General features: G+C 35.4%; 2 protein-coding genes across 5 annotated transcripts; one reads left to right on the top strand and one right to left on the bottom strand.

Moving 5' to 3' along the window:
- The first annotated feature begins 15,026 nt into the window (after positions 1–15,026).
- Positions 15,027–37,199, top strand: LOC112010367 (chlorophyll(ide) b reductase NOL, chloroplastic). 4 transcript variants are annotated; one of them, XR_010625919.1, is made up of 15 exons: positions 15,027–15,365; positions 17,145–17,213; positions 18,947–19,008; positions 19,152–19,238; positions 20,402–20,469; positions 20,549–20,597; positions 20,677–20,762; positions 21,577–21,634; positions 23,287–23,337; positions 31,505–31,555; positions 31,676–31,717; positions 34,544–34,654; positions 34,817–34,876; positions 36,119–36,160; positions 37,029–37,199. XR_010625919.1 is itself a non-coding variant. In XM_065765800.1 (13 exons), exons 1-13 carry the CDS (start codon positions 15,086–15,088, stop codon positions 34,862–34,864), a joined length of 1,056 nt encoding a protein of 351 aa, XP_065621872.1. In that variant the 5' UTR covers positions 15,027–15,085; the 3' UTR covers positions 34,865–35,121. The 4 variants fall into 4 exon arrangements, 3 of the variants coding, with proteins under 3 accessions (XP_065621872.1, XP_065621873.1, XP_065621871.1); XM_065765800.1 differs by lacking the exons at positions 36,119–36,160; positions 37,029–37,199 and having other exon boundaries at positions 18,947–19,002; positions 34,817–35,121; XM_065765799.1 differs by lacking the exons at positions 36,119–36,160; positions 37,029–37,199 and having other exon boundaries at positions 15,028–15,365; positions 34,817–35,121.
- Positions 37,200–39,548: 2,349 nt separating this feature from the next.
- On the bottom strand, positions 39,549–40,163 carry LOC112010360 (F-box/kelch-repeat protein At3g06240-like). Its single transcript, XM_065765804.1, has one exon. The coding sequence runs from the start codon at positions 40,161–40,163 to the stop codon at positions 39,549–39,551; it is 615 nt and encodes a 204-aa protein (XP_065621876.1).
- Positions 40,164–72,089: the final 31,926 nt, after the last annotated feature.

Here is a 72,089-nt window from a genome sequence, read left to right as displayed (position 1 = left end):
GGAGGTAAAATGGCTAAATGCAAAATTAGAGTGCCACATGACAAGACCTCATACACTCCCGCATGAGATCTTTAAATTTGAATAAAGAAATATATATATATATATATATTAAGATTGTAAAGTTGTTATTTACAACTATGTGTTATTGTTAACTTTTATTCTGTGACAAATTTGATTGTAATTATTGTTCAATCTTTTGTACCCTATATTTATTGTGGGATTTGATTGTAAGGGTTGTGTAATAGAGAGAGAGTGTGAAGACTCAAGCAATTGAAGACGAAAGTGTTCTTGTGGGTATCTCGTGACTAAGTATCCCGCGAAGTGACTCATATGCCTTGCACATGCTGGAATGCAAAGAGTCAGGCCAGGATGGAGACAGCTGTGTCTCATGAGTATCTCGCAGGTAAGGCTTTCTCGCGAGACACCCGCAAGACATTCTGTTCTGCCAGCTTGTCCATTCTGATACCAATTGAAAGCTCAAAAATGTATTGAAAACACAAGAACTGTTTGGACCCCCCAATTAAAAGTTACGGCATGATTGATTTTACACTAACTTAATACTAAGTGTGGAATAGTGTAAAAGCGAGTTAATAAACAAACAAGCTTCTCTAATCCATAATTAAAGCAACACAGCAGTAAAATGGAAAGTAAAAGAGTAGGGAAGAAAAATACAAACATAAGATAACACGCCGATGTGTTATGAAAGAGGAAATCGAAGAACTCGGCCAAAAACCTCTCCGCCGCCCTCCAATCGTTAATCGATCCACTAGAAAATCAGTTGGGATACATGAGTTAGTAAGAGACCCTCCAAGCCTAATCTACCCGATGAACCTAAGCCCTTCAACCTCCTACTCCAACAAGGCTTCTCGGAACCGTGTCTTGTCTAGCTCTGCGAATCCCACAACAAGCTCTATGTTGCATCTGCCATCCTTGGCTTCTTCCAATACTTCCCAGCAGCACCAAAACTTTACTTGGCACTCTGAAAGGGTGTGGTAAGTCTTTGGGCCATGAACCTCTCAATGGTATGGAAATGGAGAGATAGGAGTTGAGGAAATTCCACAAGCAAATGTGTAGAGGATTGTGGGTATAACAATCTCTAACTCTCAAGGTGTTTGGCTAGGGTTTTCTCTCAGAAGTACTCCTCAACATTACATTTTACTCAAACCCCATCATTCTCAAGCCTAATTTCTGCATTTTCAACTTCAAGGTATGGTTTCTAAAACATTTTCTTCATGTTTTTTTTCTAAGATAATGCAGTTATTTGAGTTAGGGTTTCAAAATTTGGGGATTTTTCAAAATTGGGTTGGGGTTCTTCATTTTGCAAATTTTTTATTAAATCTTTGATTGGGCTGTGTCCCATTTGTTGTTTGTGCATCTGTGTTGGCCCCATGAGGCATTTTAGCATGTATTGAGGCAAGTTTTCACCATGTTCATGCATTATCCATAACTATTGTGCATTATTGCATGTTAGGTGTTTGACATAATGTCCGAATGACATTTCTGTGTTGAATTGGACTCAACTGAGTTCCAATGTTTGTTTTTGGTCTTGAATGATCATTCTTTCTTTGTTTTGATAAATGTTTGTGTTTTACACACTTTGTCAATTTTGTGCCTTAATGCCATGCCATGCACACCTCTAGGCACATCTCATGCATCTCATGTTGCATCCTCATGCATCAGCACATGCACACTTATGCATCAGCACATGCACACATATGCACACACATGCACACCTACTTAATTTCATACATTGTGTCTATGTGTACTGTGTTTAACTGTTTTAGCAAGTTGTTTTTAGTTATTTATGCTTTGTTTTAGGTTATTTTACCTTTTCTTTGAACTAACTTGAATCTAATCAAGTTCTGTGTTCTGTTTTGTGTTTTTGCACATGTTTCTGGTCTATTTTGTGTTCAGTTGTGCAGATGTCTCCATTTAAGCGCTCAGCTATGAAAGGAGGTAGCAGCAAAGGGAAAGAGCCGGTAATTGATGTTAATGACCTGTCACCAAGGTCAAAGAGGACTAGTTTTTCAATAGAATTGTATGATCTTGACTTGTTCAGATTTTATGCTGCATTTCAGACCTATTCAACCTATTTTCGAGATGCTCCATTGCTGGTTGAAAGGGCTGTTGACCAACCATCTCTCCATGAAACTAATATTCCAATATGGTTTGCCACTAAGGATTGAAACTTTCTGCTTTCAACTCTTGAGGAAGCATACGAGAACATGGTAAAAGAGTTCTATGCCTATGCCAATGCCATTGTTGAAGGAGAAGAGTTAAAATGTTAGGTTAGAGAAAAAAGTTTCTCAGTGACACCGGTTTATTTGGCGGAAATCTTACACATTAACCAGCCAATACTCCCCATACCACCGATATATGATGAGCTAAATCCAGATGAAGAGGTTCTTAAAGAAGCTTTAGGAGCTAATTTGGAACTCTCCTCCAATAGGAAATCAATTAGTGTGGCATCCATTTCCCCAGAATTAAGACTGCTCACAATGATCATGTATAGCAATTTCTATCCTCTGTCCAGCACCGGGTATATGAATCTTGGTCGAGCATTATTCTTACATGATCTGATCATTGATGAAGAGATTGATGTGTGTTCTTATATTTTTCACATCTTGGCCAAAACGGTTGATCGGACTGCTTCAAGGAATTGTATTCCGTTCTGTCGCCTTATCTCAAGGATCTTGAAGCTCAACGGTGTCCATCTTTCAGAAGATGAGCATCCATACCCAAGGCCAAGTCCAATTAACACTCGTACTCTTCATGCAAGTATGAGTCACACCAAGAAAAATACCAAGCAAGAAAATCATGCAACTCCGGGAAGCTCAAGTTCTACCCCCTATGCCTTTGATGAACAATTAGAAAACATCATTGCTGCACTTCAAGAGATTAATACCAAGATTTCCAGACTATCTACTATCATGTACTCCCAGTACATTCACTTTGACATAAAGTTCACATCTCTCCAAACTCAGATGGACGAAATTCAAAGGAAGCTAGAAGAAAATGGAGACTAGTTATTCCATGACAAAAAGGGGGAGATGGTGTTCATGATATAAAGGAGGAGAAAATGGTGTCATTGATAGGGGAGTGTAGTGATAGGGGGAGGAGAAGCTAGAAGTGGTTTTTGTTTACAGTTTTTACTGTTACTGCTTTTGTTTAAAGCTTTAAATACTCTGTTTTTATTTTCAGTATTTGTGATTATCTCTATGCTTTGTAGCATATTTTTTGTACTTTTAAGATATTGCTAATATGTCTTAAGTACCTCACTCCTGTGCCCTAGTAGGATTTTGTATCCTAGATGCAAATACTTCATGTATTTTGCATTGGTTGAGTGTTGGACATGCAATTGATCCTTTGGATTGTTATTAATTGCATTGTGCGTCCGTATGAGCATTTACTTGCTAAATGTTCATTGTAGTCATTCTTTAATGACTGTTTTTGTTTGATCAAGATATGCTTACATGTTTTATAATGTTTACAAACTTGATCGCACTTTACTTGCTCATGTACGTACCTTGTGTTCAACTTGTCATAAGCTTAATGAAAGTTTTGTTTGTGTGTAAGTGTTTCAGGTAACAGGTATATACGTGCAAGTGCTTCACAGCTTCTAGATTAGGTGTGAGTGAGTTTTGCCACTGTTCCCAAACTCACATTTAAGTCTAAAGTCTATTTTAGGGGTTTTGTCACGGAATAGCCAAAGGGGGAGAGATTGTAAAGTTGTTATATACAACTATGTGTTTTTGTTGGATTTTATTTCATGACAAATTTAATTGTAATTATTGTTCAATCTTTTGTACCCTGTATTTATTGTAGGATTTGATTGTAAGGGTTGTGTGATAGAGAGAGAGTGTGTGAAGACTCAAGCAAATGAAGATTGAAGTATTCTCACTGGTATCTCGCGACTAAGCATCTCGCGAAGTGACTTATGTGCCTTGCACATGCTGGAATGCGAAGAGTCAGGTCAGGATGGAGACAGTTGTGTCTTGTGAGTATCTAGTAGGTAAGGCCTTCTCGCGAGACACCCATGAGACATTTTGTTTTGCTAGCCTGTCTATTCTGATTCACACTTTCTGTGCCTACACTATTTATACTCACATTACCCACAAATGTTGAGGAGTGCTTCTGAGAGAAAATCCTAGCCAAACACCTTAAGAGTTAGAAATTATTATACCCATAATCCTCTACACATTTGCTTGTGGAATTTCCTTAATTCCTACCGCCCCATTTCCATACCATTGAGAGGTTGATGGCCCAAACACTTACCGCACTCTTTCAGAGTGTCAAGTAAAGTTTTGGTGCTACTAGGAAGCATTGGAAGAAGTCAAAGATGGCAGATGCAACATGAAGCTTGTTGCGGGATCTGGAGAGCTTGACAAGATACGGTTCCGAGAAGTCTTGTTAAAGTAGGAGCTTGGAGAGCTTAGGTACATCGGGTAGATTAGGTTTGGAGGGTCTCTTGCTAACTCATGTATCCCAACTGATTGTCTAGTGAATCGATTACCGCTTGGAGGGCGGGGAAGAAGTTTTTTGCCGAGTTCTTCGGTTTCCTCTTCAATAACACATTGGTGTGTTATCTTGTGTTTGCATCTTTCTTCCCTACTCTTTTACTTTCCATTTTACTGCTGTGTTGCTTTAATTATGGATTAGAGTAGCTTGTTTATTTATTCACTCGCTTTTATACTATTCCGCACTTAGTATTAAGTTAATGTAAAATCAATCGAGTCGTAACTTTTAATTGGGGGTCCAAACAGCTCTTGTGTTTTCAACACATTTTTTATTTTTCAGAGATATTAAAAATTAGTTTAGTAACTTCACTGCGCATTTGTAGCCTTCTCAAGGTAAGTGTCGTTTTATTTTTTTAAATCATGAAACCAAAAATAAATGCAAAAGAGTAACTGGACCGTAGAAATCAACTAATTTGTGTTGTGTTCATGGATTACATACCATGAAATGAAAGTATGTCCAAATCTTTCACCGCCTTCCACTCATCGATAGTGCGACATTAAAATATAATGTGAGCAAGTGCATATGCATGTATCTTATAAATGATTTAAAACCATGATTAAAAAAAAAAAAAAATTACTCGTAGAGATTTTAACGGCTTAATGGTGGGGGGAGGCCAATATGAAAGAGGTGGTGGCCCCTCATATTCCCCTTTCCATCTCTTACAAATACATTGTCAAACTCAGGTCTTTTATTTTGGTAATAGTGAAACTGATGAAGCGTAAATTCGTCAGTCAAGTAAGTTCGTCAGTCAAGTAAGTTCGTCAGTAGAATAAGTTCGTCAGTAGAGTAAGTTCGTCAGTAGAGTTATACTGATGAACCGTAAGCTCGTCAGTCGAGTTGGTCAGATGGAAGCAATCCTCAGCCTGTATGAACGTACTCTCAAAGGTGGTCACCAGTGTGGTGCCTGCCACAATACCTCCGATGCCAAAGTCAGTATAAGAAGCTCTCTTAGGAATAAACAATGTAATTGAACAAAAATGAAAGAGATCTCTTAGTGTCTATGTGTGTATGTACCTTGCACTTGGCAATGTGGAGGCTTTATATATGCAGTTACAGCTCCTAGCCGTTGGGGCAATTAAGGTGGTTTTAATGCTCTTCTTAGTAACGTTTCGTGTCTCATAATGTGGCTTCAATGTGCTCCAACGGCTCACACAGCTGGATCTGTAACTGCCCTATGTATTAATTGGCTGTATTGAATGGATGGCTTTACCCTCGTCAGTGATGTGGGCATTGGTTTTGTTCGTCCAAGTATGCCCTCATCTGTATTGTTGAGGTCGTCTTGGCAAATGAGTTCGTCAGTCCTGTCAGTGGGTATTAATTTGCTCGTTCAGGAATGTCTTCGTTGGACTTATGGTCGTCGTCTTCAGTAAATGAGTTCGTCAGTCCCGTCAGAAACAATGCGTTTCATTTAATAGTTCACAACATTTTCGTGTTTCTCTATCTCTCCCAAGTGCCTTATCTAGTTAGTTATTACTATTAGTTCTTAATTTTTTTTTCTTTTGTTTTTAATACTAAAATGATGGGTATGCTAAAAGACATGAAAAAGAAAGAAATGTGTGGTATAATGTCAGACAATCAATGGGAGATTAATGAGATAACGGTAAAATATAAGTTAATGTAAACTTTTGGGTAGTAAAAAAAATGGGACAAAATGGGCTTCTGCCCTTTTCGAGCAAATTATATATGGAAATGCCCCCCTTCCCAAACTAAATAAGGAAATGCCCTTTTTTTAAAACTCGATTTTTGATAAATCGAGTTAGGCCCTATAGTGGCGTTTTTAAGGAGCCTATAGTGACGTTTTAAGGACATATAATGACGTTTTTTTAACTCGACTTCAATGAAATCGAGTTAGGCAATGAAATCGACCTATAGTGGCATTTTTTTACCTATAACTCGATTTCTTTGAAGTCGAGTTAAAAAACGTCACTATAGGTCTTTAAAACGTCACTATAGGCTCCTTAAAATGCCACTATAGGGTTTTAGAATTTTTTTTTTCTAACTTGATTGATCAAAAATAGAATTTTAAAAGAGGGGCATTTCCCTATTTAGTTTGGAAAGGGGGGCATTTCCCTATATAATTTGCTTGAAAAGGGCAGAAGCCCATTTTGTCCTAAAAAAATGTTAAATGTAAAATTAGAGCATCACATGGCAAGACATCGTGCACTCCTGCATGAGGTATCTGCTTATATATATATATATATATCGATTTGATTATCTTCAAAATTTTCAAAAGTATAAAAGGTATAAGAAAAAAAATTTAGTCTAAACTATGATTGTCAAAATTTGCTTCCAACCAAAAACTATAAGATTAGAGCGACATTACTTCAAACCCAACTTGTCTACTAATCAAAATATGTAATATGTCATCAAATATCTAATATTCTTCTAACTAAAAAGTAAAACATTAATTAGTGTTGGCAATTAACAATGTTAGAAATACTGAATGAATAGTATTGTATTTCCCAAGTAATAAAATATACATGAGTATTTTTATATAGGAGGCAAAGTGTGTAGTACAAGTATGTGTGTTATACAAGTAAACAAAGTGGGCCTAAAGCCCACAGCCTATTACACATTAACAGCCCCCCTCAAACTCATGGTAGGTGCGAGACCAACTTGAGGTTGTCAATCAAAGCATGAAAGCGGTGAAGATATCTACAAGTTGATCTTTAAAGGGGACCGATAATAGCTTGAGAGCACCATGGACAAGATGATAATGGATAAAATGACAATCGATCTCGATGTATTTAGTCCATTCATGGAAGACATCATTGTGAGCAATATAAATGGCACTTTGGTTGTCATAATAAATAGAGGTAGCAGAGGATATAGACACACCTAAGTCCTTAAAAAGCCATTGTAGCCAAAGGAGCTCAGATGTGGTATCAACAAGGGCACAATATTCTACTTCAGTACTACAGCGGGCCACAAGGGTTTGTTTCTTGCTTTGCCAAGAAATCAGAGAAGAATCAAGAAGAAAGCAATAGCCAATGGTGGACCTGCAATCAGTAGGATCTCTTGTCCAATTAGCATAAGAGAATGCACAAAGAATAAGAGGAGATTGAGTAGGGTAGAAAAGGCCATGAAAGAGAGTGTCCTTCAGGTATTGAAGAATGCGTAGAACAGTAGCATAGTGAGTTGATCGTGGAGTAGACATATATTGGCTCACCTGGTGAACAACATAGGAGATGTCTAGATGAGTGATGGTAAGATAAACTAGGCTGCCAACCAAGCGTCTATAAAGAGAGGGATTAAACAATGGTTTTCCCCCTTAGGGGAGTCAGATGCGCTTTAAGTTCAACTAGAGTGTCAACAGTCTTGTTATTAGTGAGTCCAGCTCGAGAAAAAAGTTCAGAAGTATACTTGGCTTGAGTAATATACAGTCCATCTGTAGAATGAGTGATTTTAAGACCTAAGAAGTAGTTGAGATGTCCAAGATCTTTCATCTTAAACTGTTGACTGAGAAAATCCTTGAGTTTTTGAATACTACTGAGGTCATCACAATGAGCCGAGATTTGTCGAGTAGTGAATGTTCAAGCTAGGCTCAACAGCAAAAGTAGAATGCTCAAGCTTGGCTTGAGCTTGATACGAGCCTACAAATAATGTTCAAGCTTGAACTTGTTATAAAGTATAAAAGTTTGAGCTTGGCTTGGCTTGGCTTGATTCATTAGTCAAGTCAAGCTCGAGCTTAATATCAAGCCCAAACTTAAGCTCAATATCATGTTTTTGAGCTTGAGATCCAACATAAGTATATTATCAAGCATATATCAAGTTTATTATATAGCCTATTTGGTTTAGATAAGTGGTCTCAACTTATAATTAATTAAAGTTTTAGAAGGATATGAGTTTACTTGTCAAGCTTATATCAACTTTATTACCAAACTCATAAATAAGCTTAGGCTCAATTTGTTTTGTTACTTTTGTATCGAGCATTGGTGTTCACGAGCTTGTTCATGAACAATATTTTTTACTCGAGCTTGGCTCGTTTATTAAACAAGATTAAAACTAAAGCTTAAGCTTGACTTGTTTATAAACAAACAAACATGAACGAGCTTTTTATCGAGTTAAACTTGACCTGTTTATGAACGGCTTAGTTCATTTACAACTCTAAGTGGAGGCCTCACGATAGGTGTGAGGCTCGTGCAATGTAGCAAGGGCAGTGTAACAATGATAGTCAAGTAAATGTGCAGGAATGGATCTTACCCGAGTTGAGTGATGAGGTGGAATGTCTTGTGCAAGATCTTCAGGCAGAGCAGGAGACCCAAGTTTAGGGTTGGGTGGCTTGTCTCTGACCTATTCATCTTCCACCTGTTCATTACAGGGTGATCTAGAAGAGGCATTAAAAATATCGGGTGGTTGGATAGAGAAGTCTATAGGAGGATTAGGAGCAACTATAGAGGGAATATGTGGCTCATCTGGAAAAAGATCTAAGACAGAGGAGGTAGATAGGGAGTCACGGAAGTAAGAGAACTTGACAAAGGAGGATGTTTCCAAAAGACAATATTGTGGGAGATACAAAGATGATGAGAGACAGGATCATAACTTCAATACCCCTTTTGAATTTCGCCATAGCCAAGAAAACAACAAAGTCTAGACCAAAGCTCAAGTTTGTTATGCTCATGCGATTGAAGAAGAATGAAACAAGCAAAACGAAACAGGAAGAACCGAAGGATCAAAGGTGGTGATAGTCTGGAGGTCGCCCAAAAAGGTGCTCATATGGAGTTTGATTCTGGATGATAGGATTGAGAATGCGATTAATAGCATGAAGAGCATTTTCGCCCCAAAAAGGAGCAGAAACTTTGGCAGAGAGAAGGAGAGCATTAACAGTGTCAAGAATATGACGAAATTTTCGTTCAACTCTACCATTTTGCTAAGAGGTACCTAGACAAGTTAATTGATGAATAGTGCCATAGGAATGTAAAATAGCTTGGAAAACATATTGAGTGCATTCAAGAGCATTATCAGATCGAAAAATTTTGATTCGTTTGGAAAATTAAGTTTCAATCATTTTTGCAAAATTATAATATACTTGCAATAATTTAGCATGATGTTTCATGTGAAAAATCCAGCTATAGCGGGAATAACCATCAATGAAGACAACAAAATATCAAGATCCACTAGTACTAGAGACAGAGGAAGGCCTTTAGACATCATAATGAATTAGGTCAAAGATATCTGTGGACATTGATTCACTAATATTGAAAGATAAAGTTGGTTGATTTCCTAACTAACATGAAATACAATCAAAATTTTTGTGGACATTGAACCTAACAAACCTCTAGCAACCAAGTGTTGTACCCAAGAGGAAGGTGCGTGACCAAGTCGGGCATGCCAAAGTGCAAGGGAAGGAATTGAAGAAACTGCAGTAGAAATATGAGCAACATGTGGAAGACGGAGGTTGTCTACTAGAAACATACGCCCAACTTTGGGACCGGTCTCAAGCTACTGTCCTATCCTCAGATCTTGCACATTATACCCAAAAACTCAGCTAATTGTCCCACATAAATTAAATTGTAAGAAAAGTTAAGAACATTAAGGATCTCAGGAACCGAGAGGTTGAAGGTCGAGATAGAACCTATATTATGACCAAATATTGTGGAACCATTAACTGTACGAATATTAAGAGGGTGTGGTGCAGGTTCAAGTTGAGAAAATAAGGATAACTGGGGTGTCATATGGTTGCAACAAGTAGAATCCATAAGCCAAGAGGAAAGAGACATACAAGATGAGACTGAGAGAGGAGAGTAATAAGATGTATTATCAACCATACGAATGGTATTAGCGATAATGTTTTGAAAGTCAACTGTGGAAATGGTGATAGTAGATCTAGAAGACTAGGACTTTGTGGAGACGAGAGCCATTGGTTGGATACTCTCAGTGGTAGCAACAGTAGCAACGAAAATGGAAACAACTGATTTGTTGCATTGATAGCAAGTCTCAATATTATAGCCAAGACGTTTGCAAAAACGTTTGTTGGATTGTCGGTGACGATTGTTGCAATAAAAATAAGACCTGTTCTTATTCCTCATTTAAAAGCAAAATATGCAAAAATGGACTGCAAAAATGAAATATAGGCAAAAAATTGGGTAAGGAAGCAAAAAGTCAACAGTTAAAGTCAACCAGCGGAGTAATGACATTAGCAAGATGATGTGGATGATGACGTAAGTAGAGACTATCGTTGGCATGGCAACTGACGTAAGCAAGGGCTAACGTGGCAATTGGCGTAAGTAGGATGACGTCAACAGGTTTCTAGAGGCATGTGGGTGCGTGAGGCATATAGAGCGTAAGCAGAATCATTTAATGGCGCATGGAGCGTGTGTGGTGCGTGTCTTCGATGTAGATTACTTTGGGTGGCGCATGAGATGCCCGATGATGTCGATTCTTCTCCGATGATGTAGATCGGAAGAATGCGATTCTAATGGTATCGACGACGAGGGGATGAGGGCAAAATTTTATGGCGGCAACTGGAATGGTAGTGGTCTTCAGTGTGAGACAGCGACGGCGACGTTGACGACAGAGGCAGCGGAGAACATTGAGAAGTTAGGATTGTAGATTGCACACCAAAAAATTCAGAGTAGTGGTTCTAATACCATGTTAGAAATACTGAATGAATAATATTGTATTTGCCAAGTAATAAAATATATTTGAGTGCTTTTATATAGGAGACAGAGTGTGTAGTATAAATATGTGTGCTATACAAGTAAACAAGGTGATCTTTAGGCCCACAACCTATTACATGTTAACAAACAATTAATATATATATATATATATATAGACACACAAAACAATCGTCAACATAAACATTTATATTTGTAACTAAAAAGTCTATCAAAACTCCCCCGTGATCTTGATAATAAAGGGGTTTGTAGTTTGTACTATGTTCTAGGGCTTTGGCTGACTTTAGCAACAACCAAGAAACATGAAAGCCAGTAGACAAACGCTCTGTATGCTCATAAGCTTTGAATATTTCTCCCTATAATCAGGGCTTGCCTCGACTATATCTTTTAGGCATCTATCTTGGTACAGCTCCGACTTTTCCAAGTCAGACTTAATCGCAACGCCTATCTGGACTCGTAGCTGTCAAGTAGCCGAGACTCGATGATCATGAACCAATCCTCATAGTCATTGAAAGCATAGTCAACATCCTCTGGTAATGGTGGACCGTGAATAAGCTCTGTGAGCTCCTTTTATACCTTCTTTGAAAATGGTTGCAGTCTCATGCAATGCAACCATAAGCAACTCATCTCTACTCTGGGCTGATATAGCTAGTTCAAGCCCATTGAAGAATTCATGACACTCTACAGGGAAGTTTGAGTTTGCATCACAATGGTACTTAACAAAAGCAAAGGGAGCAGCAGGTGGTTTGAACTTCATTGTTGTTGTTGTCACAAACCACCAATTTTGGGACGCATACATCAGAAAAGCAAGAATAGCAACCATAGCTATGAAGTGGGGCATGGTTATGGAGCCATGATATGTAGCCAACCATGAGGGAGGAATGGAGGAATTAAGTTATAAGGGTTACTGAGAGTTTGTTAAGAGAGAGAGAGAGAGAGGATTTAGGTCAAACTCTGGTGTAATGTACGTAAAAGAAGGTTTATAAAAAAGGATGATATGTTTACCAAAAAATCTAGTATCACCAAAAAAAAAAAAAAAAAAAAAAAAAAAAAAAAAATAAGGATGATATGTTTACCAAAAAAAAAAAAAAAAAAAAAAAAAAAAAAAAAAAAAATTTGTCACAACTCTCTATGTAATTGGCATGATTAGTAGAGTAAAAAAAAAAAGATAAAAAAATGGTTGGTTCATATAAAAATAACAAATAATCAATTACATTTAGTCATGTAAAAGAGTTGTTAGTTTGTTTATGGCGGTAGAAGAACTTTTTGTTTAGATATGGGCAGGCTTTTACATTGAATATTTGTAGGGCTTATTTAGGCCTTTTTGAACTACACGTGGGCATGTTAGTGGCATCTTCATGGGTTGGCTAGGGGGTTTTCTTTGTTGGGATTATGAATAAGGCAAAAATTTGTCAAGCCAATTACAATATGCCATGTCAAAATTTAGTGATAAATTCTAAATTTATGTGTCATTAAATTAATTAAACAAATGATGACATGTGTCATCCAAATTAACATCACATTGGCATATTAAAATTTGCCACATGTCATTTGGCTCACAAGATAAAGATAAATTTCATATTCAAAATTGATGGATAATTATCTTAATTGAAATAAATAAATAAAATAATGATAAATTTCCTACTCAAAATTGATTGATAATTATCTTTATTAAAATAAATAAAATAGAGATAATTATTTATCTTTGTTGATTATTATCTTTATCAAAATACGATCTTTATCAAAATAGATTAATAGAAATAATTATCTCTAATTAAAATTTGGGCCAATCAGAGTCTACTATATATCTTCAAGCATATCAATTCAAAGCGGAACATTTCCTCTGAAATCACTATAAATAGAGGGCATCTCCAATCATTTTCTGGACCTAAGTTTTCAAGAAGCCAAAGTTTCAAAGAACTTGAAGAACATTCGAAGGACTTGAAGAACTTGAAGAACAACAAATCTCTAACAAGCTCAAAGCTAGAGATTTGTTGTGAAGACCATTCAATCCATCTTCCAACCAAAGCCAAGAGGATTTCTTATCAAGTCAAGTTCAAAGAAGATAGAATTAGAGGAGTATTCTTTTGTAAAAAATTGAAACAGAGATTGTACACACTACTTGATTAATACAAAAATATATTTGTGGAACACTTTTCAAATTGTTTGATTTTCAAAATTTTTTTTAATATTATTTTTATACAAGATAGAATTTTTACTCTAGTCTAATTTAAGTGTATATGTATGTGAAACTTCTTCCTGGAGACTTGAACTCTGACCCTTACCTCCTACACCCCACACCCCACAAGCATTTATACTTGTGGAGTAACTACCGCACCAAGGGTGCGAGGCGATTTTGATTTTCAAACTTTGAGAAATTTTATGTTTACACCTAGTACTACATATTTAATATTTTGTCATAATTATTCTATGCGGTAGTTTGTGATCGACCATCTTTCACTATTACATGGACCTTTTTATTTATTTATTTTTTATTTTTATGCCAATCGCAATCTATTAGGTAGGACAGTTTTGATAAAGTGTGTGTGAAATGTTGTGTTACTAGAATTATTATTTGAGTAATGTTAGAGAAAATTTTGTCACAATTTGTCATGTGACGACTTGTGAGTAGTAGAAGTGTGGACCTACCATTTGACCTTTACTATTCATAGCTTTTCACGTGATAAGTTGTGACAAAAATTGCGAGATTTTTTTTTAGTCCCTTGCTTTTTCCTTACTATTTAGCAAACTGCACATGTTGCACACTGGCTGTGGGCTTTGTTTCATGGTTTATGTGTTATTTTGAAGACCCATATTGGACCAATTTTAAGGCTTTAATTTACATTGGTGACGGGCCATTTTGAACGAGTTCTGCGTTGAAAACTTGGTCCTTTTAATTAGTAAAATAGGTGGGCCTTGGGATAATTTGGCGGGCCCAAGTTAACAGTTTTAGGTGTTCATTCTCACTGGCAGTGGGCTTCAGGCTGACTTTATGGGTCTTAGGCTTGCTAATTTGTTGCCCAAAATTGAGAGAGAGAGAGAGATGTCTTTATTGAAAATATTAAGAGATGTTAATCAGTAGCTGCAAAACTCTTGACAAGCTTAGAATTTGTTAACTAGCTAAAAGGAAAATGATTATTTTTCGCTTCCCATTTTGCAAGAAAGCTACACCTCATGCTAGCTAGACTTTTTTTTTTTCTTTAGAATAATTGAATATTTTGTAAGTTCCTTAGCTCAATTAGTAAAATTTCTTATTCTTGATTAAGAGATCTAAGATTCGATTATCACATACAACAAAAATCAATTGATGTTTTGGTTTGACGATAAAAAAAATCATCAAAAGAATAATTGACTTTTTTTTAAAGGCTGTCATAGGTAATTTTTGAAACCAAAATTTAAACTCATATATAATACATTAGAACAATTTACTCCTAGTGGTCTGATCCTATCACACTTTAGTCTATAAATTTTTAATTATTATACTTTGATCCCCATAGTTTGAATTAAAATGAAAATGTTTAAGAATCTACTCAAATGAATTTAATTTTCTTTTTGTATACAAACTTTCAATTATACAATTTATCCCATTTTGGTTTGGTTTTTACCACAATTTAACCTCATTAACTTTGAATTACAATGAAATTCCTAAGTTTATTTATTTTTTTGTCCAAACCTTAAGGGATCAAAATATAACAATTTGAAGTTTGTGTATTAATTGTCATACCCCCATTCAAAAAAAAAAAAAAAAATTGTCAAACAATAATCAAACGGATAAATAGTAAATTTACCTCATATATATTGGCTTATTTATAATATTATTAATACAAAATTTAAAATTTTGAGGGCCATGGTTCCATTTCTGCCTTTATTTACTGTGAATGTGAAGCTTCCTCTTTTATATTTTATATTTTATCCATTTGATTTGAGTTCCTTGTCTTGAACCAATTCCAATGGCGATGACTCCTTATCTCCACTTCACAACATTCCCATCACTCTCTTCTCCTCTTCTCTTCTGCAAACCCCATCACCCTCCTTTCTCTCAACCACCATACCTCTCCACTCTTCAATTCAACCGTTACACTTTTCTGTCCGTTTCTTCCCGCCAGAACCAAAAACCTTTTGCTGTGAATTTCAGCTCTCAGATTGTAAATGCTGAATCTTCATCCTCCTCTAATACCAGAGAGCCCATGCGTCCTCCTTATAACGTTCTGATCACTGGTTCCACCAAAGGTCAGCTTTTTTTGAAGCTTATGACTCTGTCTTTTGTTTTGTTTTTGTTTTTGTTTTTTTTTTTAATGGCTTTTTTGTGGTTCTGCTTTGCTAATTTGGTCCTGCTCTTCGAGTTTTGATCTGGGTTTCTTGAATTTTTTTCTGGGTTTTATTTATTTTGGTTGTTTTGTTGGTAATTTATGTGTAATATGCCTTTTAAGTTTCTGGGGTTTGACAATTTGGTGTAAATGTTATATCAGTTGTGTTGTGTCAGTGCACTGATATGGGATTTATTTTGGTTGCTGAGAGGCTGGAGGAAGAGAATCAAAAGAGATGTTTAAATTTTTACTTTTACTTGAAGGAAATTATGTAAAATCATATTCATGAAGTGGGCATAATATTTAATCATCTACTGGAAGAAAATATATGGTATGAATAGCGTAAAGATTATTTTGTAATATCTCTTAATCAAATGGCTAAGGAATGAAAATCAATTTGCTCAAGTATTATTGTTGCCTTTTAAGTTTCTGGGGTTTGACAATTTGGTGTAAATGTTATATCAGTTGTGTTGTGTCAGTGCACTGATATGGGATTTATTTTGGTTGCTGAGAGGCTGGAGGAAGAGAATCAAAAGAGATGTTTAAATTTTTACTTTTACTTGAAGGAAATTATGTAAAATCATATTCATGAAGTGGGCATAATATTTAATCATCTACTGGAAGAAAATATATGGTATGAATAGCGTAAAGATTATTTTGTAATATCTCTTAATCAAATGGCTAAGGAATGAAAATCAATTTGCTCAAGTATTATTGATGTTGAGAATGAGGACAAGATAGCAAGTTCCTTGATCGGTTGAAATTGCAAGGTGTGGAGTTAGTTATGTAACAATTGTACCAGAGGCCATAAGCTTTCAAAGGACATCAACAAAGTTGTTGAGAATATTGTTTTTTCATGATAAAATAGCTTCTATATTTCATAACGGAGGAGCACATTTTGATTTCATATTTTGTGTTTAAGGAACTGCTTAGGGAGGAGTCTATAATATGAGGGCTACTGTAGGCTTTGATAAAATTCCTTCAGGAAAGAGGTTCAGGTTTTGGTAGTAATTTTCCTGTTAAGCCTAGGTATCTTTTATGTGGTTTTCATTGAAGTGAATACCAACGTGTTTGTGTGTGTCTATCAAGTGTTTAGTTACAAAATTAGACAACAAAATAGAAATGGTCATATGTTTTTTCTGAAAAACTCATGCATTTGAAGGTTAAGATTCCTGAAATTGTGTCGCTACAATAGCATGTTATTATGGGAAAAGTTAACGGTGCCCTAAAGGCATTGGTTTAGGAAATATTTTTAGCAACTTTTTATGGGGAAAAAAAAAACAATTGATTTTTTTAACAGTTTTTTATTTTCCCATAAAAGTAGTATCAAAACTTTTCCAAAATGGTCCATTAACAAATGCCTAAGGGCACCTGTTAACCGAACCCTGTTATTATTAGTAAAGGATGCAACTTAATTAGAGAATTTTCAAATAAACTCTTTAGTTTAATAATTAATTGTAAGCATGTCATACCCAGTGTAATAGGCTTTGTGTGTGTTTTACGTTTGAGAAATTCCCCAGGTGTTGGCTAATTTTAAAAAAATGTCAAAAACTATTGCTGGATAAATTTGAAAATTAAATTCTCAATTTAGGGATTCTATTATTTCCCCTTCATCCTATCAAAAAAGAAAAAACCCCCCTCCATATGTCATTAATTTTTAGGTTTTTAACTTGCTTTTTAAAATTTTAATTTATAAATTCAGGAATTGGGTATGCACTGGCGAAAGAGTTTCTACAAACAGGTGACAATGTCATTATTTGCTCAAGATCAGGTAAGGACTTACACTGCATGCCTATCTTAGATAGTCTTCCTGACATATAATAAGTTGCCTTCATGGTCAAAATTATTTGGTCAAGTATGATGTTCTCATGAAATCAATTTTTTATTTATTTTACTGTTCAATGTAGTCCTCATCTGGCAGAGATCAAAACTTTACATATAGAGTAACTTTTGGAGGACCACTAAATTTACTGGTCTTTGAGGGTATGAAGGCATATATGAGACATGAAATGAGGCGCAGAAAGCTCACTTCATATTTAATATTCAAGAGCAGTTTTTGTGAATTATTTTAAGAGACACCAAAGCAGTTTATTTCTTATGTAAATTTTGAACTCATAAGAAGCTCGTGCATATGAAAATTCATTTTATTTTAGATTATTTAAATGAAAAATTAATCTTCCATGAGGAAGGTTGACCTATGTATTGATTCATAATAATACACACATGCAAAGAAGGTGTTATGCTACATGGATGCCATAGTGAGAATGATTCAAAATGAATTGCTGGTAGCAATAGCAATACATGTTAAGAAATTAACAAACATGTTCATTCAATTTCATTGCGAATAACTCTGTAACTTTTAATAATTTTGGATATATTCCTATTATTTTAGAGCTTTGGGAATAATGCATTAATTATTTAATCTCTTTAGATAATTTGGATTTAATTTGTAAATGCAGAAGAATTAGGTTCAAATTTGTTCAATGTGAAAATTTCCACATATATTTAAGAATTTTGGGAATTATTATTATTATTTTTTTTTGATAAGTAACGTAAGAAATTTTATTAGAAAAAAAACCAACCAAGTACTCTGGAAATGTACTATAGTGGCAGAAATCAAGATCCCATATTACAATGATCAATAAGATCGGAGAGAGAAAAACAGGAATAAAACGGCAAAACTAAACTCCAGTCAAGGAGAGTACGGAAAAAGAAAGATTTAATGTCAAGCATAAACCGTTTACAGTCCTCAAAGCATCTAGAATTTTGGGAATTATTTGAGAGTTTTGTTTCTGTTCTTCCAACACTAGAACTTTATATATTTCTTGATAAACCCATTCAAATAGTGGAAACAACCTCTGGTGCATCATGAATGAGAGGGTTGTGTATTTCCCGTTGTTGAATGGGAGGAAATGTCCAGTTTTCGTATTTCATTATACAACAACAATAACAAAGCCTTAGTCCCAAAATTTGGGGTTGGCTATGGATCCTTGACAACTTAGATTGGGTTGGCCATATGAATTGTATCTTTCCATTCTATCCTATCTAAAGTCATGCTTTACTCCCCTAATTGAAATTTCTTTTTATTTTTATTTTTATATTACTTCTACTAATGTTATTTTTGACCTTTCTCTACTTTTTTTTGTTCCCTCAACTTGGATTGACTCACTCTTTCTTACCAGTTCATTACCTGCTCTCCTCTAAACATAACCAAATCATCTCAAGCGACTTTCCCTCATCTTTTCATCAATAGGGGCTACCCCTATCTTTAAGCGGATTTCCTCATTTCGAATCCTATCTTTCCGTGTATTCTATCCTATTTCATTATACTTTCTTTAATCCTTTTCGCATTAGATCTTCATTCGAATGGCATGTTTTACTTCCCTGGTGAATTAGGTACTATTTAATGATATCAAATGGAGAATGTTTGACTTATATGTTATTTTGAACTTGCAATTCAAATATGAAAGGTGTCTACAGTTGCTTGACTGTTTCTTTTGACAGCTGAACGGGTTGAATCTGCTGTTAAAAGTCTGCGAGAAGAATTTGGGGAGCAGCATGTGTGGGTACCTCCTTAGTGACTTTAAAAAAAAAAAAAATTTCTCTTGTTTCAGCTGCCTCTGTTGTTATTTTCCCTTAATGTTTTATCCCTTACTTAAATCTGTTTATGCTTTGTGTTGCTGGTTCTGATTCACTCCCTCTATTACAGGGTACTAAATGTGATGTTAGAGAAGGACTGGACGTGAAGGATTTAGTTGGATTTGCACAAAGAAATCTGAAATACATTGATATATGGGTATTAATGTTAGATCTTTTATCTTTGTTACCCTACTTGCTTAATGTAAATTCTATTTATTTCTTCTCCAAGCTGGATAAAAACATGGTTTTATTGTTCATGTTGATTGAAAATTTAAGCTTGATTTTATGCCAGCGTAGTCTTTTTGAGTGGTTTCGCTGTTGGGGCTTTATTGATTCTTCGTCTCTTTCAGAGTTTATGTTTTCCCTTAGATTATCTTTCTGATCTCCCTCTCTATTGTTTTGTTGCTTGTTTTATTTGTTTCTTGTTGTTCATCATCACGAACAACTTGTACTTGTCTTTTTTTTTTCACATTAATAATAGTTCTTGTATTACCTATCAAAAAGAAAATTTAAGCTTGATGTTAAAAGTTATTTTTCTGGATATCTATGGCTTCTACTAAGAAATGGATTTTAAGCTATCTTATTACTGTATAATGACTGATGCTGCTATCTATGGGTATAAGGTTACTTTATGATTTGTTGAACGACATCGAAATAGTCAGGAGAGTATTTTCAAAAGTTAGAGAAGCTTAATCTCTTGAATAGTCATAAACTACAGAAAGGTGATTATTCAACAGCAATTTGTCAAGAAAATAAATCTTCAGCTTGTGGTCCACCTTATGTGCTCCGTTTTTTCATGGTATGGAGTGGGATTGGCTTCTTTCCTGTAGGGGATCCCACAGTTGCATGCTTAATTAGGTCCTTTTGTCAGTGTTTCAATTTTGTTTGGGTCATTAAACTCGGTTGTTTTTTTTTTTTTTTTTTTTTTTTTTAAGCTTTGGTTGGGTCTGGACATAAGAGGGGGTGTTAATTTTTTAATTTATCCCACACAACCTTTGATTGGGGTTGTGCTAGGTTATGGGCTTATTTACTTGTTAGGTCTCTACACTTACTAGTTTAAGCTTTTGGGTTGGATTCTTTAACATTTTCCGTGTTTTCCATTTTAAATCAATGCTAAGATTCAGAATTTAATTAAAAAACCTTACAGTGTCAATGAGTTCAGATCAGAACTTTTCTCTGTCTCCTTGTCTTTTTGTTTTGTTTTGTTTTTTTAAAATTTAAAATTTAAGCTCTGTTGTTATTGCTTTTGAATTTTTGGTGCTCTAATGAACAGATCTAGTTCTGCCATTACAATCTTACCCTATGTTGAGAATGATGCAGATTAATAATGCAGGATCAAATGCTTACAGCTATAAGCCACTGGCAGAAGCTTCAGATGACGATCTTATGTGAGATTTCATACAATTTTCTGTTCCCTGATATTTTCCATCTTCTAAGTTGTTTATATTATGGGCTTTTTCCATGCAGTGAAGTTGTAACTACAAATACCCTTGGTTTGATGATATGTTGCCGAGAGGTAGATTTTTCTTCTTTTCCTTTCTTAAGTGGCTTGTTTGAGGCCTAATGTCACACGTGGATGTTGAATTGTTCTTCAGGCAATGAAGATGATGTTAAACCAGCCTAGAGGGGGTCATATTTTCAACATTGATGGGGCGGGTTCAGATGGAAGACCAACCCCTAGGTACCTTATTTTAATTTACTCCAGCATTATATGCTTGAACCAGCTTAAAATTTTTGGTTCCTAGTTTCTTCATCATGCTGCTGCTTATCTTTTAGCTACTATGGGGTACTGGCCTGAATACAGGTATATTGGTAAAGTAATGCACATAAGAAGTTAGTTCCTACTTATATAATATGGTTCTTTTTTTGGGTGGGGGGGGGGGGGGATTTCTCTTGATGCAATCTACTAGGAATACTGATATAAGAACAGACTGAAAAGTGTTTCTGAATGAATATCTATTATTTATTTTCTTTCCTTAAACTGTTAGAATAGTTTACAAATTGAAAAACACAAAGCCGGCAGTGATATAATGCAATTTACTTATCTTGTTTACTTGATATAATACACATGCCACCTCTGGCAATGGTGCCCCCCTTTCTTGCTGATGTTACCACAACCACCTAAGCCACTATAATTGCATTACTGGTGCTTTCAATTGAAATGACTCTATGTTGAATCATTGGAGCATAATATATACAATGACAGAAATGGTTCACCTATTGATGTGGGTTTTGTTCTAGCTTATATGAAGAATGCTTCAATCATATCTTGTGGGATAAAATCATATCTCTCTTCATCTTGTGAATTTTTTGTTCTTGCTATTACAGTGCCATTGCAATTGTGTATCACATTTTTAACAATCAACAAGAAGCTGTATTGTGTTTCCTGATATATTATGTTAATGCCAGTTACATAAATAGATGCTACATTTTTTTTTCCCTAAAAACGAACAACCTGGTGATGGTTCTTTCTTTGTTTTGTTTATTTTGCATAGATTTGCTGCATATGGAGCCACAAAACGAAGTGTGGTGCATTTAACAAAATCATTGCAGGTATGTGGTCAGCTTGTTTTTGGAAAGTCACAGGGAGGAGGGAGGGAGGGATATTAGACAATTTAAATTTTTTCCTATGTTTTCTTTAAATCTCTGTTTATAGGAGATTTCATAAATTCTTTTTTACAACTTAAATTTTATAAATTGGATGCCTCCATGCATCTACTTCACTATATTGTCACGCAGTCATTTTCCTGGTTAGGCTCTCAATCTCAGAGACCTGGATTGAGACTTATTTGTCACCTAAACATGAGAAGGAAAGCTTGGAGCCTCTGGTTGGTCTTCACCCCTTTAACAGCATATCTCAGAATGTTCTGATAGTCATACTAGAAATGTCTAGGCTACAAGTTACTCTTGGCAAGTGAAGACATTTGTGCTACAAATAGACAAGATGTGTATAGAAGGATAAATTTAATTTACACCTGGAGAAACACTTGGCTGGGTGGAAATGATTGTAATACTGTTGCGGGAAAAAATGGAGAAATGCCTAGCTGGATGGAAACGACTCTATCTCTCTATGGCTAGTCGAATTCTGCTAATCAGGAGCACATTCACATATCAAGGAGGCATTAGTGGCATATCATTTGACTTTTTCTAGGGATACCTATCATTGGGATACAAATTTTATCGGAACAGTATAGGATTGGAGCTGGAGTCTGTTGTATCATTTATGGATATAATTTATTCAAATCAGGTAAGACGGAGTGGCATGGATAAGCATTGTTGGAATCCTTCCTGAAGGAATGGATTTGAAGTGAAATCCTATACAAATTGTTACACTCTTTAGCCTGTTCTTCAAAAGTTTATGGAAGCCTAAAGTCTCAACCAAGGTGGCCTTTTTTCTTTGAACAGCAGCTTTGGGGAAATCCCAAGTGTTAATAACCTTAGGGAGTGGCAATTAGTTTTATAGACTGGTGTTGTATATGTAAGTTGGCTGGGGAACTACAGATCACGTACTTCTTCATTGCCTGGTTGTTCTAGAGTTATGAAGTATGGTGTATACTTTGTTTGGGGTTCACTAAATTACGCCGAAGGGTGTTTTGGAGCTTTTAGCAAGTTGGCAAGGTAGGGTTAGTAGATGTGGTAACATTGTAATTTGGACTGCAATCCCTCATAATCTCATGTGGTGCAAAGTGCATTTGGTGTGAGTGGAATGCTAGAAAATTTGAAGGATGTGAAAAATCCATTCCAGACTAGAAGCATTTATTCCTCTAATCTCTATTTGAGTGGATGAATGCTTTTGTTCTGTTCTCTTTTGCCAATATGTTTGAGATGCTTGATAATTGTACAGCCTGTACTTTTTGTTAATATTGGTGTAACCTTTGTATGCATGCTGTGTATATGGGTTACAGCCCTTTGCATATATTCAATTGAGTATTGACTTGTATACCAAAAATAGAACTTTTTTATCAAGTGTATTTATGTAAGTATTAACTCATATTGTATTTGTACACAAAAAAGTGTTAGGAGGCAGCATAAAGTTGATTTCCAATCTCCCTCTTCTCTTTTTTTCTGTTATCTTCATTCCTATTTCTCCATCTTTTCAGAAACCTGAAGATCAATTTGAGTATATTTCTGAACACATACACTAAATTGTATGAAAATCTAAATTGTTTTCTAATTATTTGTAGTTTGAATCTTGTTCTTTTCAGGCAGAATTGCAGATGCAAGATGTTAAAAACGTGGTGGTCCATAATTTGTCGGTATGTTATACTATGCTTATATTATAACTTATCTTTAATTTCTATATGCTGAACATGGTTAGTCAAAGAATACCTGTCAGAAGTAGTTTATAATTCTGAAAGTTTAGTCTAAAGAAAGTTAACTTGCCTATTTGATTAGTTCATTTCAATTAAATTTCATGTTTGTGTGTGCCACTAGAATGCCATAGATACACATCTTATCCAATGTTACAAAATTTGGTGTTTATTATTATTATTATTTTAGATAGCAACAACAACAACAACAACAACAAAGCCCTAGTCCCAAAATTTGGGTTAGCTATGGATCCTCGACAGATTAGATGTTATTTGACACTTTCCATTAGTGTAATTGGTTGGATATTATTTTGTTGGGATATCCTTCTTTTCAGGCAATCATTTTAAAATAGTTTTCCACCTTTTTTTTTTTTTTTTTTTCTTTTTTTGGGGGGGGGGGGGGTAAGGAGAATGTTGGAACCTTCTCATTATGCGTTGGGTGGTCCAAAAGCTTTACCTTACAAGTCTAAGTTGGGTTCAAAGATTCACCCTTCTCGGTCCTTTGTTGAAACGGTAAAAGCGTCTGTGCAAGTGTTTGCACCAGCCCATCATTAGAGAGACAGAGAAGATTCAAGCAGTGGAGAATACAACACTGCCTCCGAGAGAAGAAGATGGGTTTCAGGTGGTGGCTTTTGAAGTTCCGGCGGTTAATGCTATACCGATTGCCGTGGGTGGTGTGGAGGGGAGTCACCATGGTATTAATGGAGATGCTAAGTTTAAGGAGAAAATCTTGGAAAAAAATAAATTCAGATTGAATAATTTGAATTTGAAAGATGTTGATTCTGATAGGAAGCGTCAAATTAGGAGGTCTAGCTAGTTAAGGAAAGATTTGAGTGTGGAAGTAAATGAATTTGTTAAGAGGCGGGTGTTTTGCAACGTTACAGGGGTGATAAGCAAGCTGTACAATGGGTGGCACGTGAGGACAGTCTACCCAAGTTAATAAGGGAATGGACAATAGGCCTTCTAAAGCCCATGCACCTGGATTGGGTAATGTTAAGAGTAACTTAGGGCCACTGTTGACTAGCCCTTTTATTTTTGAGGCAGGGGCTTGTTCCAAGCATTCTCAAAAAAACCCAACCTAGGTATTACGGGCCAAATTGTTGAGGATGGTAAGTTAGAGTCCAACTTATCAGGCACAAGCTCATTTTCGAAGGGTGCGAGTGCTAATGTGCTCCTTGCGAGCTCGGTGGTTGTTTCTCTACCACCAAGGAGGACGGCGTTGGCTCCAATAGTCATCGTGGGCTCAATCTCCTCCATATCAGCACCGGAAGTTTCTGATGGGAGTGGGTCCAGCGTCCAGGTGAGCTCGAGCTGGCTTACCCAGTCACCCACGTTGCCATAACGACAGAGGAAGTGGTCTAGGTTGCATGCGAGATGGGCTTAGCACCTTTAGCGCTGATATGTACTTCCTTGGAGCCGGCAAAGATGAAGGAGTTGTCTTTAGAGGACTCGATAGAAAATATGGTGGAGAAGTTGTCATCATCGGCGGCGATGAAGGATGAGGATGATGAATTATTGGGTCCGGAGGTAAGGGCGATGGTGCATGAGGCTTTTGATTGTAAGGTGGTATTTAATTCTTCTCCACTATTAGGGAATGGGTTAGTGATTTGGACAAATCATGGGGTAATTCCAAAGAGTGGATGTTACAATTGCGGGATGGTCGACAAATAGTGATTCCGTTATCTCTGTATCGATCTCCAGAGAGTGTGTCGGATTGCTTAGTCACTTATGTAGAGACTGTAATAGGTAACGATTCTTTTATCAATGACGGTCAGATAGTTAGTTGGGCAGAGGACTGAGATGGGTTAGTTGATTCTCTGTCTATTGTCAATGAGGCAGAGGAGGAGATGTGGGATTTTGATGAGAGATTAATGACTTGGGAGTGTAGTGACAAGCCTTTAGTTGTGGTACCTTTGGCCACAGAAGTTCCTTTGGAGTTGGAGTGTAGTTCTGAGATGGGGGTTGGTTGTAAGGAGTCGGTTGATGGTAATAATTTATCACAATGGATAACAAATCAGATTAAGGCATTTAGAAAATCAGTGGGCACTTCTTTGGAAGGTTTTGAGGAGCAGATTACGGGATTGCTACTAGCTATAGAGGCCAGGAAAAAGAATAAAAAGCTTAAGGCTGTAGATGATCAAATGAAGCACAGCAAGTCGGGGCAGAAAGGTCAGCGGGAGTTGAAAAATTTATTGACCTCTATGAATGTCAAGGTTGGTTCAACGAAATCAAGGAATGTAAGTAAGGAACGGGCTGTGGTGGTTCATCAATGAATTTGAAGATTATTTCTTGGAATGTTAGAGGGCTGAATGATAGGGATAAAAGGCTTCGGGTTCGTAATATGGTTAGGAGATGGGGGCTAGATGTTATTTGTCTTCAAGAAACTAAAATGAAGTTGATAACTAGAGCTATGATTCGCAGTTTGTGGAGGGGTCAACATGTTGATTGGTTTTATCTAGGCTCTTGTGGAGCTTCTGGAGGGGTGTTACTGATGTGGGATACACAGGTTGTGAATAAAGTGGAGGAAGCTGTGGGGAGATTTTCGGTTTCTTGTAGATTTACAAGTGTGTCAGATCAGTTTGTCTGGGCGTTTACTGGTGTTTATGGTCCTAATTTTGTGAGAGACAGAAGATTCTTATGGAAGAATTATTTGGTTTGAACAGCTGGTGGAATGTTCAATGGTGTGTGGTGGTGACTTTAATGTGGCAAGGTTTCCTTCTGAGTGTGCTGGTTCTACCTCTTTTATTGCTATTATGCGGGAGTTTTCTGATTTTATTTCTGAGCAAGGACTCATCGATATTCCGCTTCAAGGGGGATCTTTCACTTGGTCTAATACTCAGGAAGTTGCTTCGAAGGATAGGCTAGATAGATTTTTGTTTTCTGTAGATTGGGAGGATAAGTTTCCATTTGTCTCTTAACAACGCTTGCCTAGGTTGCTATTTGATCACTTCCCAATTGTTCTTGAGGGTGGTTCCTTTTAGAGAGGTAGGAGGCCGTTTAGATTTGAGAATATGTGGCTTAAAGATGAGGGTTTCGTGGAGAGGGTGCGATCTTGGTGGGATTCTTATAATGTCCTGGGAGCTCCGAGTTTTGTTTTAGCCAATAAATTAAAGCTCTTGAAAAATGTTTTGAAGAAATGGAATGTGGAGGTTTTTGGAAATGTTGAAGATCGGGTGAGAAAATTGTGGCAAGAGCTTAGTGATTTAGAGACGATTGAGGATAATCGAGTTTTATTGGAGGAGGAAAGGATGGAGTTGGAGAGGGTTCGAGGTGAATTAGAAAAAGTTACTTTGATGGAGGAAATTTGTTGGAGGCAGAAGTCTAGAGTCTTTTGTATTAGAGAAGGAGACAGGAATACCAGATTCTTTCATCATATAGCTAACTCTCACAAAAGATTTATTTCCATTGATAGGCTTATGATGGATGGAGAATTGTATTTTGATTTGGAGGCTATAGCAGGTTGTATTTCTCATTTTTATAGGCAGCTATATGCGAAAACTGTGGCTCATAGACCTTTATTAGATGATGTGGAGTTCTCTTGTATCTCTGAGGAAGATGCACTTTGGCTAGATAGGCCATTTGATGAGAAAGAGGTGTTTAGGGTGATTAGTGATTTTAAGGGTGATAAGGCTCTTGGTCCGGATGGCTTTTCTATGGCGTTCTTTCAGTCCTGCTGGTGTATTTTGAAAGCTGAAATTATGGCAGTGTTTCAAAATTTTCATACTCAGGCAGTGTTTGAGAAGAGCCTTAATGCTTCTTTCCTTGCTCTTATTCCCAAAAAGGTGGATGCTGTGGAGATCAAGGATTTTCGGCCTATTAGCTTAGTTGGTGAGATTTATAAGATTATTTTGAAGGTGTTGGCCAATCGTCTTAGAAGGGTGGCACATGGGCTTATTTCATATTCTCAGAATGCATTTGTGAAAGGTAGACAGATATTGGACTCGTTTTTAATTGCCTCAGAATGTATTGATAGTAGATTGAAGTCAGGTATTCCAGGAGTCTTGTGTAAGTTGGATGTGGAGAAGGCATATGACTATGTGAGTTGGGGTTTTTTAATGTATATGCTTTAGTGCTGTAGGTTTTCAGAGAAATGGAAAAAATGGATAATGTGTTGCATCTCTACTGTTAAATTCTCTATTCTGATTAATGGTAGTTCTTCTGATTTCTTTGATAGTTCTAGAGGTATTCGGCAAGAGGACCCTTTGTCTCCGTTGCTATTTGATATTGTTATGAAGGGTTTGAGTCGTATGTTGGATGTGGTTGCTACTACTAGTTAGTTCTCAGGCTTCTCTGTAGGTAATATGTTTGGTAACTCAGTGATGGTATCTCATCTTTTATTTGCTGATGACACTCTTATTTTTTGTGATGCTGAGCCTATGCAAATTGTTAGTTTGAGAGCAATTCTGGCTAGATTTAAGGAGGTCTTAGGTTTAAGGATTAACTTGGGAAAATCTGAGTTGGTTTCTATAGGGGTGGTGCACAATATGGATGTTCTCGTGGGGATGTTGGGTTGTAGGCAGTCCTCTCTTCCATTGAGATATTTGGGGCTACCGTTAGGAGCTAAATTTAAGGATTTGTCTATTTGGAATCCAATTTTCGAGAAGATGGAGAGGAGTTTAGCAGGGTAGAAGAGGTTGTATCTATTTAAGGAGGGTAAGGTAACTCTTATTAAAAGTACTTTTTCCTCCTTACCTACATATTTCCTTTCCCTTCTGCCTTTACCTGGGAAGGTGACAAATCGTATGGAGAAGTTACAACGAGATTTTCTATGGAGTGGTATTAAGGGTGACTCTAAATTACATTTAGTCAGTTGGGCTCAGGTTTGTAAGCCACTGCAGGTTGGAGGGTTGGGTATTAGGCGGTTGAGGAGTTTTAATTCTACTTGTTATGAAAATGGTTATGGAGGTATGGTATGGAGACCGATGATTTATGGAGGAGGGTTATTGAGGTGAAATATGGGAATGATTGGGGTGGTTGGTGTACGAAAAAGGTCATCAGTGCTTATGGTGTTAGTTTGTGGAGACATATTAGGAGTGGTTGGAGGAGTTTTTCAAAACTACTTCTGTATGATGTGGGGGATGGTACTAGAGTGAAGTTTTGGAAGCATGTGTGGTGTGGAGATCGTACTCTTCAAGAGGTTTTTCCAGAACTTTACTTTATTAGTAGAACAAAGGATTCGTCCGTAGCGGAGGTTATGTGTTGGTCTAGTGGGAGGATTCATTGGGATGCTAAATTTCGTTGTCCTCCACAAGATTGGGAAAAAGAATTCTTTGATCTGTTTATGGATATGGTCTATTCTTCGACGGTACGGGGATTGGGTCCGGATCGGGTGTGTTGGAAGCCAGCAAGGAGTAGAGGTTTTGAGGTTAGAGGATTCTATCTTTTTTTCTACCCTTCTACCATCTTATCCTTCCTTGGAAGATGATTTGGAAATCAAAGGTTCCTCCAAGGGTAGCTTTCTTTTCATGGTCTGCTTCTTAGGTAAGATTTTAACAACAGATAACCTTCGCAAACGACATGTGTTAGTTCTTGATTGGTGCTATATGTGCAAGAAGTGTGGGGAGTCAGTGGATCATCTACTTCTTCATTGCCCCATTGCTTGTGAGTTGTGGTCGTTGGTGTTTTGTTTGTTTGGAATTCATTGGGTTATGCCTCAGAAGGTTATTGAGTTGTTTGAGTCTTGGCAGGGTAAGTTTGGACGACATAGAAATATAGAGTTGTGGAGAATTGTGCCTCATTGCTTGTTTTGGTGTATTTGGCGCGAAAGGAATGCTAGAAGTTTTGAGGGATGTGAACGCTCTATGTTAGAGATTAAGTCTTTTTTTTTACACACTCTCCTCGATTGGAGTGTGGTCCTTAGTCATTTTTCTTGTTCTTCCCTTCCTGTTTTACTTTTTTTTTTTTTTTTTTTTGAGAAACCCCTTCCTGTTTTACTTAATTGTTGTAATCTTGGTTGTTGATTTATGCCCTATAGTACATTCCTAATGTACTTGGGTTGGCTGTTTTTCGTTATTTAATAAAATTTTCGTTACTTATCAAAAAAAAAAAAAAAAAGTGTTCTAATAAGTAGTGTTTTNGGGGGGGGGGGGGGGTGGGGGAAGGGGACATTCTTCCAAAACTCATCTAAATGCTTATCAGTCATGAATTGTATTCTGGGGCGTGCCAAATAGCACCAGAATTTGAGTATGATGTCAATTAAGTACGTGTTCTCATACATCATCAAATTTACAATGAGGTTATTAATTATTCTGCATGTATGTTACGCAAGTAACCATGTCAAATTGCATGCAAATCACCACTGTGCAGCAAAGTTGTCTGCCTGAGATGTCATTTCACTGGGGCACTTCTGATTAGGTTTGGACTTGGAGATGCTTAGGTGATGAATAACATATAGATGTTATTCTCTTAAAATTTTATGCCAAAAGCTAAGTAGTGTTTTCTGTGGTTTTCCCATGTTACAACTTCTGTATTAATTTGGTTTAAGGGAATGGAGCGGTTAACATTTCATTAGGGAGCCTGGTCTTGAGTCTTCAAAAAAAGGTTTCTCTCTGCATATGAAGAGAGAAATGCATTTAGATACATAAACGTATGGTGCAATAACATGATATGCAAAACAGAGGAAGGATTTTGGCTATAGTTGCGTGTATTAGTTACAATAGTGGCGTACTAAAACATATACAGGTTCAATTTTTATAATAATGTGTTCCAAGTTATTGAAAAGGAAGTGAAATCAGATATGATATTATCCTGGATATTCTTAATACTTGTTGATAGGATCAATAATTTATTTGTGTCATTACTTGAGGAAGTGCTAGTCACATTTGTGCTATACCTTAAAAGGTTTATTGACCTAGTACATGGCCAATTTAAGACTCAACACATACTAGTAGAACACAAACTCGTATAAATCAAATTGCCAATCTATTTGGGATATCACAGTCTCTCATTTAAATACTTAATGTCCTTGTCAAAGCCCATATTCCATTGTAGTGCCCCAGAGTGAAATGGGCTTACTAGGTTTGCTTTGATACCATTATGGGAGTGTGGTGTTGTCCCATCTCAAGTGTCAAAAAAGTTGAGAAATTGATAACTCTTAGGCACTTCTTCCCCAGTTGGGCTAGCCTTTTGGACTTGAAGGAGTCGATATTTTACAAACAGTACAAACAATGGCCTATGTGTTAGTAGGGCCCCACATGTTGTGACCCATGCGTGTGATGGTGCACTTGTGCAGAGCAAGGTGGAGTTCCATATCGACTAGTGACAGAGAGGTTGAGAAGTTGATTACTATGGGCATGAGGGCATCCCTTCCCTATTGGGCTAGCCTTTTGGATTTGAAGGACCAGGTTGTTACATTTTGACCCATGATAATAAAATCAGGTGCAATGAATGATGCATTAATTGGTAGTTTCCTTCTCACTGCTAGCCTTGGACTTTCTGTAGCTGATAGGTGATGCCTAAATGGATGAAGCACTCGCATTGTTGTGATACTTTTCTCGTGAATGAGAGAAATATGGGAAAACACTGAAGGTTCAAAATAGAATATTAGTGTCGAAATATAATTGTTTTATTGCTATATCTTCTGGCAGGTTTGGACTGGATTGGTGGATTGAAATTTGATCTTGTTTCTTTTTGGTCTCAAAGTTGTAGGTATAATAGTAGGAATAACATGTAGTTTTTATTTTATTTTTCACATTTTTTTTTGTGAGCTACAATTTGAAAATGATAAGATATAAAAGTTGCATTCATTTGGGTAGAAGTTCACTTGTCCACATCCATAAACACTTAATTCCCTCGATATTATTTTTGGCATTCATCACTAAGTCTTTTTTACATCACCTGGAGACTTTATTTATTTATGTCCGTAGCATATGCTTTGATTCATGTGTAATATTTATTTACCTTTTTTTCCCCATTTTACCCACCCTTGGTAAGTTAGTATCTTCATGACTTAGAGTGCAGCACTAATAAACCTGCCAGCTTTTGGTTCCAGGGTACCAAGACAATGTCATCCAATGTCCGTCCAAAAACGTGTCTAATTATTTTTTCTTAGTCCTTTTTCTTTTCTTTGGGTGTTTTATTTTTTGATAAGTTATTCTTTTCTTTGGGTGTACAGCCAGGAATGGTCACCACTGATCTTCTTATGTCTGGCGCCACTACAAAGCAGGTTGAATAAGCATCATATATATTCAAAAAAACGAAAAGAAGAATAAGCATCATATATCTTGTCTTTATCTCCCTTCTGCATAATTTTGATCCCAAAAATGAACAATTTCCTTTATTGCAGGCCAAGTTTTTCATTAATGTTTTGGCAGAACCAGCTGAAGTGGTAAGCTTCATCTATGTACCCCTGTTATGAGAATTATAGATTATAATGTATTTTATGTTCATTAACAATCCATTTCATGTCAATGATTATGTTTCTGTGATTGACAAAATATTTATTTCAATTACACGGTCAAATTAATGGTGTAGACTAGATTTCATGCAGAATTTATTTATTCACAAGACATTAAAAGAAGAAAACATTTTACATTAAATACCAAGCAACATTCACAGAACACGTACTAGTTTATAACTTCTGCATATGCATGTGTACAATTAAGAACAATTACAATTTTATATAACGTTTCGAACTAATAAATAAGAGATTGTACATATTGATACTTAATAGTATTAGATGGAAGCATAATGAATTTAAATTGAGTCTTTTTATATTTTTTAAGTTTAGAAGCATGAATTTGCTTGTGAATGTAATTGATTCATGAATGTTCAAAATGTGTGTAAAACACCTATGAACGTTTAGATTCCCAAATTACAAATTACCAATTCAAGTTTATTATCAAACAATGTATGTGCGGAATATGAAAATAAACTAAAACAGAATTGATAAAACAATCTAAACCAAATAAAATCGCAACTATAGCAGAAATTAAATGATAAAGATTAAGGGAAGAGAGATGCAAACACAAAGATAGCACAGCGATGTGTTATCGAAGAGGAAACCGAAGTCCTCGGCGTAAAACCTCTCCGCTGCCCTCTAAGCGGTCAATAATCCACTAGAGAATGAAGTTGGGATACATGAACAGTAGAAGACCCTCCAAGTCTAATCTACTCAGTGTACCTAAGCCCTCCAAGCTTTTTGCTCCAACGAGGTTACGTCAAACTTTTGTCTTCTCTAGCTTACCGAATTCCGCTATAGCCTATAGTATCAACTAATATCAATTGGTCCCTTCCTAACTGCTTTCCAAGCACCAAATAACATTCTCACAAATATGGGTATAGTGAAAAAATGATTTGGCTAACTGTACCTTTCAAGGATGTAACAATGGAGAGGGTGAGAGTAGAGAAATTTGGAGAATCAAAAGATGAAGATTGTGGATTAGTCAATCTTGTTTTTCTTTAGGGTTTTTCTCTCAAAATTCTCTCTGGAAGCTCTCTACAATACGTAGGTATAAGGGGTATTTATACTAGTGTGTGTTTGGAATACGAAAGGTCAACTTTTCCCAAACAGAGTAGTTTGGCGACTTGACTGAGTCGCGAGCTAACTGTTTGGCCAGACTAGAAGTTTTGTCTTGTAATACTCTAGTTAGCGTGACTCTTCAGCTCCTTTGCATGCTTCACACGTGTACCTCCTTTGGTGACTTGCCAGCTGAGAGCCAGTCGCGAGATCAAGTCGGGAGGCCCTGCTTGAGTGTACACTCTTGAGCTTTTCTTCACACTCTCTCACACACTACTCTTACATGATTCCCACCTAAATACAGGGTTTCTATATGCTGAATTACAAGCAACTTGACATGGAATAAAGCCAACAAAATGGTTGATTAAATTCAACCTTACAACTCAAAATTAGAATATAATTGAAAGGGTACTTGGCATGAAATTTGAGTGCTAAATACACTTGATATCAAATTATAGAGCAATTAGAGGGGCACTAGGCATAAAATTGGGGCGGAATTAAAATGTAACTATTTGATGTCTTGCGCAATGCGTGGCTATATTCCTGAGAATATTTCAATAACATTCGTTTGTGAAATCTTTCCCTCTTAAAACTGTTTGTATCATGGATAATTACTGTGTCATTAGACTTTTTATTCCTCTACTACTTGCACTGTCAAATTTCATTTAGGACTTTATCTATATAGAGCACATCTTCTTGTATATCAGCATACTGGCTTGGCATTTACACAATATTTTGGGATATTTTCTTTTTTCTTCCTTTTTTTTGGTATAAAGGATATATATATATATATATATAGATAGAGAGAGAGAGAGAGAGAGAGAGAGAGAGAGAGTTGGATTCCATTTATAGTTGATGTAACTTGAAGTAGTGTTACACCACTTCATATTTTGTTATTGGAAGAGAATTTTGGCAAATCTACTATTGATTATCTTTTTATCTTATACCCTATATGCTTACAAATTCTCAAGATGATTAGAGATTAATAATTGTGTCATCTATCAAAGTTTTGAAATTGTAAAAGTAAACATAAAAGATGAGTTTTTAGATCAAATAATAAATAGCATCTAGTTGGCTTGAAATTGAGCCTGCATGTTAATAATATAGAGAACATGAAATCCATCTATGAGATTTTCAAGTTTTAATCTTATAAAAAGTTAGTGTAACATTGCTTAGAGTTACATCATATTATGCTAAGTGGTTTCTATTTTTTTTTTTAATTAAAATTTTATGGGAATAAAATTATTTATTGTTGAATACAAAGAAATAATTAAAATTAAATGAATCATTAAAATCTTTGCTTAGGTGGAAGGCTAAACTTAGGTGGAAGGTTAAATGGATACAATTATTTAAAGCTTTGCTTAGGTGGAAGGCTAAAGAATGACACAAGGTGGTAATTAGAGAAGAAGAGGAGATGGAAGACTAAATGAAAGAGATCTCTAAGAATGCGCCACATACTAGCAACTTGTGCTCTCACACATGGGGTTTTTGCTTATATATATATATATTTGAATTCTTAACTGAGCTTCCACTGTAATATATTATATATGATAAGCAGTTGCAATACCTAATGACATGTATTCAATGTATGTAGATCATTTGCATGTTTGTTTCCTTCTTTTTCATTTATTTGTTTTTGTTTTTGTTTTCCTCCTTTATTTTCTTAATCCTTAGATGCCGTTTGGGATTTCACAGGTTGCTAAATCCCTTGTTCCAAACATTAGATCAGTCCCTGCCAGTGGATCAATGAAGCCCACATACATTCGTTTTCTCACTGGGATAAAAGCCTACTCACAGATATTCTCAGTTAAGGAGATTTTGTTTTTTCAAAATATTTCTTTGAATAGAGATATGAACACCAATCCCTTTTCTTTTCTTTCCTGTTTTACAATGTATTCAAAGTTGCATAATACTTGCATGAAAATTTGGAATCACTAATTGTATTCTTCTGTTTGCTTTGTTATACAGAGATTTGCTTTTGGTGCTAGAAGAAACAGATATATGCCTGAAGATTGAAGATGTTCAAAGGTGGAATTCGATTGTTTATTCTTATGAAAGCTGACTGAACTTTTTGTTGTTATATTTCATGATCATTTCCAATTTTGGTATTCTTCACAATCAAGCCATCAATTCAAGTAGATCATGTTTGTTTGTTAAACTTTATGGCTATTTTTTGCAGTTGGTTAGATGATCTACAATATGTTCCTATCTGAATATAAATTTTATTAAAAGCAAGGAATAGAAATTGAATGAGATCATTTTATTATTATTAACTTTGAAGTGCATTGGGTTTTCCAGAATCTTGCTCAAGACTGAGGGTTCATAAGTTTGTACTAACTAGTTGATGTCCATACAAGATTTCAAATGTAATCCAAAATTATTCTTAGATTGAAATACAATGAAAATGAATGCATTATCAACCAAATTTTCTCATGAATAAATTGGGTCAATGAAATCCCATCAATGCCGAGGAGAAAATCCAATAAACCTGAAACTCTAATAGATAAGCATGCCTTATATTCTTCCTCTTCAACCAAACTAAAAGTTCAGTATATACGTTCCTTATACTGTAGGATAAAAAGCACAAAATTATCAATATAACACAATGTTTAAACATTTGAACATAGTTGTAGATCTAGATCTGTTGGGCAATGAACATGTGATTCAATCTGCCAAAGCAAGAGATAATTAGATACCATATTTAGATATTTCTCTCCCGGAGGACAAAGATATGGTGATACACTGATATAGCAAGATCAATTATCTTGGAACTGGTTTTTTTTTTTTTTTTTGTCATGAGATTGAGAACTACTTTCGTGTAATCAATATTATGCTTAGATATATGAACAGTGGGTGTAAAATATGGCCTTGGAATGTTAATATGCTCGCTAAGTATTGGATCTTCGGATAAAAAAAAAGGTACTAGATGTTGGGATGTGTGCAACAACCATCCACATACAAATATCAAATATTTATATATAATAGTTAAAATCATACAAGATAAAATGATAAATCCAAAGTAAAAAAAAAAAAATTATGCTTTAAACAATACTAACATGCCTACTAATAAAAGCATAACAATGGTTACAATTAATCCATACCACCAATGACAGCATCTACTTCTGAAGCAGCACATGTAAGTAGCTATCAAGTAAAGCCAGGTTCTCCATATATTCAAAAAAGAAGAAGAATAAGCGTAATATATATCTTGTCTTTATCTCTCTTCTGCAGGTTTTTGATCCCAAAAATAAACAATTTCCTTAATTGCAGGCCAAATTTTTCATTAATGTTTTGGCAGAACCAGCTGAAGTGGTAAGCTTCATCTATGTCCCCTGTTATGAGTATTAGATTATGATGTGTTTTATGGTCATTAACAATCCATTGCTTATCAATGGTTAAGCTTCTGTGATTGACAAAATATTTATTTCAATTACACAGTCAAATTAATGATGTAGTTAGAGAGTTAAAGAACTCAATCAATCCTTGTTGACAACATGCCTTATAATTATAAGGGTTTGTAGACTAGATGTCATGCACATTTATTTATTCACATGATATTAAAAGAAGACAAAACTTCACTTTAAATACCATACTACATTCACATAAACACATATTAGTTTATAACCTATTCACATAAGCACATTTTAGTTTGTAACCTTTGCATATGCATGGATGACAACAACAATTATGTATATAAGCATTTTGACCTAATAAATAAGAGATTGTAGACATAGATACTTCATAGTATTACATATATATATCATGCTAAAGTGGTTGCAATATATATTTTTTAAATTCAAATTTTAGGAAAATAAAATTATTTATTGTTGAATACAAATAAATAATAAAAATTAAATAAATCACTAAAATCTTTGCTTTGATGGAAGGCTAAAGAATGACACAAGGTGGTAATTAGAGAAGAAGATGGGGTGGAAGACTCTCTCTAAGAATGTGTCATATGACAGCACCTCATGCTCTCATACATGAGATTTCTTCTTTTATATATATATATATATAAATTCTTGATTAAGCTTCCACAATAGCATATTATATATCTCATAGGAGAAGTAGGTGTTGCAATACCTAATGACACGTATTCAAATTCACTCAAATTTGCATAATACTTGTGTGAAAATTTGGTATCACCAATTTTTATTCTTCTGTTTGCTTTGTTTTACAGACGCTTTTAGTGCTAGAAGAAACATATATGTTCTTCAAAATTGAAGATGTTTAGAGGTGGAATTCGTTTGCTTATTCTTATGTAAACTGACTTAATTTTTGTTGTAATATTTCATGATCATTTCCAATTTTGGTATTCGATACAATCAAGCCGTCATTCATATTTGTTAAACTTTACCGCTATTTTTTGCAGTTAGTTAGATGATCTACAATATGTTCGTATTTGAATATAAATCTATATATTACTAAAAGCTGAAGCGTAGCGTTTAATGCTGCTGCTCTCATATTGCGCCACATCAACTGCCACGTCATTTTTTATTATTTTATAATATAATTTGTCTTATAATTTTAAATTTTTTTATACAATTTTCAGCCTTATAAATGTAGCCCACTACTTATTTATTTACTTCCACTATTACTCTATAATAAATCTTCCACTATCACCCTATAATAAATCCAGCCCACTACTTACTTATTTACTTCCAATATCACTCTATAATAAATTTGTATAATTAATCTAGCCCACATTTTATTTATTTAGTTCCACTATCAAACCCAACCCAAAGTCTTTTTAGTTCAGTTTTAAAGTTTTGTGTGAGCCTTTTTAGCTTAAAAAAAAAAAAAAAAAAAACAAACAAACGTTGAAGCCTTTCAAGCTTTAGGATTTTTTTTTTCCAATTTTTTTATAATTGTTTTTAACATTTATTTTTTTAATATTACACTTCTCCAACCTTTCTCTCTCCCTTACCATTTTATCTCCCCGCTACTTCTTCAATCTTTCTCCCTCCCTTACTTTTTCATCTCCCCACTACCTTTACATTAATATCATTATTCCTCTTTCCCTTCATCTTTCTTTATTTTTGTCTCTTCTTATTCACACCCTCTTACTATAAATTTGTCATTATCTCTTCTATTCTAAGTATAGTTTTCCCTCACAAAAAAAAAAAAAAAAAAAGTTCCCTCTCTCTCCATCTCTCTCTCTCTCTCTCTCTCTCTCTCTCTAAATTTTTTGGTGGATTTTTATTTTTATTTTTCTTACATCTCTATTTTAGGTTGATAATTTTTTATATTCTTTAAAACTCTATTTTGGGTTAGTGTGATTTAGTTTTTTTTTTTTTTTTAAATTTTTATTCTCTTTTATTGTTAAATGTTATCTTATTGTGTTCTAAAGAATTAAATATAACATATAAAATATAATATTATTCTATTACATAGCATGATTTGGATAATTTGCTATTTATTCTATTACATAGCATGATTTTTTATAGTGCTTAATTTAGATGTTAAACTATGAGACTTTACTAATTTTTGTTTATTTTCTAATCCTTTGTGGTGGGCAAAGTACTCTATAATGCCATTTATTTAAAGAAAAGCAAAGGTTAGTCAAATGAAAATAATTGAATAGGTGACAAATTTTAACTTTTGCAATTTTATTTTAATTATTATTATTTTATAATAATGCATGTATAGAAATTTAATTCTTAGATTTTGCTAATAATTGTTTATTTGATAATATGTTTTGGGTGACCGAAATTATAATTTCTACAAAGAAAATAACCTTAATAGATTATCAAAAATAAAATTTTATCTTAATATTGGTTCAATTAATCATTGTTAAGTTTTATTAATTTTTTTAAGTTTAAGTTTTTTTGGTGTTTGGATGTTTCTATATTACATTTATGATTGTTCCTATAATAAATAAAAATATAATTATGAAATAAATTACTCATTATTAGATTAGTTTAAATTGTAAAAAAAAAAAAATTAATAAAACCACCATAAAAATAATTATCATGCGCAACGCGCGGGTTCGCGGCTAGTACTATTAAAAGCCAGGAGAGGGAAGTTGAATAAAATCATTTTCATTTATTTATTGATTTTGAAGTGCATTTGGTTTCTAGAATCTTGCTCAAGACTGAGGGTTCATAAGTTTGTACTAATTAGTTGATGTCCACAAAATTATTCTTAGATTGAAATACAACTTATATGGATGCATTATCACAAAATTTTCTTATGAACAAATTGGCTCAATAAAATCCCATCAATGCCAAGAAGAAAATAAATATGTAAATATGTCTTAAATTCTTCCTCTTCAACCAAACTAAAAGTTCAGTATACACATTCCATATACTGTGTACTAAGCATGATTCTTTAGGATTAAAAGAACAAAAGTATCAATATAAACACAATGTTTAAACATTTGAACATGGTTGTTGATCCAGATAACATAGATTCAATCCACCGATGCAAGAGATTATAACATTCCATATCTAGATGTCTCTCGGAGGACAAAGATATGGTGATACACTGATATAGTAAAATCAAGTATCTTGGAACTATTTCTTTGTCAGAAAAACTAGTTTCAAATATCTTTATATAATACTTAAAACAATAAGTTCAAATATTTTTAACAATACTAACACACGGCTACTAGAATAGGTAAAATCATAACGTGGGTTTTAATTTATCCATACCACTAATGAAAACTTCTACTTCTCTTACTTATTACACTATCTTCTTCCTAGTAGGACACCACATTTGCTCCATCAAGTAAAGTAAGGTTTTCCAGGCAAGTAGCTATATCTAAAGACAATTTAATTGGAAAACCAATCTCCTTCTCATGTAGAGTTTTGGGTTCAATTTGCACCTCCTTACCTTGGTAATTCTTTTGAATTAGAAGTAAACTATACTTCATGAAATCAATGAAATGAATATAAACTTCAGCTAGTACAACACAAAGTTTATTCCAAGATTCAAGTACACCATACTCCTGCATCACCCATATAATGTAGGGTAGTTGTTGACTTCTTCCAAATTGAAACAAAGCCAATAGCCCCTTGAATGAGGCAATAAGTTCCACAGAATGACCACTAAAGGAACCATCATCAGGCAGTGGTTGCTCTCTAAATTTCTCATTATTGACATCAAATGACAAAATTATTTGAGACAACTTCTCCTGTTGTCCTCGTCCTTGACGCATATCTAGCATCCAATGCGAATGTCCACTAACAAATGGAAATGACATCTCACAGTTAATTTTGTAGTGCATAACGTTGGATCTCCAAGAGATTCCAAGTGCAACCCTTTTCCATGAATCTGAATTTAATGAGTACACCTCAACTTCAGGAGGAGGCATAGGAATGGAAGAAGGTTGTGAAATCCTCACAACCTTGTAGTCATTATTCTGGTAGTGATATGCAAATCTGAGTGTAACAAGATGTGATTATAATTTCTAATACTGGGACTCCATAAGTATACAAAATTAACCAAAGACTTGTAATTCCTCAGATGAGCGAGACAAAATAGGCCATTGGATGAACCCACTAACTCGACCATCCCAGGCTGAAAAGTAGAGGGCATTTGAAACTGAGATATTTTTTCAAACGTGGGTTCGCTTGCAGCCGTACAAATGTATGGTACAACAATAGTCTTGGGTATGTAAATGATATAATCATGATCATTACGGGACAACAAGTTGCTAAGGTGGGTTGACATGAAATTGGGGGTGGTGATGGAAGAGTTCCAGGATTTGAAAATGCACCTGAATCTTAGGAGTGATTTCACAGGCAGCCTTGTTAGGATGTCCAACACGATGTCTGCTGGGAGATAATTCTTCCACTAGTGGAGGAGTGGTGGTGTTCGCGGCCGTGCTTTTTTTGTTTGGAAAATACATCTGAATTTTAGGAGAGATTTCACATGTAGCCTTGCCAGGATGTCCAACACAATGTTCTTCCTCCTTCAGAGGATTGGTGGTGGTGGCGGTGGTGGTGGTGGTTCTTTTGTTTGTGACATTTTTTTCAAAGGAGAGAGAGAGAGAGAGACTACTTATGGGATAATCAACTTGTAAAGAACTCCTTAACTCTTGGAAGTCAACTTGTAAAGAAACCAAGTCTCCCACAAGAGTGTGACAATTATCCATGTGCAGCTTGAGTACTCATGAAGGATTCATCATGTCTAGCATGGAATGGATAAAGGAAGAGCTCGAAGTAGATGGTACATCATCAGCATCAGAGCAGTAAAAGAACACATATTAGACCTAAACAGATTCAAAATGCACGTCCTGAATGCAACTATATTCTTTAAAACAATCTAGACACAAATATGATGCTTGAGTAACCCAGATCACCAAAAAACAATTTTTTTTTTTTTTTCTTTCAAAACAACATCCCAGTGATTAATTTATCAATATTTAGTAATTAAGCCAGGTTTCAACCTATCATTGAATCAATTAACCATATAGAACCCAAAAAAAAAAAAAAAAAAACAAACAATTTTGTCAAGACACATGAACTCCAATTTTTTCAATTTAGCACAAATCAATAAATTGCTTGACAAATAAGTTTAAAGATTACGCGTTGAACAAGAAGTATAAAACTTAAGTTCAATTTCAATATTTAAGTCCAAAATATCAAAATCTCCAAAATTCTTCCGAAACCCTAGAAATTTACATATGAAATGCATGTAAACATGTATAAAGATGAAAAACAAAGGGTAAAAGAGAGCTACCAAAGGAAAAAGATGGAAACCTTTGAATATTTTTTTACCACAAGATGAAAAAATAGGGTTTAGGGGGGGGTGAGGGATTGAAGAGGGGTCAGGAGAAAGTGAGAGAGAAAGAAAGAACTGACTCAAAAATGAACATATGGTATTCATATAAATTGAGTCTCGACCGGTCAAGTATGAATTGAGTAGAAATAAAAAATTCCAGTAGCCAAGGTTCTTAGGAATTCAAATTTTTGATCAATCGAAAATAGCTTAGGTCGGTCAAACATAATCAAGCAACAATTGAAATCTGGAAAGCAGCTTAGTTGTATTTTTTTTGTATCACAAAAATGCACATAAACATTTTCCAGACCTGATTAAAAAGCATCTAAATGCAAATGAAGCATATTAGAAAACTCTAATTTGCTTGATGAATAAAAAGTGGTACTTTAAAATACAAAAAGAACTTTCAAAGAGTAAGTTCCTTTTGAAAAGTTGAGATCATTAACCACTTACAATACTTAGGGCCCTTCGAATGTTCCTTTGTAATAACCTCCAAGTGATCTCAAAACACAATGAGATAGTACCTAAAATCAGCCATGATAGTTACTTATTGATTCACCACAAAAAAGAGGAGTTCCATGAAACTATTGCAAGCTAATTCAAGAGGAAACTCACGACAACTACTGTAATAATCCTCTACATCACAATAATTCACTTGTCATGGTAATCAAAAAATAAAATGGACACGTGGCACAAAATTGGCTCACAATTGAAATTCAATTTTATATCTAATTGAATTTTCTCTTAGTTTTGACTTTAAACATATACTAGAAGGAAAATAGATGATGCAAGAGTTAAATGTGAGGGAAGACACATGCCCATGTTTTTAATTTTTTTTTAAAGGTGCTTGCAAGAGTTAAATATAAGGAAGGAAATCATAAAATAGCCAGGTTGTTCTAAATAGATTTTTACTATTTTGAAATGAAAAATTGGAGGCATGGGGATGTATGACCAGTAAGAGAATCTGATGAGAATAGTTTTGGTACAAAATTTCAATTTTAAGTCACTTATATTATATGTATTATTCTCTGTGTTTTTCTATTGATTGGTTTTCTTGTTGGGGGGCTTATTGAACCAATATTTTGTGTGTGTGTGTGTGCAATTGCTAAGTCACTTTTATATGCATTATTGGGGCTGAAAAGGGCTTCGGGACTGGTATAGGGCTTTAATAACAAAGCACATTTGGAATTCGCTTGTGCAAGCTGCCTCTTTTTGGGTGGCTTGGATACACAAATACCTCTTGAAAGGGAAAATTTTTTGGGATGTGAAACCCACCAGAATCGCTCTTGGGGATGGAGAAAAATTCTGAAGCTTAGGGAATCTGTGAGAAGTTTTTTAAATGGAAAATTGGAGATGGGAGTAGGGTTGATCTATGGCATGATAGTTGGCATCCACAAGGGGTCCTTAGTCACAGATTTGATACTAGAGCAATTTTTCCTGCTGGCAGCTATCCTTCAGCTAGGGTGTCTAGTGTTCTTGTTAATGGTCTTTGGCGATGGGAACTCCTCGATCTATGGATTAAAGGCATTTACAACACAAGTCTCAGCTGGTTCCTATTTATGGAGAAGACACTTAAGTATGGACTTAACTAAAAATTGTAATGCAGTCAGCATGCCAAAACATGCATTTTTTTTTTTTTTTGGTTGGCTATTCAATATAGGCTTCCTACTTGTGACAGATTAGCTAAATAGGGTTGGCAAGGAAATTTGATGTGTGGATCTTGCAGAACAAGTAGGGACCATATTTTCTTTGAATCTTCCTTTTCAAGCAGGATTTTTTGGCAGCAAGTAGTGTGGGAGTGTTTATGGCAGTGGGTGCCTGATCACTGGTATGCAATTATTGATTGGGGAAAAATTTTCACTGGTTAAAGTATAGAATCTAGAGTGGGGAAAATGGTCATAGCAGCTGCTGTATTACATATCAGGAGGCAGAGGAACACTTGTAAATTTTCATAAATTATGTTGAGTTGTTGACTGAAGAAAAAATGGTTGAAAGAATTTTGTTTGAAATAAAATGTAGAATAGGGGCCTTTGTGCCTGAAAGGATGACAAAAATTGACAGTACTAAATGTGAAAGATTGTGTTATGGCTAAGGGCAGTTAGACAATATGTAGCTTGGTTATGACTGGCTTGGTGATGGTTGGGTTGGTAGGCATGTGCTAGCGGTCAAAAAAGAAGATTTCGCAAATAGGAAGTGGAGCTGATGAATCACTTATCTCCTGCTTGCTGCCTTCATAGTGTTGCAGCTTCTGTTCTGGATTCTGCAGCTAATTGGTTTTTGACTCCTCTAGTTGGAGTGTAGTAGTTTGCTGGAGAGTTTGTTCCCTTTATTTTGGTGTAATTTTCTAGTTAGGAGGAGGTGGTTTTGTTTAGTTTTGACAAAAGGGGTTTGTGGTGTATGCTGCTGGTTTGGTGTTCTGGACTTCATTTTAGATCTTGCTTTTATTTTTAATAAATTCTTATTCATATTAAAAAAAAAAAAAAAAAAAAAAAAAAAAAAACTTAGTACCAGTTTGACTATTTAATAGTTGTGCTAGCTGAGCTCTATAATATTGACTTGCTCTTTACAAAATGTCTGTATATTAGATGTATAATTGAATAATTGAGTTCTATCATTATTATTACTAGTAAGTTTCTCGTGTGATACACGGATAATTTTGTAATATTTTATGTAAGACGTTTTTGGAGAATGTTATACATATATTTAAATGAAAAAATAATCTAAATTTGAGTAAAGAAACATATACATTTTGAGATATTAAAAATTAGATTAGTAACTTCATTGCACATTTGTAGCATTCTCAATGTAAGTTTAATTTTTCTTTTTAAATCATGAAACCAAAAATAAATACAAAAGAGTAATAAGAGCATGAAAATCAACTAATCTGTATTGTATTCACATATTACATACCATGAAATGAAAATACGTCCAACTCTCTCGCTGCCTTCCACTCATCGATAATGTGACATTAATAGATAGTGTGAGCAAGTGTATATGCGTGTGTCATATAAATGATTTAAAACTATGGTAAAAAAAATTATCCATAGAGATTTTGACGGCTTGATGGTGGGGAGAAGCTAATATGAAAGAGGTGGAGGCCCCTCAGATTCCTCTTACAAATGCTTTGTTAAACTCAAGTATTTTATTTTGGTAATAGTGAAATAATGCGTTTCATTTAACTGTCCACAATATTTTTGTGTTTCTCTATCTCCGCCTAGTGCCTTACATTGTTAGTTTTTTTTTTTTTTTTTTTTTTTGATGAGAGAGAGCATGGTTAGTTATTAGTATTAGTCCTTAATTATTATTTTTTCTTTTGTTTTTAATTCTAAAATGGTGGGTATTCTAAAAGAATTGAAGAAGAGAGAAAATGCGTGGTATAAGCTAAGGCAATCAATGAGAGATTAATGAGATAACAGTAAAATATAAGTTAATGTAAACTTTGGGTAACAGTAAAAAAATACTTAATAAAAAGAGGTTAAAAAAAATGTTAAATGTAAAATTAGAGTGCCATATGGCAAGACCTCATGCACTATTGCATGAGGTCTCTGTTTTTTTTTTTTTTTTTTTTTTTTTTTCATTAACATAATTTTTATCTTTGACACTACAAATTATGAATGAATGCAATAAAAACAAAAAGAAGCACTAACTCACTTGAAGTTAAATAGAATCACTTATTTTGATTCGGCAAAAATAGAAGAAAGAATGTGTTGGACTGAGGAAAGCACCAATTGCATATGCTGCTTGTGATTATCTTTCAATGTTTTATGGCCGTTTGGATTGAGGGGGAGTAGAGTGGATTTGACCAAAAATTAGTTTATTTTTAGCCAACTCTACTCTACTCTCCTTCACTCTCCCTCCTTCCCCCTTAATACAAACGGGCCCTTAGAGCATTACACTCTACCACTGGCAATTTATCTATACAAAAACAAAAGAACTTAACCCTGGACTTTTGTCTCTAGGAGTATGATCTCAATAAAAAGAGTTCATTTTTAACCATTTAAATAAGGTTAGCATAGTTTAGGTAATGCACTTTTGCTACAGTTCCTATAAATATCATATCCTGCTGATGGTTTTGAGAATGTTATACATATATTATAGCATAATTGTTATAGAATTTTGGTAGTAATGAGTTCATGGTAAGAGTTAACCAAAAAAAAAAAAAACATGTCTTGATGGTGGTGGGAGGCCAGCCAGCATGACGATGGTGGTGGCCCTTTAGATTCCTTTCTTTCTTTCTCTTACAAATGTTTTGTTAATCTCAATTTTTTTTTGGGTAATTGTGAAACAATGCCTTATCAAAAATATTTTTGTGTCTCTCTCTCTCTCTAGTACCTTATTGGGTTAGTTATATTAGTCCTTAAATTTTTTTTTTTTTGGTACTTTTGTTTTAATACTAAAATGGCAGGTATGCTAAAGCCTAAAAGACATGAAGAAAAGAGGAAGGTGTGGTGTAAGCTTAGTCAATTAATGAGGTAACAGTAAAAATAAGTTAATGTGATATTTTGGATAACAATTAAAAAAAAAAACACTTAATGAAAAAAGGTAAAAAATGTTAAATGCAAAATTAGAGCGCCACATGACATGACCTCATGCACTCTAGTATGAGGTCTCTATTTTATGGTCCATTTGGATTGAAGAAGAGGGAGGATGAATAAAATAGATTTGGCCCAAAATTAGTCTATTTTCAACCAACTCTACTATACTCTCCTCCACTTCCCCTTTTTCCCCTCACAATCCAAACGGGCTCTTAGAGTATTACGCTCCACTATTGGCAATTTATCACAAAAACAAAAGAACTTAACCTTGGACTTTTGTCTCTAGGACTATGATCTCAATAAAAAGAGTTAATTTTTAACCATTTAAATAAGATTAGCATAGTTCAGGTAATGCATTTTTGCTACAATTCTTAAAAACATCACATTCTACTAATGGTTTTGAGAATGTTATACATATATTATAGCATAATTGTTATATAATTTTGGTAGTAATGAGTTCATGGTAAGAATTAACAAAAAAAAAAAAAAAAAAATCCCATAGAGGTTTTGCTGGCTTGATGGTGGTGGGAGGCCAGCTAGCATGGTGGTGGTGGGAGGCTAGCCAACATGACAATGATGGTTGCCCCTCAAATTCCTTTCTTTCTCTCTCTTACAAATGCTTTATCAATCTCAATTTTTTTTTTTTTTGGTAATTGTGGAACAAAGCATTTCATTTAACAATCAAAAATATTTTTGTGTCTCTCTGTCTCTCCCTAGTACCTTATTGGATTAGTTATATTAGCCCTTAGTTATTGGGTTAGTACCTTATTTATTTATTTATTTTTGTGCTTTTGTTTTTAATACTAAAATGGTGGGTATGGTAAAAGACATGAAGAAAAAAGAAAGTTGTGGTGTAAACTTAGTCAATTAATGAGGTAACAGTAAAAATAAGTTAATGTGATATTTTGGGTAACAGTAAAAAATACTTAATAAAAAGAGGTAAAAGAAACGAAAAGCAAAATTAGAGTGCCACATGGCATGACCTTATGCACTCCTGCATGAGGTCTCTGCTTTTAATATATATTGATTTTTTAGTTCAAGTTTGCATTGGTGGCTGAGAGCCATCTTCAAGAGATCGTTGTTGTTTTTGTTGTTGTTGTTGTTGTGTTGTTTTTTTTTTTTTTTTTTTTTGGAGAAACACACACATAAGGAAGAGGGAAATGAGTTTTAACACAAATATTGGATAAATTTTGTGTACGGATATGGTTATTTATCTTCAAATTATAGGAATATGTTTATATAAAATCTTTGAATACTTATTAAATTAATGCATTTAACTTCTAATAAATTCTTATGAAAGAACTATTAGTAGTGACATTCTTTTTTTTTTTCACCGAATTGACATAAAAGCATTTGATTTGCCAAACTTGTAGCGTTACTTCTCACTCCTTGTCAATAACAGTTATATTATTTCTAATTTAGATAACCTTAACTACATTAGTAAAAAACCTTTTCGATAATTTGTATTCAAAATATCAATTTTACATCATTGTTCTCCAAAGGCTCAATTGACATAAATAACACTTCTTCATTAGTTTTTCCAAACTCTTATTTGTGATTTTAAAATCCATGTTTTTAAAATGAACATTTTAAAATTGTTATCTTTATAAGAGTGTTGATAGGGCTACATTAATTTTACTACATAAGTCTTACAAATTGATATTATGTTATCAATTACAAAAGGATAAGTTAGATATTTATTTTTAGTTATAAAAGATGTATCGATTATATTCATTATTATGGTAGTTTGTAAGTCGCTTGTAGTCTTTTCCAAGTGTTTTATGAAACATCCAACCCAAAGGACAATTTGACATGTTAATTGATGACATGTAATTCTTAAATAACATTTTATATACTAAAGGACGCAAAAGGGATGGATATACAAAGTAACATGAAATTGCTACATTTTCCCCTACCCTATACACAGGATAACGCTCCATTTGTTTTGAAGTAGATTATTTTTCAAAAAATGTTTTCCAATTTTTGGGTGGTTGTTTGCATATAAAATGTGGTCAATTTTATAAAATATTTTATGTTAACTGTAAAATCCTTTATAGAAGTTTTAAAACGTTTACCTTTAAAAATTTGGTAAAACATTTAACAAAAACATACAGTGGCTACCCTTCATCCCATCTAGTGTCTAGGTCATTGGTCCGGGGAGCTAGGTAGCCAGTGCTGGCATTCCGATCATTGAAGCTGCAATTGCAACGATAGGAGCCACTGCTTCGGCGACCTATGCCGATGTTTCAATGGCTGAAGTTGCCACTCTGGAGGTTGGTGTTGGGGGGTCTAATCATTGGAGACACTGTCCAGTTCCAGAGGTCCAATAACCAAAACCTTCGTTCCAGCCATCAAACCGGATATAGGTGTTGGCAATCCAATCACCAAAGTCACCACTTTGCTAGCGGTCGTCGACAGTTTGGTTGTTGGTTTTGGTGGCTTGCTTGAAACATTTTACTTGTCATACTAAACACCTAATTTTTTTTCTTTACTAAATAGATTTGATAATCCAACCCGCCATGCTCTTCCCATTTGCTTATTTTGATAGAAAACTTTTTTTATATTTTAAATATTTTGGAAAATGAGTTGTTTTACAAATTACATTTTCTTGAAAACTATTTCATATTCTTATATCTGGTAGCAATGTTGAAAATGATTATATCTGGTAGCAACATTGAAAATGTGTTGGAAAAATGATTTATGATATCTGGTACACGTAGAAAATTAAGAAAATTTCTTGTGTAATGAGTTGGAAAATGTTTTAGATATTTGGTTTGCTTGTTTTGATAGAAAACTTTTTTTTTTTTTTTTTTTTTTTTTTTGGAAAACTAGTTGCTAACATGTGCATCTAATAAAAATGAGATCTAAAGAAATAGTGTTAATTTTTTTTTTCTATTAAATATGTCTACTTTGTTCTAATAATAAATTTTTTAAACAATCTTATTTTAAGGCCAAAAAAAAAGAAAAAGAAAAAGAAAAAAAGAACCACAAGGACACCTAGTTTGGTATAATGTTCACCAAGCAAGTCTTACCATTTCCTTGCAAAAGGGTAGAATAATGTATTAAAGTTTCTAAATATAAAAAGTAATCTATCTATATCTATATATTACTAAAAGTTGAAGAGTAGCGTTTAATACTGTTGTGCTCAGGTTGCGCCATATCAGCAGCCATGTCATTCTAATTTTTATTTATTTATTTGTCCTACAATTTGAAAATGGTTTTTGTAAATTTCAAAGTTATAGTAATTCTTGCTTAATAAATCCCAGCCCTATAATAAATCTGTATAATAAATCCCAACCCACTTCTTATTTATTTACTTCAATTGTTAAGCCCAATCCAAAACCTTTTCAGCTTAAACCCAAGCCTTTTCAACTTAAAGAAAAAAAAAAAAAAACCATGGAAGGTGGAAGTGTGGAACCTTGAAGGGTTTTTGCATGATATAACGTGAGGAAAGCAGAGAGACTAAAATCGTGAAGGAAAACAGAGAGTTTGAAATTGTGCTCCCCACCTTCCTGCTCTACTGTTTCGCATTAATGGTCACCTTTTTGAGTTCCTTCCTTCCTGTCTTCCTTTCCACACGGTGTACAAATACTGATAGTGCCTGCTTTAGTTGAGGTTGTTAGGATTAGTGCCCTTAAATCCTATTGTATGATGCTATGTATGATATTAAGTGTGACATTGTGTTTGACATTATGTATGACTTAATATTATGTTTAATAAATTTGTTTTATTATTATCTGAAATGATGGTAACATGAATATTCGGACATTATCATATAGTCCATGAGATGCATAGTATGTGATTTATGTGAAGAGTCACAGAAGATATAAATCACAAGTTCTTTGTAAACTCAGAATTATAGTTCATAGTCGGTGATGAAATTGGGCATTTCATCTGCGAAGACTATAACATATCAATCATGATGATTTATCTTGATCATGGAAGTGGTGACTTCTAGTTGATGTGTTAATATGTTTTAAGAGTTAAGACATATTGAACTGGACCGATGTGAGATTTATTATTCTCCTAAAGACTGTCAAAGGAATAATAAATCTCACGACTTACATTTGCATGAACTCTTAATCCTGAGAGAATAATGGACCTGATCATGAGGTGTAGGTTGCTTTGATATATCAGGAGTGAGATCTAAAGTTATGGTCAAAACCTCAGTATGTTGGGCAGCCACATTTAGTGTTGATGGAACATGTATTCTCAAGATGGAATTCATAGTCTCTTAACAGAGATATAAAGTATTCCCTTGAGATAAGTTTAATGAGTTTGTTATTCAGAGAGTTAGGCCTAACCACTTTAGTAAGACTAAAGTATATATTTATGGAATTTGATTTCATAAATATATAATGAATAACATTAAAGGATTAAACCGGGTACTCAAGAATTAAGATGTAGTAATTTACAAAGTGGCAGTCTACATTAATGACTTTGTATTACTACGAATATTTTATGAAGGGGTTGCATGTATAATAAAGTCTTGGGATATAATTTAATGGATAAGACCTAGAGTGCAACTATATTTATATAGTGGTATTAAATATAGTTAATGGTAACTTTGGACTTGTCAAGAGTTGACAGAAAAGCCCAAGGCCCATTGGAGCTAGTGTCTTATTGGTCCCTTTTGGTCCCACTCCAAGCCACACACTTAAGCCCAATTGGTAAGGCCCAAAAGGCCAACCCAATTAGATAAATTGGTTAGATACAAAGGGGAAAACGTTCAGATTTTTCAGAGAGTGAAAAACAACATTAAAATGGTGTGCATGTGAGTTTTTGTCACTCACTAGTCATCCCTTTTGTTACCAATTGAGAGACCACACATCTTGGGCGTTAGTGGAATTGGAGTGAAGATTAAAAGTATTCCCGAGTACTTCAATCTTTGTTTTTGAAATTCACCGCTTCAAGGTACGATCTCTTGTTCTCAAAATTCTGAAATTTAGTTAGTATGTGTTATCAATATCGAATGAAGTAGATCCGTTTAAAACTTATTTTCCACTGCACTCATCTCTAATTTCCATCAGAGGTATCTCTAAATCTCAGTTCTTTTTTTCTCCATTCTTTTGCTTGATGATTTTTGTTTCCCTTATTACATTTTGTTATATGGATTGGTTTGCTGCTCAGTTTTGAATCTTTATTATTGTTCTAAGATTTTGGGACTTTGATGGAGATATAATTGATTAATTGAGAAATAGAGAGAGATAGAAAAGCCCAGGAAAATTGATCGGATATGGACTTTTTAAAGATTATCTATATCCCTATACTGTGCTTTGGCAAATTGATTGATAGCTGCTATCTTAGGCAGTCCACTCTTAAGTCTTATCTATATCGAATACGGAGTGTACTTTGGCAAAACATTGTATGCTTTCCTTCTTATCGTTTTTCTTTTTTGTGTCTTATTTTTTATGCTAAAGGTAGCTTTTAGTTTATGAAATAGGCTATAGTTGGATTAGTACCCAATTAGTCGTGGTGAAACTGTACTTTTGGCTTAGGTGGTATTCCTGTATCTTCTTAGTTTGATTTTCAATATTTATGTAGTTTTGTATAGTGCTTTATTTCCCTTTGAACACTTTGTTTACCTCGTGCATTTATGTGTGTGTGTGTGTGCCTCTTTTTCTTTTCCAATAAAGTTTTACATCTACCGATCCAAAAAAAAAAAAATCAATGAGGGAACTAACTCAGCTAAGTCCAATCCCTAACTTGGGTGTGTTTACAAGGATAGGAGAGGCAAGGAAAGATGAGGGATGGGGTGGGAAGTTACCCTTCCCTTGTTTGGATGTTTTGAGGGAGAGAGGATTTGAGGGGATTTCATAATATCATGAGTTGAAGCTGATCTTCTTTCAGACTTTGTTTGAATGGACAAATACTTTGGGTGTTCTTACTTTATTGATTTGTGGTTGAAAGCCACTACAATTGGGAGTTTAGCCATGCCTACTTCCAAAGTAGTATTGTAGTTGTGGATTGCTCAGGGAAGAAGCTGAGAATTGCAGACTGAAAGCATTACTGCTTAAAGTGAAATCATAGCACCCTGAAAGCCTGGATTATATTTATGGTCATTGAAAGTATAAGACATTTTCTTTTTGCCATTCATATAAAATCATAACTTTTTTTTTCTTTAGTTAATTACTTTATTTATTAATTAGCTATTAAGGTGGCTATCAAACACAATACTAGATCTTAGTAAAATTGATGAACCTACTTTACTGTGAGACCCATTTGATATGGATTATATATTTTTATTAAATTAGTTCTCCAAATGTGTGCTAAGTGTTTATTAGGTAGAATTTGGTTATATAGATGATTCACGAAAATCCTTAATTGTAATTTGAGATGTGACTAACATTTTTCTTGGACTGTGATAGATGGTATTGAAAAATTTATTTTGTAGATGATGCAAAGACACATTTATTTATTCATTTAAGGATCCATATGAGAATTTGTTTGGGAGTTTTTCAAACATTACCATCATCTTCATTCAACATTGTCAATTTTTTTTTTTTTAATTTTTAAATAATACAATTGTTATACTAAGTGAGGGAGGGAGATTCGAACCTTTGTTTTTCGCTTTTATGAGATTAGATATTCTCTCTAAGTTACAAAGCTCTTAGCATTTTTCACTGTTAGTTAACATCTTTGAAAGATAGAAAACAAAAAGCCCAATATGTTTTTGAACCTGTCCTGTAATATTAGAACATAAAATACTATAATTCAAACCAAGCAGGAAGGCAAAGTGAGTGTATTGTGTAGTGTGCACCACTATGGAACTATTCAAAATTAGACAACTTCACTGCTTTGCATGCAGCCGCTGTAATTAATATTTATGCATGTTTTGGTATAATCAAAACTACCTTGAGATTTCATTTGGGAGGAGAAATTAAAAAAAAAAAAAAAAAAATTTGCTAAGTGCTTCTTTCAGTTTTCTTTTAGAGTTCTCACATGTCCAATTAAGCATTTTGTTAACTTTGATACGAATTTTTCATGTTTACTCAAAGTGAGAGAAAATCTTCTATTTGAAATGGTTGAGATTTAAGGGGCTATTGTTGCCATTGATATTAGTGACAATCTCTACTAATTTTTGTTGCATCAATATTGGTAATCTAAAACTTGACCAGTTTGTGTTTTTTAATTAACCTTACTTCTTGTTGGGGGTACATTTCTTTACATCTAATATTATTTATTTCTTTTCAAATGTCACAAACAAATTATTGGGAATGCCTAAATATTTTTTTTTTACTATCACTATGCTAGCCCACAACCTTTCTCCTTTCTATCACAAAATTGGGCTACAAATGCAAAACACTATATGACCTCATATTTTCTCGTAAAGCCCAAATTATTTATTGAGTGAGATAAAATCTAATCTGATAGGCCATAAACTGAATTGACCCCTTGTAATAAAAATTAATTAATTAATTAGCCAAGTTATTAATTAATCAATTTAACATGCAAACGCGTGGTAACACAAACAAATCACCAAATAACTAAATATGCAGCGGAAATTAAATGACACAGTGATTTGTTTACAAATGGGGAAAAACCTAACGGCAAAAACCCCACCGGGTGATTTTCAGGTCACCACTCCCGAAACTCCACTATTATCATAACAAGCGGTTACAAGTAAGAGAATCCCAAGTACCTTACCAACCTACAGTTGAACCTTTACCCCAATACCCAATTAGACTTGTTTTGTAGTGATGGTTTCCACCCTTGATGCACGGCTCCCAAGTACGTGACTAACCAATTGCGCGGATCCCAGTACTCGACTTCAACACCAACTTGAAAGAGAGGTTGGCTGCAAAGTTCTTCAGTTCATCCTATACGATGAAGATTAAGAAGATGCTTGGTCACGAAACCCTTTGGTGCAAATACACAGCAACTTCTTCGGAAAAGATGAACTAGGTTAAGAACTTCATCTTTGATCACAAATTGCATGAACAGAGTTTGCTCAATGCTTGTGCAACTTGTGTACAATTTGACGGCCCTAAAAACAATCCCTTTATATGTCTAGAGTTAGGAGAAAAGAAGACCCAAAGACACATTAACGGATCCCAAGAAATCAGATTAGAAAATCTGATATTATAAATCTCGATAGATAGCAAGGTGTCGAGGAGCTATCAAGGAGGTGTCGAGCTTTAATAAATTTGCACTTCTTCAGCTTGTTTCTTGGACAGACTTGATGACTTCAACACTTGATCTTGAAACCTTGTTTCTTGAAGTATTTAAAACACCTATAACTACCTAATTACAAGTAGAGTGCATTTTGTCAAAGGATTAGCCAATATACCTAAAAGAATGATATATGTTCTTTAACGAGTGAAATTACATATGTCCTAACATAATCCTTTCTAAAGCCTAAGAATTTTATACTTAGCAAATATTCGAAAAAACCCATGATTCAAATTCATGGCAATACTATTTTTCCAATGGGATTCAACCCCATGATCAAAGTCCATGATTCAAACCCGTGGCAAATTATTCGTCAAAAAGCCCAGTTCCTACTGGCAATATCAAAAGCCCAATTTTTATTGGCAATATCAAAAGCCTATTTCTCACTGGCAATATTAAAATCCCAATCTTCATTGGCAATATCAAAAGCCTAGTTTCCACTGGCCATATCAAAAACCCAGTTCTTACTAGCAATATCAAAAACCTAATTTTCATTGGCACTATTTTATCAAAAAGCCCAATTATATTGCTTGGTAAAGACAAAAATATCATGATATAATTATTGCTTAAATATTACAATGGCAAAAACCATGGCAATCATCTTATAAAAGCTCATTGGGAGTTATCTTGAAGATTATGTTCACATATTATAAACCCATGAAATACATGGTCATCATTTGCATCAAAACATCCATAATATATACCTTCAACATTCATGGTAAATATTCAAATCCACAAGCTTATCATTTAAATTATGATGTGATTATTAGAAACCATGAGCATTATTTACGATATGGAATTCATCATAGTAAATGTTATTTACATAGGTATTTTGAAACTTTTCCTATTGTTTCAAAACATTACAACTAATTACCTAAAAGCCCATTGCAAGTATCTATGAAAAACCCAAAAATATTTACTAATAAAAGTCCATGAGGAATGAACACCCATGGCAATATGTGTTGTTCATGTCCATTTTGTAGGATGCATACAACCCAGTCCAAAGGAACCAACCCATGTGAGCAAGCCCAATCCAAAAGATCCCAGCAAGAGACAGAGGATTGAAAGTGGACAACCAGCCCTTGTTCATCCCTGACCAAAGTACAGTTGGAGTCTTTGAGGATGAATTAGGGGTTGTCCTATCAGCTTTTTTTCACCCTCTACCCAATGTGAATAGTGCCCGAGGGTTGTGATATCAACTGAAGTCTAAAGGATGATAGAACTCCACCATCATCCTTAAGACTGTACCTCCAGCGGAAAGGGAGCTGAAACCAAGTTATCCAAACCTCAACAAATTGATGCTATAAATGTCAAAAATGTTCAAGACATGATTCATGTGCCAAGCCTATGAATCCTAAAGGGGTAAAATTGGGAACATGTGATTTGGAGGGCATAAAGGGATCTCCAGCGGAACCCCCTGAAGTGGACTTAGAGTTTAACACCTGGCTTAGGGTGTTGAATCCTACTTCTTGGGGTCCAAATATCAGTTGCAGCATTAGGATTCGTTTTTGGTACATGCCTTAATCCCATTAGTTAAGCTTAGCCCCAAAAATCCAAGCATTTAATGCAAAACACTCCAAAATCCTATCATGTGTCATATATTACCCAAAGAAGCAAGGCAAACCCTAAAGTAAATCTCCTACTTTTGGCCAAATCCTAGGAAGATTAACCTTGATTCACTGCCTTTGATCAGTCCTACGTTTTTTGAATTCTTGTTAATTAATGCTTCTCTAAAACTCCATTATAAAAACATAAGCACCTTAGCCCACAAACGGATAGTGACTCCCTCTGAAAGTCTTGATTTGTTTGCCATTTGTTTTCTGGTGGTTTAGCTCTTCTTAAGCTCACCACTCATTCCCCTTAGACCACACTCACCTAACCTTAGATATTCTTCCCCCCCTTAACACAATTGTAGCTCATAAATGTCTCCCAATTAGTCACTAACAGCCCACTACTCACTAAAGCCTTAACCTCAGTATTAATCCTATCCCATGCCTTATGAACACACACTCACAAAAATCTTAGTTTAATACTTGCTGCACTAAGTTGGGATCTCTCTCTCCCTTCACACCATGCCAATTAATCCTTTTCTTCTTCCTATGGAACCTTTAATTTTTACTTTTTGTTTTACTGTTGAAGGATATAATGTATTTGTAATGATTGAACTCTTCCCTCACATTGAAGTAATGATGGCCAAAAGTACAATAAATTCCCCTAATTGAGACATACAAGGACCCCCAGGAGTTAACACTTTCCTAAATTTATTTAATTATTGACTGCTGGACTGTGTAATTTCACCCTTACCATTGGAGAATTTATCTTTCTGGACCTAAGTCTAATTTCACCCTTATCGCTAGAGAATTTATTTCCCTTGTACTATCAAAACGGGACCACTAACATATTAATTAAGTATTGTAAAGTATTTTCATTGGGTTTTTGTTGCTGTTTTGTCAAGTGCAGCCTTTGTTTCTTGCTTGGATAGGCTTGTCATCACATCGAAAGCCTTTAGGTACCATCTCAAGAGCCCATAGTTAAGTTTCGACTTGGCTTCCCAACATTTTATTCAAAGGCATCAATTTCTCCCAAAACACTTTTGTTAGGACATATGTGTTTCACTTGTTAAGAATATATGTCATTCTTTTATGTAATTGGTTAATCCTTTGACGAAATGCACTTAACTTGTAATTGGGTAGTTCTAGGTGTTTTTAATACTTCAAGAAATAAGGTTTCAAGATCAAGTGTTGAAGTCATCAAGTTTGTCCAAGAAACAAGTTGAAGAAGTGCACAATCATTAAATCTCGACGGCTTCTCGACACCTTTTATCTGTCGAGGTTTATAAAATCAGAATTTCTGATCTAATTTCTTAGGATCCGTGGATGTGTCTTTGGGCCTTCTTTTCTTCTAACCCTAGGCATATAAAAAGATTGTTTTAAGGGCCATTTTAAGGGCCGTCAAAGTGTTCACAAGTTGCACAAGCATTGAGAAAACTTTGTTCAAGCAAATTGTGACCGGAGACAAAGTTTTGCCCTAGTTCATCTCTTCTGAAGAAGTTGCTGTGTATGTACACCTTTGGGTTTTCTGACCAAGCATCTTCTTGATCTTCATCATGGATGAACTGAAGAACTTTACTTGGGATTCCTTTACTTGTAACCACTTGTTATGATAATAGTGGAGTTTCGGGAGTGGTGACCTGAAAATCACCCGATGAGATTTTTACCGTCAAGTTTTCCCCATTCGTAAACAAATCACCGTGTTATTTATTTTTTCGCTGCATAATTAGTTATTGGTGATTTGTTTGTGCTACCACGCGTTTGCATGATAAATTGATTAATTAATAACTTGGTTAATTAATTAATTTAATCATAAGGGGTCAATACGTTTGTGGCCTATCAAGTAGTATCAGAGCAAGCACACTCTGATTAGGTTTAATCTTTGCTGTGTTGATCCATTGACCTCTGTTTGTCATGGATAGAGGACAGTCATTAATCATACCTCCTTTATTTGATGACACTAACTATGTATACTGGAAAGTACGCATGAGAGCTATGCTAAGCTCAAGGAGAGATAGGCTGGACCAAGCCAAAAGAAGCGCCGGCCGATTGGGATGAAGCCAAGATCAAGGCGGCAAACTTCAACAGCAGAGCATTGAATGCCTTATTCAGTGCAGTCACTAATGAGGAGTTTAAGAAGATATCCTCCACAGAAACTGTAAAGGAAGCATGGACTATCCTCCAGACAACCTATGAGGGTACAAAGGCTGTCAAGGATTCAAAGCTTCAAAGACTCATTACAAGTTTTGAAGAAATAAAGATGGAGGAGGATGAGTCATTCGATGAGTTCTATGCCAAGCTCAAGGACATAGTGAACGCAACCTTTAATCTTGGAGAAACCATTCCTGAACCCAAGATTGTAAGGAAAGTGCTCAGATCTCTACCTGAGAGATTCCATGCGAAGATTATGGAAATCGAGGAATCAAAGGATATTGACAAGATTCCTTTGACCGAGCTAGTTGGAAACTTGCAGACCTACGAGCTAGGACTATCTAGGATTGGCAAGTTGGGTAAAGGCAAGAGCATGGCCTTGAAGGCAAAGAGCAGTGACATAGATGAGTCTTCTGATGATGAAGATTCCAAGATGAAGTCCCACATTATAAGGCAGTTCAAGAAGTTTGTGAAGAATGCCAATGGGAGGAACTTCTACAAGGACTGCAGGCAATCTAATTCTTCTCAGTTCAAAAGCCAAGACAAAGGGAAGAAGGATGTAAGAGATGGCGATCAGTACCCTGCTCCCACAAGACCAAAGTATTTTGGATGTCATAGATTCGGTCACATGAAGCAAGAATACGCCACATATCTCAAGAGTATTGGAAAGAGTAAGGCACTTGCTGTAACCTTGAGTGACATTAAGCCTGAAGATGATTCTAACAATGAGAATGACGGAATCTTAAATGCCTTCACTGCCACAGTCAATCCTACTGAAGGGATTGTTGAGGAAGTGGACAAAGAAGAACTAATGGAGTCTAAATTTGAGAAGATGAATGATCAAGATGATATCCATACAGCCTATGAGAAGCTTTACAAGCTCTTTGAGAAGCATGAGAAACTGTATAGGCTGGCTACCAAGAAGCTCAATGATGTGGAACTTGATCGTGAAGAGCTTTCCACAAAGTTTGATGAAGCTAATCAAATGATTGGTGCACTGAGGTTTGAGAACAATTTCTTGGCTGAGAAGACCAAGAAGCTTGAAGCGGAGCTGTTTCAAGTCAGAGCTCAATTGGAGAGGACTTCAAGTGCAAAGCTTGATAAGATGCTCAACATTCAGAAATCTGTTTCGGATTGAACAGGTTTAAGGTATGGTCTTTCTTCTTTTAATATTGCTTCTACTAATGCTACTGTGTTTGTTTCTCCTACTAATAATACTAAAATTAAGAACACTGATGTTAAAACTGAATTAGCTAATGAGAACTTAGACAAGGGTAAATCTATCTTAGAAGCACCCCCTAAGTAGGATAAGAAAGATATTAAAAACCTTAAGGCTAAGAAGGCTAACTCTCAAAAACCTAAACAAAAAAAGCAGCATCTCTGTAATCATTGTGGAGCTGCCGGTCATATATGACCAAATTGCTACAAGTGGTTAGCCACTCAATAGAGCAACGGCGTGATCGCATTTGGAAGCCAAAATAAGCTTCAATCCTCTTTTGCTCCTCTTGGTGATCTTCTCAAAGCTCTCATGTTCCTTTCGAACTTGAACAGTTTCAATTCTTTCCCCTCACCGTCGGTTCAAGGGTTTAATCAAAGGAAAAGTTCTTCCAAGGTGTGGAAGAAAAAGGACTCTAAGTGATTTTATCAATTTCTTCTATCTTCTTGTTTTTGTTTGTTGCATTACTTGTGTGTTTGCATTTTTTTTTGAGTCGGTCTAGTTTTATGTTTTGCTTTGTTTAACATGTTTTTTTTTCAGTTTTATTTATTTTGTTTTTCATATAAAAATAAAAAAAATTGAAAAATCAGAAAAATACAAAAACAATGTGTGTTTTGTGTACTTTGGTACTTGTGTACCTTGGATGGCCATTGAAACAAAGTTTTCTAAACTTTGTATCTTCTGTAACTTAGATGAGCATTCTTATGCACAACTAAGTAAGTGTGCTTTCTGGCTCTTGTTTGTGATGAGTAAAATTAAGTTATCTCTTGAACTTAACACTCGTATCACTCTTTTTGACGAGTAGGACTAGAAAATCCTAAGAGAAAGGCATAAATAACCATCTCACCACTGTTGTTCGCCAATCATGAAAGACACCCGTATGCTTCGGCATAGCAAAAGTGCAGTGTCAAAGACATCCGTATGCTTTGGCATAGCAAAAGTATAATGTCAAATGCTTAACATCTTGGGTATTTTTTCTCTCTCTCTTATGTGCCTATGCATGATATGCTAAATAAAAGAAAATATGTAAAGAAAATAAAATGCAAAAAGATCAAAATGCTTTAAATATGATTGCAAATGTGTATTCTAGGAGGTGTGGGAGTTATAAGATGTACCTCGAAGATGATAGTCCCCATCAAATAGTTATGATTGTGTGTGAGATAAAGTGATTTTCTCATATCTCAAATCGTCATAACATGTATACACATGCAATCTTGCGATATTTTTCACATACAACACGCAATATTCTTTGCTACTCTTGATACATGTGCAGGTACAATGTGATTTGGCCATAATGAGGTTTTACATGTGCTAATGTATGCTTACTAAACTATCTTGATTTGTTTTTGATATATAAAATTGGTTAGACTTGTTTAGTATGTGTGTGTATTTTTGAGGATCCAAGTGCTTATATTTCTTCTAGAGAGATGTATTTGAGAGCTTAATATGTTGATTGGATCAATGTTTGAGTTGCATGTTGGATTGCATTCATATCTGTGTTTTTCTCTTCTCAAAAAATTGTTTTTAAAAGCTGGCTCGACACCTCCTCGATACCTAGCTATCTATCGAGCTTCTCAAGCTTTTTCTTATCGCAATCTTAACATCTCCTCGACACCTGGTCGATCAATCGAGAAAGTTCCTGCCTCCTCGATAGCTTCTCGACACTTGGTGGATCGATCGAGCTTCTGTTCATATTCAGGTGATTCTTGTTCCATGATACCTCTTGACACCTGTAGCTGTTGACGTTCATTTTTCTTGAAACCTTCCTCGACAGAATCCTCGACACCTCTCGACACCTCAGCTGTTGAGATTTACTGAGGTTTCTATATAAACCCCTCTTGCGATCCGCCTCTCATTTCTATCGATCTCCTTCTCGATAGCTCTCTCTTTTCTCTCCTAAACACTTTCATCTCACTCCAATCTTGCTCCTTAAGGTTTCTTCAAGCTTCCTCAAGTTTTTCTTCACTTGGTAAGCTTTCTATCTCTTCATTCTTCATGCATTTCATGATTTGAAACCTAGGTTTTGGGGTTTTTGAAAAATTTTGGGGTTTTTCAAAATTGATGAGTTTTTCTTGTAATTTTGGGTTGGGATTTCATTTAAATGTGTTTAAAACCTCATACATTGCATCACATTTGTATTATAACAGTATGTTCATGCTTTTAGATGTGTGCAATATGTTTGTGTGCTAGTAGGATTGGATTGGGCTGAGTCCATGATGCTTTTTACTTAGCATGTCACATTTTCATGCATACGTACTATCTTTTCAATATATTTTGATGTATTTGAATTGCTTGGGACTTTTCTGATTGTCTTTCTTTCTATCTATCTCTCTCTCTCTCTCTCTCTTTCTCTCTGTTTACGTTAGTTGTGTTTATGACACCTAAACGTAAGTATGCTCCGTCCCAAAACCCTCTGCATTCTAAGACATCTTCATTTTTTGATCCTACTCCATCTAACATTCGGTTCCGTGATGATGATGCTCGTAAGGCTTTCTTGGAGAGCTTCTTTAGACGAGGTGTTCATTCGGAATGCCAAGTCATTTTGGCGAACTTCGCTGACACTGACCTTCCCTCTGTCATTCACAATCGGGGATGGGAGTCACTGTGTGACGTCTCGGTCACTTGTCCTCTCATGCTTATTTAGGAGTTTTACTCTAACATGCATGGGATTGATCGTTCAATACCTCTTTTCTTCACTCACGTTCGAGGTATGCGTATTCCTATCACACTGCAGCTTGTTGCGGATGTGCTTTAGGTTCCTAGGATAGAGTTTTCTGACTATCCTAGTTGTGAGCGCCTGCGGATTATATCCAAAGATGAGCTCATGGCTACTGTTTGTGAGCGCCCTGCTGACTGGGGTAAGCGTCAGTATACACCATGTAAGGCTTTTGCTAAAGGCCCTTGCTTCATGAACATGGTGATGACTTTTGTACTTCATCCACTCTTTCACTACAACTCCATCACAGAGCCTCGTGCTCGGTTTTTGTTATCTCTACTTGAGCATCTTACCATAGACTTTCCTTCTCATTTCATTCTCTCTATTATAGATGTTCATTTAGATTCGGCGTCCGGTGATAAGCTCATCTTGCCTTCCGCAATCATGAGGATCTTACGCCATTTTTTCTGTCCCTTTTCCTGTGTCCGACCACTTCACACACATTTGTGCCATAGACACCGCTACTGTAAAACGTAGTGCAGCACAGTTTAGGTTACGACAGCTAGATTCCACTCCTCCCTCCCATTCGGCTCCATCTCGTTCAGCTCCATCCACATCCACTCCCTCCACTTCCATGGGCGATGTATCACTTGGAGACATCATGGCACAGTTGCAACGTATGGATGCTCACCTTGATATACTCTCTATTGAGTTGTATCAGGTGAATGTTTGTGTCAGTTGTATTGCACGACGGTAGGCGACTATGGGTGGCTTTGCTCTTGAGGCTTCTCCTTCACCACCTCCTCTAGTGGCTTCTGATTCTGATGCTGAGGATGATGATGATGATGGTGATGATGATGACGCTTCGGATGATGATGGAGATGCTAGCTCTACTGGTGAGATGTCTACTTGACATTCTTATCCTTTGTCACTCGTGACAAAAAGGGGAAGTAGTTTTGGATATTGAAAGTAGTTATTCTTAGGGGCAGAGTTAGTATAGGACATTTTGTTAGAGGGAGAGTGCTGATATGAGGGATGTAGTAAGGATATGATGTATTTTTTTTTTCTTTTCTACCTGATTAGGTACATTGTTCTTGTACATTAGGTCTTGTGACCAGTTTTTACATAAATTGTACTTATTTTTTTCTATACGTGGATGTATGTTTTTTTGACCTACCTCTACATGTATTGTTTCTTTTCTCTCTTTATACACATGCTTCTTATACTTGTATGCAATCTATTATTTCTGTTTCACACTAAGATGCCTTGATGAGTTTTGTGTAAAGTGTTTCAGAAATACAGGTTGTCAAAGTCTACTTGCCATAAACTCTCTTCTTGCAAAGTCTTTCAAGAGTTTGTGTTAGGATAGATTTTATTGTATTCAATAAGTGAACATGAGTTGAGTGATTTATAACTTCTCTCATATGTTCATTTGTTTGTTGTGGTTTTGTCATGGATTGCCAAAGGGAGAGATTGTTAGAACATATGTGTTTCACTTGTTAAGAACATATGTCATTCTTTTATGTAATTGGCTAATCCATTGACAAAATGCACTCAACTTGTAATTGGGTAGTTCTAGGTGTTTTTAATACTTCAAGAAACAAGGTTTCAAAATCAAGTGTTGAAGTTATCAAGTTTGTCCAAGAAACAAGCTGAAGAAGTGCACAATCATTAAATCTCGACACCTGCTCGACAACTTTTCGACAGCTTCTATTTGTCGAGGTTTATAAAATCAGAATTTCTGATCTGATTTCTTGGGATCCGTGGATGTGTCTTTGGGCCTTCTTTTCTTTTAACCCTAGGCATATAAAAAGATTGTTTTAAGGGCCGTTAAAGTGTTCACAAGTTGTACAAGCATTGAGAAAACTCTGTTCAAGCAAATTGTGATCAGAGACAAAGTTTTGCCCTAGTTCATCTCTTCTGAAGAAGTTGCTGTGTATGTGCACCTTTGGGTTTTGTGACCAAGCATCTTCTTGATCTTCATTGTGAATGAACTAAAGAACTTTGCAGCCAACAACTCTTTCTAGTTGGTGATTGAAGTCGCATACCGGGATCCGCGCATTGGTTAGTCACGTACTTGGGAGCCGTGCATAAAAAGGGGGAACTGTCACTACAAAACAAGTCTAATTGGGTATTCGGGTAAGGGTTCAATTGTAGGTTAGTAAGGTACTTGGGATTCTTTTATTTATAACCACTTGTTGTGATAATAGTGGAGTTTCGAGAGTGGTGACCTGAAAATCACCCGATGGGGTTTTTGCCATCAGGTTTTCCCCATTCGTAAACAAATCACCGTGTTATTTATTTTTCCTTTGCATAATTAGTTATTGGTGATTTTTTTTGTGCTACCATGCGTTTGCATGATAAATTTGTTAATTAATAACTTGGCTAATTAATTAATTTAATCACAAGGGGTCAATACGTTTGTGGCCTATCAACTTCCTATAGAAAAGATGGTTTTTAATCTATTCTATATATTTATTTTATTTTGTTGAAGTGTTTGAGTTTGATTTAAACATTTTTCTTCTATCTTTATATGTCTAACTGCAAAGGTGCAATGAGAGTTAAAGATGTGTGCTTCGTTTTTAGAATTACTTGCGATGAGCGAAACATAGAAGAGTGAGTTTATCTTCATTCCCATGAAGTTCTCTTTTCTCCTCCATTTGATATTAATAGTTTCAGAACTAATCCCATTTAAATTTGATGATTTGTCTACACAAATCTGATGGACTATTTTGTGCATTTTTATAGATCTTGACTCAATATTGTTGAAAATCCTAAATTCCTTGATGTGTGCTCTAGCAAATTTTAATTTGAAAGTCAGATTACTTTGAAATTTTCATAGGATTTACTAAGATGTTCAAGTTTATTATCTATGTCCCTTCCCATTTCGCACTTTTTGTTTTTGTTTTTTTGGGTGAATGATCTTAATCTATCTAGCAAATTGCATTGCACTGTTGTTGACTACAATTATTTTTTACATGGGCTGCCAGTGGACTTTGATTATCACGATTGGGTATTATCTTAAGAAAACCCTCTTTCTTTTTGTATCATTGTGTGCAAGTTTGTATTTTTTTTTTTTTAAGTATAATTTCAGTTTGGTTATTAAGAAAGTGTAGGGGTATAATACATATGATAAGTTTTGGATTTTTATTTAGTATGTTTGGGATTCAAGCATCTTTATATAGTTGTTTGGGCTAAAGATCAGGGATGGTGAAGGCTCAATGTGCTACGATGATGCCATTGAGAAGAGGTGATGGATTCCTAAAAAAGATGAGAAGCTGACAATTTATAACTTTACATTAAGCAACATGGCATATGGAATTGAAGTTAGAATCCAAAACCTTATGGTAGGAAACATGTAAATGTTCAATTTCAATGAATAAAAACTCAAGTCATAAAATTTTCATGGTTGTTTGCAGTTGTTCCTTTGAATCATTATTTGATTTAAAGTTTTCTTTCATTCTTTTCTTTTAGGTTTGGTAAGGCTTGGGAAGAGTCGTTCACTTATCCAAAAAAGGACTGGGAAGAGTTGTAGACTTTTTTGGATGAATTATGTGGAAAATTTTGCAAATAAGAGGAAGCTATACTCAAGCTTTATAAAGTTTTATTCATTTGAAACTATTTTATCAAATTTAGTTTGTTAAATTCTAATTAAGATGAATGGATAATTCAAAACAATGAGTACACTTATTTTTTATTTGTTCCTTTTAAATGTTGTTACACATAGTATATTTATATATTGATTGCTGCATCATTATTATGTGATAAAAGTCTTTCCAGGTATCATTTGGCTGCCATATCTATAAAACCCTAAAACTTAATACCACATGCAAAACATGTATAAACTTCAACATCAATGATGTACCAGTGGTGATTAAAACTTGCAAGATGTTCCATAATTATTTTGAAGTTTACAAAAAAACTTGGTAAAATAGTTGATGTCTATTTAGGTTTTGTGCAAATGTGATTTTTACTTGATATCGTTTGCTAAAAACAAATGGGAGGATTGCCTTTATTATTGCAGTGGTTCATTTTGAATTGGCTTGAGTTTTCACTTTTTATTTTATTTTTCAAATATTATTAAAACTATGATAGTTCATGTAAAATTAAAAAACTTTAATGTATAAATTGTACTTTCATAAGATTTTCCTGTGCATCGCACGGGTTAGTGACTAGTATAATGTAAAGCATGGACCAAGTGTTGATCATTTATCTAGATGTTCAAGAATCAAGCTAAGTAACATAGCTAATATTTGACCACCTCTCTAATTTGACCCATATACAATGTAATGTATATGGGTCAAAAAAACATATCTACTTATCTACTGATCAAAAAAACACGTAGCACCTACCTAAACCATGTTCAATTTAACTTTTCAGTATTTTCACTTGGTGTATTCATAAGTAAAGACTATTTTAGTTCTTGCTCATATTCCTTTTGGAAGTAATACGGATTCGATTTCAAAGAGCCTGTCCAAGGGTGAATGTTAGAGTAACCCACTGAATTTTCCTTTTTCTCTTGGTTAGAAGTTCAACTGTTTTTGTATATGTTAGTGTATAGCTTAGACTATTTTAGCCCATTGGGTTTAGCCTAGTATATTGTACTTGTAATTTACTCATATTACTTGTACAGCACACATGCCTAGCCTATATAAGGCTCTCTATTGTACATTATTATTTAAACATTAATATACAAACTATTCAGTCTTTCTCTCTCACTTTATATTGTTAACATGGTATCAGAGCCTTTCCTCTGACTTTTTGGTTCCTATGGACATCTCTAGCGTTCTTCCGCTGTCCTCACCTTCATCCAGTAGTCACTATCAAAAGCAAGTCACTGCCTTCACATCCACAGCCCCTAGAACACTTGGATTTTGTTAGTTTGTTGATCAAACCGCCAAAGTCAAAGCACAGATTGACAAATCTGACAATCTCGAGCAAAACCCAACCAAGAACGGCCAGAAACCACCTCTCATGTCCTCACGCGCACCGGTTGAAGTTTTTGCCTCACAAGCACGTGCCTCCATGCTCTACCACGGGCTGTCATCCTTACACACGCGCCTCACGCACTGGATCATCTCCGTCACGCGCTTCCACGCCCCTACCCCCGTATTGCGTCCTACCATATCAGCCCTAGAGTGACATCACACATCCACGTCAGCATCCAGCTGTTGACCATTGACCGAGCCGTTAACCGTTGACCAAGTCGTTGATCGTTGACTTTGACCAAGTCAAAATTTTTCAACAGGGTCTGTCTTACTCAGTTTTTTGCATAGATTCCGATTTTAGGCCCTGTTTCTTCATTTGAGGTCTCTAAATCCCAATTTTTGGTCATTTTCTTCATTATGGCTCAACAAAACGAACGAGATATCATTCGTCCTATCACTGTTATGTTGGATGGTCCTACTAGCTATCATGCATGGTTTTAGAATATGATTGTCTTTCTCAAGGGTCATAAACTATGGAGATATGTGACTGGTTCAATTCCTAAGCTAGTACCAAACCCTAAGTCCAAAGCCATTGCTGTTGAAGATGCCTCCAAGACTGCTGTTACAACGGATGAAATGAAGAACGCTTAGAGGAATGGGAGAGTATTTAGAGTAAGATCTTGTCTTGGTTTATCAATACATCTATTCCCTCAATTCATAATCTTTTTCCTCGTCTTGAAACTGCTGAGGCTGCTTGGAAATTTCTGGCCGATTGCTATAATTGTACTAATGATTCAAGCCTAGAGTTCACATTGAATCAAAACTTTATCAAATGCGCTAAGATCTAGGTCAGTCTATTTCTGATTTTTATTCTCAGATTTCTACTATGTGGGAACAACTCTTTGCTGCAGATCCTCCATTAGTATGTTCTAAGGACATTGAGCTCTTTGTCAAATATCGGGATCGTTGTAAATTTATACACTTCATGATAGGTTTACGTGAGGATTTTGAGCCTACTAGGGCTTCTCTGCTTAGCTGGTCTCCTACTCCTTCTCTCGATGCTACAGTCAAGGAGCTCATTTTTTAGGAGAACCGTTGGCCTATTCATCACATGTCATCATCTGATCATGTATTGGCTACACCATTTCCATAGCCTCCTATTGCTACATTCACTGCTCCTCCACGAATAAACTTTGGGCGTCCCACCTCTCAGTCTTCCAAAGGTACTCGCTGTGAGTTTTATCGTGCCAAAGGCCATGACATCTCAGTTTGTCGTAACCTGCAGAAATTTGTGCAAGGGTAGAATAAAACTTCTCTTCCTCTGGTAGTTGATGTATGTCCTTCAGATCCATCGGTTTCTACAGGTCCATCTTTGGCTTCCTCACTTACTACGACTGATATTGAAGCAGTTGTTCAACAAGTTTTATCTCTCACTTCCACTGCCCTTTCTGTCACCTCAGGTAAACAACTTTGGTTTTTTGATACTGCATGTTGTAACTATATGACTCCTGATGAATCCTAATTTTCTGATAAGGCACCCTTAGAACATCCAATCACCATTTACACTATTGATGGAACTCCTATGCCTGTTAGTCATAAAGGAACAATCTCTTCTCCTTATTTATCCCTTAGTGACACCTTTCATATCTCAAAGTTATCCCTTAATTTGCTTTATGTTGGTCAACTTTGTGAATTAGGCGTAGATCTTCTATTTACTAATCATGGTATGGATGTGTAGGATCCCCGGATGGGTCAAGTGCTCGGGACAAGCCATAAGGTTGGTCGCATGTTTAAGGTTCATAACTTGAAGATTCCTTCACAAGTTGTTTTTGCAGCTGCTACCACTGCCACCCCCTCACCTGATCTATGGCATGCTCGTCTTGGTCATCTATCCTTATCTCGTCTTCAATTGTTAGCTTCTCAAGGTCATTTATGTTCAATTCAATTTCAAAATTTTGATTGTACTTCCTGTCATTTTGGTAAACAAACAAAATTGCCCTTTAATAATAGTGACTCATTTTCTTCTGCACCTTTTGATCTTATACATTCTGATATTTGGAGTCCTGCACTTTTTCCCACTTAGGGGGGATCTAGATATTTTGTCATATTTGTGGATGATTTTTCTCGATATACTTGGATTTATCTGCTTCACCATAGGTCTGAACTTGTGTCTATTTACCAAACATTTCATAAAATGATTGAAACACAGTTCAATCGCACCGTCAAAGTCTTTCAATTAGATAATTCTCAATAATATAATGATAAATCTTTCCTATCCTTTTTAGACAATCATGGTACCGTTCCTCAGCGGTCTTGTCCTTACACCTCTCAATAAAATGGTCGAGCAGAATGAAAATATTGTCACATTCTTAATGTTGTCTGCACCTTTCTCATTTCTGCCTCTCTTACTGAGTGCTTTTGGGGTGAGGCTGCACTCACTGCTATGTACACCATTAATCATATTCCTTCACCAAATACACATAACAAATCACCATTCGAGCTTCTCTACGGTCAAACTCCTGACTACTCTTCTCTTCAGGTTTTTTGTTGTGCTTGCTTTGTCTCTCTTCCTCCTCATGAACGAACAAAGCTCCAGCTTTGTGCTCGTCTTTATTGTTTCCTTGGTTATGGTGTATCGTAAAAGGGGTTTCCCTGCTATGATCCCATTTCTCGTCGCCTTCGTGTCTCCTGTCATGTTGAGTTTTGGGAACATCGTCTTTTCATGAGTCTTCAGCAGTTTCCTGCATCCTCCTCCTCAGAGTCTCCCATTTTTACTGATCTTTTCCTCCCTCTCTATCCTGAATTTGTGGAGGATTTTTGACATCGGCTGCCTCTCCAGATGACTCATCTCTGGTTCTGTCCCTGGTATATGACCTGCCTGTCTTTGATCCTGTGGCACCACCCTTTCTTGAGCCTCCTGTTGGTCCTGAACTTCATGCAAGGTGAACCCATTCGTAAGGGGCGGGGGGGGGGGGGAATTCTCACTGATTATCACTGCAGCTTTGCTCTTGCCACCCTCTATGAACCTCACACCTATCGTGAGACCTATATTGACCCTCTTTGGCAACAAGCTATAAATGAAGAACTAGATGCCCTTCATAAGAATTTGTTAGGTTCTAAGAATTAGGAACTAATGTATTAGAACTTCATTTTGTAATGTTGTCAAACCATTATCAAAACATTGTAGTCTTGTTTAGTCGTGCTCAAAGTATATGCTTTTTTATGTAAAGTTGGAATCGAGTTGCTGTAGGATTTACTTTGTAAATCTGCCTGGCTCGATCGATTAAGAATTAGACTCGATCGATTGAAAGTTGTGTAGATTGTTTTTTCTGCAAAATTTTCAACTCAGCCCAAGCCCGTTTAACGAGTAGGGTTTTATGTTTTACTCTTAGGAAAACTTTAGCCACATTTTGAGGTTGCTCTTTATGTTGTGTGTGTGAATCTTTTGTGAGATCGAGAGGCGTTTACCTTCACACATACTTAGGGTTTCCAAGGTTCAAGATTATGTCAAGAACTTGGTGATCATTCAGTTGCAGATTCAAGAGCTTAAAGATTCACAAGTGGGATTTCTTGTACTTGCTAGGAATTTAAGAAAGAAGTAGTCCATGTACTCGGAGCTATCATGGGGTTGTGGTAGTAAGTTTCCTACTCGAGGTAGCAATAGGATGTTAATGGTCTAAGTCCCTATTGTGTAAATTTCAATTCTTTCATAGTAGATTTAGTTTACCTTGAGAATAGTTAGGTTAAATCCTCCCCAGGTTTTTTACCCGTTTGGTTTTCTTGGGTCATCATATCTTTGTGTTCTTTATTTCCGCACTTTACGTTGATATAATATATTTGTGTTAAGCTAGATTTGTTTAATTTGACTAAGTAATCACTTGGCTAATTAACTAGATTAATCTGGTTGTGTTTTAAAGGGTCTAAAAACAAACAGAATCACACTTGGGATATGGTTGATTTGCCTCCTGGTCAGTCTGTAGTAGGTTGTAGGTGGGTTTACAAGATCAAGACCAAGGCTAATGGATCTGTTGAACGGTACAAGGCTCGCCTAGTTGCTGAGGGCTTTACTTAGGAGTATGGCATTGACTATGAGGAAACATTTACTCATGTTGCTCACCTTACATCTGTCAAATGTCTCATTGTTGTGGCTGTTGTTCGCCATTGGCTTCTTTATCAAATGGATGTGAAGAATGCTTTCCTCGATGGAGTCCTTCAAGAAGAAGTATACATGCATCCACCCCTGGCTATCCACACGTAGGTAGTCAATTTTGTTGCCTTCGTCGTGCTCTTTATGGCCTCAAGCAGTCTCCTCAAGTTTGGTTTGAAAATTTTAGCTCAGTTATTGCTCAATAGGGTTCCACTTCGAGTCCTCATGACACTGAACTCTTTGTCCGAAGATCCTCTGCTGGTATCACTCTTATTCTTCTTTATGTTGATGATATGATTATTACTGGAAATGATTCTGCAGGTATCCGCTCTCTCTAGCACTTCCTTAGTCAGCATTTCGAGATGAAAAATCTGGGCACTCTTAGCTATTTTCTTGGGCTTGAGGTTACCTCATTCTCTGATGGATACTATCTTTTTTAAGCTAAATATGCTTCCAATCTTCTCTCCAAAGCTGGTATCACCGATAACAAGATTGTTTCCACTCCCTTAGAATACAATGCAAAGCTCACACCTTTGGATGGTGAACCTATATCCGATGCTACTTGCTATCGTCAGTTAGTTGGTAGTCTGATCTATCTCACTGTTACTCATCCGGATATTTCACATGTCTTGGGTATGGTTAGTAAGTTCATGGATGCACTTCGTTTTGTACACTATGCTGCCATTCTTTTGATTCTCCGATATGTCAAAGGCACACTATTTCATGGTCTCCACTACTCCTCTCGATCTTCTCTCGAGCTTCATGCTTATTCAGATGCGGACTGGGCTGGTGATCTGACTGATCGATGCTCTATCACAGGTTTTCATTTCCTGTTAGGTACTTTTCTTGTCTCGTGGCGTAGCAAGAAGTAGGATGTGGTTTTTTGTTCCAGTACTAAAGCTGAGTATCGTGCCCTTGCCGACACCACCTGTGAGCTTGTCTGGCTTCGCTGGCTCTTGGCTGACATGGATGCTCCACAGCTCACTGCCACTCCTTTTTATTGTGACAATCGTAATTCTATCTACATTGCTCATAATGATGTCTTCTATGAACGCACCAAGCACATTGAGATTGATTGCCACATCACTCGCCAGCATCTCAAGAAAGGAAATCTCAAGTTGTTTTCCATCTCCTCTACTGATTAGCCTGCTGATATCTTCAC

Source organism: Quercus suber, unplaced genomic scaffold, assembly GCF_002906115.3.
Source record: "Quercus suber isolate HL8 unplaced genomic scaffold, Cork oak 2.0 scaffold_654, whole genome shotgun sequence".
In the NCBI taxonomy this organism is placed as follows: Eukaryota; Viridiplantae; Streptophyta; class Magnoliopsida; order Fagales; family Fagaceae; genus Quercus; species Quercus suber.
The sequence above is the reverse complement of the archived record's forward strand: the minus strand, read 5'-3'. Positions and strand labels throughout refer to the sequence as shown.

Excerpts from the sequence above, each read along its gene's own strand:
- LOC112010367 (XM_065765799.1), top strand. The coding sequence starts at position 15,086 with ATGGCGATGACTCCTTATCTCCACTTCACAACATTCCCATCACTCTCT. Across the intron at positions 21,635-23,286 it reads ATTTAACAAAATCATTGCAG|GCAGAATTGCAGATGCAAGA; the intron begins GTATGTGGTCAG and ends TGTTCTTTTCAG. Across the intron at positions 34,655-34,816 it reads CCTACTCACAGATATTCTCA|AGATTTGCTTTTGGTGCTAG; the intron begins GTTAAGGAGATT and ends TTTGTTATACAG.
- LOC112010360 (XM_065765804.1), bottom strand. The coding sequence starts at position 40,163 with ATGCCTCCTCCTGAAGTTGAGGTGTACTCATTAAATTCAGATTCATGG.